This window comes from Schistocerca serialis, chromosome 7 (assembly GCF_023864345.2).
Source record: "Schistocerca serialis cubense isolate TAMUIC-IGC-003099 chromosome 7, iqSchSeri2.2, whole genome shotgun sequence".
Lineage (NCBI taxonomy): Eukaryota > Metazoa > Arthropoda > Insecta > Orthoptera > Acrididae > Schistocerca > Schistocerca serialis.
In genome coordinates, this window is record NC_064644.1 from 165,202,613 (window position 1) to 165,274,701 (window position 72,089).

The 72,089-nt window shown below is 43.2% G+C and overlaps 1 protein-coding gene across 1 annotated transcript; it reads right to left on the bottom strand.

The window, feature by feature from the left end:
- Window positions 1–7,659: 7,659 nt before the first annotated feature.
- On the bottom strand, window positions 7,660–56,964 carry LOC126412347 (cyclin-dependent kinase inhibitor 1-like). Its single transcript, XM_050081898.1, has 2 exons — window positions 55,791–56,964; window positions 7,660–11,073 (listed from the first exon to the last, which is right to left on the bottom strand). Exons 1-2 carry the CDS (start codon window positions 56,446–56,448, stop codon window positions 10,967–10,969), a joined length of 765 nt encoding a protein of 254 aa, XP_049937855.1. The 5' UTR covers window positions 56,449–56,964; the 3' UTR covers window positions 7,660–10,966.
- Between the last annotated feature and the right edge of the window lie 15,125 nt (window positions 56,965–72,089).

The window sequence follows — 72,089 nt, forward strand, 5'->3', positions numbered from 1 at the left end:
ACAAGTTCTTTTGGATACTCAATAAACAATGGTCTGCAAAACAATGACAGTACAAAATTATCTATTACAGCATGCGGCATTAATATGCGGGTGATGGAATTGTAATTTACTGAATATGTACAAATACACTTTTTGTGGCTACTTAGAAATGATATATATATGTATACATATATAATTAATATTTCTCATTATAGTGCTGGTTAGTGTAACATACTGCATAAATTGTGAAATAAAATAACAAGTACTTGTCATGTTGATTAATCATGTTTCTGCCAGTCATTTGCGTCTTTCCTGCACGATATTTCAACTGCGTGACTCGCAATCGTCTTCAGGTGCTGTCCGATACTGATTACAGTGTGGAACGAGTGGTATTTATGCCTACATTGTGCTAGGTCTTCCTTGTGCGGTCTGCGCCACGTCTGGCGCTCTGTCCGTGGTGTGCGCTGACCAATTAACAACTGCTGTAGCGTTTTCTTCTAGCCGCAGCTGTTCCGAACACTGTGTGCATACTTTGTGGTTATCATCCATTTGTCAATACAGCTGAATTAAGTTCTGAATGGCTTCCAAGCTGTGCTAGACATTTTATCTTCTGATTGCCGTAATTTTAGTCCTTCGGTGAATTAGGACGTTCAGTTACCGTAGTGTGCCGTGTTAGGCGTTCTGTCCAAAGTTCTTGTCCCCCAGGAACGGCTGCATTGTTACCGTATTTTCAGGCCGATTGTGTTCAGATTGTCGCTCGAGACTCGGAAGAACGTCCTCAGATATTGTTCCTGTTGTCTTACGCACCATTTCACGTACATCCTTTATTAAATGTATTGGGCTGTTATCTCTAATTCCATCTTTATACTTGTGTCCCTTGGGGTCTGGATGTTGCCCACATTGCGTCTTCAGAAGATCGAGTGCTCGGTTCCACGTCAAGCTCTACTGGTAACTGCTTTCCCGGTTAATGAGATTCTCTGTGACCTTAATCTCAAAGGATTCTTTGATGACGCTGTCCCTGTATCTTGATGTTCGTGTTAAAATGTTGGCATCATTATACTTCATAGAAAGATTGAGTTCTAAACTATGCTCGGCAATCGCTGACTTGGTTGCCTGTCTCAGTCCGGTGCCCCTTTGGTGCTCTATGCACCTGATGTCAAAGGTCCTGGTCGTCTGGCCAATGTATGCCATACCACATTCACATGATACATGGTAAATGCCCGGTTTCTGTAGATTCACACTCCCTATCAGAGCCTTAATCTTGTTGGGTGGATGGAACATCCTTTTAATGTTATGTTTGAGGAGAATTGTACTGATTTTGGGAGATATCGGTCCAACATATGGCAAATGTGCAACCTACTGCGTTTCTTCTTGTATCTCTTCAGGAACTGCTGGTGTGGAAACAGGGCACAGTGCCTTTTGAACATCTTGAGAAGAGTATCGATTTTTGTAGAACAAAGATTGTAGATGTTCTATCTCCATCACCAACTTTTCCGGATCTGGCAGAGTTTGTGCCCGTGGATCAGTGTTCTGAGTACACCGTTTTTCTATGCTGGGTAGTGGCAACTGCTGGCTTGTAGGTACAAGTCGGTGTTAAGGGTTTTGCAGTACACACTGTGACTGAAGGTACCATCTCCTTTCCTCTTAACTAGAACATCTAGGAAAGGGAGTAGTCCATCCTTCTCCAGTTCCATCGTGAACTTAATGCTAGGTTGGCGTGAGTTTAGGTGGTCCAAGAAAACGTTGGACTTTTCCCTCCCATGGGGCCACATGACATGTGTCATCCATGTATGTAAAAAAAGAGCACTTGGGTTGATCTGGGGCCAGTGTAAATGCGTCCTCTTCAATCTTTCCATAAAGAGATTGGCCACCACTGGTGAGAATGGGCTGCCCATTGCCACCCCTTCTTTTTTCTCTTAGAATTGACCCCCATATAGGAAGTATGTCGAAGACAGTATGTGTCTGAATAAGTCCAGGAGAGCACCGTCAATCTTTTCTCCAATCAGCTCAAGTGAATCATTCAGTGGGACATGGATGAACAGGGAGACCATATCCGAGTCTGTGATCTGAGTTGCCTGAGGCATTGTAGGAAAAACTCTGAATTGCGAATGTTTTGGGCACATACCCACATATGGCGAGAGCATCTTCTTAAGCTGTTGAGTAGTGAGGTAGGTGGTTGCACCAATATTGCTGACTTTTGGGAGAGGAACTCCTTCCTTGTGCCCCTTAGGTAGGCCACAAAATCTGAGTGATAATGGTGCTTTAGCCCTTAACTGCTTAATGGTCTTTCCTGGATGGCCGGTTTCCTTTAGAAGAGCCCTGGTCTTCTTATTCAACTTGTCTGTGGGATCTCTTTCTACTGGTCTGTATGCCAGGTCGTCTAGAAATCGTTGCACCTTACTGTCATAATCTGCCTTCTGTGGGATGATGATCACATTCCCCTTATCTGCTGATAACACCACAATGTGGGCCAACTTCTCATCACCAGAGATGTGTGATTTGGGCACCTTGGTTTTAGTGAGCGCCCTGTGTGTGTGTGTGTGTTTTTGTAAAAATTGATAACAGTATTTGGAATACAAATGAGTAAGATATGCATGATCACACATAGAGAAGGAACTAATGATTAAATATTTGTTTTTTCTTTTAGTTTTGTAATTTAGGTTTTATTTGACTAGAGATAATTTTCTTATTTTTGTAGGTAGTAATTACATTTCATGCCTTTGAAAGTCATAATCACAGCACACTGAATTGCAACATAATGAATGAGTACATGTTTTTATTGAGTATCAGCAGTAGCAGTGGGAATGGCAATTTAACATCCACTGCTGGTTAGGACATTGTTTACATGCGTCCTTACATCACAGATTCAATATACTCATCTTTGTTGCTCCTTTATTTCATAGACTGGACGCTGCTTCCAATAGGTAGTCTACTGCACGTTTTCTTATCTTTTGGATGTCAGTCCTTTGAACACTGTCCATTCATTTTCATTATGGTAGTAATTATGTCTTTCATTCCAGTCAGTTGCCTAATCCCTCTGTTGTTTTGATGTCTCACTTGGGAATTTCCAGTGTACATCTCTAAACTTTTGTGGAGTAGCTTCCAGTTTTATAATGGTTTTCACATTAAAATACGTATCTAATATAAATCATAACTGGTAACACATTGAGAGAGTTATCTTCCATACCAATAAGGGAAGTTTTGTTTCATAAACCCTGTACAATTTACTAGAACCACTGCAGGCTTTTCTTTTTACTCAGTTAAATTATTTTATTGCCTGGGAAGACTTCTTCAGTTTCCGCACATAAAAAAACTCGGAGACTTCTTTATTAATTCGTATAAATTCTTTCTGATGTTGATAATATATTATTTTAGCTTTCTTGTAACTGATTAAATTCTCAATCCTGCAGTTTGCTCTTGTATTAGCAGTTGAAGTTTATCTTAACTACAGGCAAATAGTGGAAAACAAAGTTTGGTTACAAGATTTTGCATTAACACACATATTTCTTCAGTATTCCAGTTTAATGGTCTGAAATCTTCACCTAGAATGGCTGAGGATCGTTTTATTAACGTGGAATCTCCTTGGCAGGTTCATGTTTCAGCACTGCATTTCACATTAGCCTAATTAAGTGTAGTGGGAGCTGTAGAATTTACATGTTCACTTTTATTACCTTTATTCAAGAATTATTGTAATCAGTTTGTTCCAGTACCAATTTCTTAATCATTCTTCCACGGTTTCTTCAGTTGGTAGGTTGATGTATATATTCTACAGTGTACTAACATAGCTTGAATTAATGCCTTGTTTCTCAAGTGGTATTTGTACTGATTTTTTTAAATGACTACAAAGTTTTTTCATCATTTGAGAACCTCACACATAGCAATAAATCATACCCAGAACTCAGTATATTATTTAAGTGATAACTGGTGAATGATGCATTATGCAATGTATACTTCTAAATCAAACTCATTCTTTCACCATATTAAAATAAAAGTTTTCTTCTGTGCAGTTGGTGATAATTTTTGTGAATGTCTTGCACAGTCTCTGTTATGAAGTAAAATTATACAACTTTGTTCCAGTTTGGGGGGGGAACAGACATTTTGTAGACAACTTTGTATGTTCCTGTTCCATTATTTTGCCTTCTGGTTTAACCATATACACACAAATGTCATCTTCTGACACCTTTCTTTTATTTTCATCTCCAATAGTTATTACACATCATCTGGTGTAACTGCCAGAGTGTCATTACTTTGGTTAACTATCAGTTTACCTAACTGTTCTATTGAACTATGCATACATGTAAATAAATTTCATAATTATTTTATAAATCTCATTACCATCGTAAATGATGAAATGTTGTGTCCTCCCAACCCAGCTCATTTGTTTTGCCCTTTTCTTACTCCTATTGTTTTCAACTGTTCTCCTCACCAAATTATCATTGAATCTTCTCACCTAGACACAGAGAAATAATGCAGCACATTCTACCATGATTTAAATAATTTGCTTGAACCTTTTGCCTTCTCTTTAACCTTTTGTCTTCACTTCTTGTTCTATTTAAGATTTTTTTCTCTTTATTTCTTTTATACCTCAAACATCTTTAATGGTTTGCATGAGTACTTACTTGTGAGTCCAACTTCCTGCCCAATGAATCTGTCCCTTGCGGATTCGTATTTGTTTGTTCTCTGCACTTTACAAGTTTACGATTCCTTCAAATCGAAAGTGTTTTGTGACCTTCGCATCCAGATTAATAAAGCATATTCAGTTTTTTCTTTTGCCAGGACATAGTACTAAACTTCTATAAACAACAATATCTAAATTATAAATCAGATCTTTTGTACAGTCTTCATAGAATTTTATGTTAATACCTACATTACTTATGTGTATAACAATGGTTGTTTAATCTGAGCTTTGTAAAAAAAGAGAGAAGTGCTCATAAAGGAGAACATGATCAAGTCTGGTTAGCACAATGGACTCTCATTTGGCAAGACAACACTTCAGATCCCTGTCAAGCCATCCACATTAAGTTATTCCATAATTTCCCTAAATGCTTCATCCAAATGCTGGGATGGTTCCTTTCAAAAGTCACGGCAATTTCCTTCCCCATCCTCTCATGATATGAGCTTGTGCTCTCTTTAATGACCACACTGTTGAGGGGACATTAACCACTAATCTTCTTTCCTTTTTTTAATGAGCTCTGCTGCAATTTTCATGTGTCAGAACTATTTTGTTTTATATAAGTTTGAAGAATATAATTATGCAATGTTAACTGAAAATGATATGGATTCTAATATACCAATTATTATCTGATTATATGTTAAATAAGAAAGATAAACAACAAGAACAATATTAACATGCAGTTCAATCCTATGCATGGGTAGTGAATCCATAACGTATACATAAAGGTATTTTGAAGTTGATAAAACAAGAATTAAAGTGTATTAAGTTGCAATATATTTATTACACCACTGAATATTGGAAAACAATGTGGTATTAACTGGAATAACTGTGAGGATGTCAGAAGCATTTCTGCCCAATTAGAGCTACAACTTAACAATATCTCAAACCAATATAACAGGTCACGTAATCTCAAGTCAAATTACCCTTCATAATTGTTAAAGTATTAACACAAATGGTGACTTTGGTATTTGTTCATTAGCAACTCTCTGACTGTTAATTTTTATGTGCATACTGGTATTCTACTCCATTTAAATTTTAGGGCAATGTCACCAAAAGCTGTTTCTCCTAGGGCATCATTGTACATGAACAAACCCTACAGTAAATTTGCCTAGAGGAGATCCCCAACAGTTGCAGCAGACTTGGCACACCTGCTTGGTGTGTCTATCTCAACTATTCACATAACGTGATTTTGTATGTGTCTCTATAGTAACACCAGTGTTCTCACTGCTCTTCAAACAACTGGTTTTTTTTTCTCTGTTGCTGCATGCGCTTCACAGTTGATAGCTGGCAGTGATCATCTCTCGTGGACTGTGCTACTGTAAGGAAGCACAGGATGACCTAATATAGAGAAGAAACTGCATTTAAAACTCTGTCAATGTACGAGCCTGATACTTCCACAAAGCCACAGCCTACATCTTCCCCTCGGCATCATCCATCTGAACAGTACTACATCACCAGTATCTGAGGCAAAGACAACAGTCGTTATGCAGTCTTTCCAATTCGTCAGGATATTAGCAATGACTATTTCTATGGTGTATTACTGCTGCAGATAGCCATCTATAGTTTCATGTTGTGAGCCAGTTAGAAGTATTGAAACTTAGGAAGTCAAAAAATTTTCCCAGTAAATGTCTAGAACAAATTCTTCAAGTGTGTTAAGTCAGTATTAGTCACTGATTTCAGCAGCTTGACATATCATATTCAAGTGATTGCTGTCCTTCCACTGGAGAAATATCTTGAACAACCAATGGCTTAACAAGGCTGAAAATTGAAGAAGTATGCCTTCTGTACTGAAACAGATAAGTAGTAATACTGGTAGGATATTGCTCTACAGTACTGAAAAATAGCTCTATCCTAAAAGAGGTTTAATAGAGCAAATATATATGCCAGTTACTCGAGGTGGTGTCCTTTTGTGAATATAAGTGAAATGCCTTAATTTCCAATAACTTTCATTAAACACTGTCATATGTAACTGAAGCTCTGTTAGAGCAGCTATTATAAATCTATGTTCATAAACATTCACCTTATGAAGATGTGTCATGAAACCTACTTGTGACAACAAAACAGTAATTAATATTCATCACAATTTGAAACTCTTCATCATATGGCATTCACAGTTACATTGTAGTACCTTTCACTTTCTGCAATGAATATGGTGCCAACAATGAAAACCTACAATATACCTTAAGGCTGAATAATTTTGTCACACAAAAGAGACTACTTAAGTAAGTTAAACAGCAGTGTCAGACAATCATGTTTTTGTTGTTACTTGTGTTTTTCTGTGAACAGCCAGGAGAGTGTTAAATGGCAATAATGCACAAAATGTACCTGGTTAATTCATTCTTCATATAAATTCCAAGCAGTTGACAAACCCCTCGTCCCACTGATGTTGTCTTGTTTTTACTGTTCATCTGATTTGATGTAAACGCAGTAAGTGCACTTAAGGCACACATTTCTAGCATGTACAGGTGGCTTATGGGTGTGCACAATTTGGTTATAAGGTTATGTTATTTCATTACTTGTACCAGGACACAGCATAAGACCTGCTTGTAAAATTCTGCAGTTTCACGCCATCTGTTTAAAACTCTTCACTCTGTTCGGTCCCTGTGCCAGCTGATTTTTCTCCTCTGGAATTCTGTCATTATTAAAATATTGTTTTACTGAAGTCTGCATTGCTCCCATATAATGTAAATATCTTATATTCTGATTGGATTGTTTGATAATTTTACAGTTTACATACCATTTGTGATTTGTGTTTTCCTTATTACAAACAACAGATCAGTACCTCTTCATACACAGTGTAACTGGTAAACACCTGGGAGTTTACAGATGAATACCAACCGTTTTCGTGGTTAAATGTTTTCTTCTGTAGAAGTAAGAATATGCTGTCTCCAATTAAAACTATATTTTGAGGGACAAACAGATATCCAGAAGTATTTTTGGAACTTCTATGCAAGATGATTTACGATCAATGGGGAATAAACCAGAGGTACAGTAATAATACAATGTAATGTTTTAATGCCAACAAGGGAAGCCATTTATTTGCTCGACTCTCAATATATATTTTTCTTAGTCTGCACAACTCTACAACAATCATTTACAATTATCATTACTTTTTACAATTTTAATATGTGCCACATGACACTTTCATTATAGGGTGACATACAAGTAAGAGATTGAGATCATATTTTTAAATCACAGGTGTTAAAATAGATATATGGAAATGTATAATGGATCATGTTTACTGGTACACCACTACCTGTTAACAAAAACAAAAAAAACACCTAGTATTTTCATAAGGGTAAAACAAAACTGAAGGACACTGAAGCAGTTCTCTTTTAGAGATCATATGGCTATGCAGAACATAGAATCTTTGACTCACATGAATGATGCTACCAATTATATTGCAAATATGAGTTACCTACTATGAAAAACATGTATACAAGCTGTAATGATGAACAAATATTGATGAATAAGAGCTGCCTACTGTTACAGCATGGTGGGCCTGATTAACAGAAGTGCCACAGTCATACCACTGCTACAGTAAACCTTCTGATACTACTACCACAATGTCTGAAGAAAATTTTTAACATCTGTGTAACTGAAATCATTTTGTACTCAAAATTTCTTTGGACACTATACACAAAACATACATTACATTACTTTTTTAAATAATGTGAAGAGACAAAGCATTCCTGTAATAAAATCATACACAACATGTCACTTGTGTCCAGACCCTTATTCTACCCACAGAGATATCTACATAAATTGCGTATTGTCAAAAACCTGTTTGAATTATAAGCTGTCATACAACCAACCTCCAATTACATAACAGTCCAAAGTCTGTACAGAGCAACTGCAAATTCAATAACCACAAAGTGTTTAATGATAACTGTGAGTAGTAACTTACATCATACGGAATGTGTTGGTCGCCTGTCACCACTATGCAAGTTGAGAATAAATTCAGAGATCTGATAAATAATATTTGAGTACTGTGTGATGAGTTTGTATACTAAAACTGAATATTGTCAAAAATAATAATTTTAAAGAGGAACCTTGACAGCCATAACCAACACATTCTTACATAATATTAACAATATTCATTATGAAATCTGTAATAGTATCAAAAATATTAACAACATTAGAAATCAGCTTCTTCTGTGTCAATGCTTGTTTTGTGATACACAATCATGCAAAAGAGTTGTTCATGGTCACAAGAGGGCCAAATACACATATTTTACAATTGCTACTCAAATTCAGAACAGGCAGTTTTCTAGCTCAGAAGTAATATAGATAATTTTGTACACAAAATATTCTTAAATCTGTTATAGTTACCTACAATGAAACCATGCAAACCTAATTTAGCTAATACTTTTCAGACACACAGAGCACACAAATCATACAACATTCATATATTAACTTTAAAAATTCTTTATTATAACCTGACTTGAGAAGGAAATTCGTTAAAATGCACCAAAATAATTTTGATGAGTGTCTAATAAATTACTTCATAGAATGCATCTTTATAAATAAAACAAATTATGAGAATACATTCACAAAAAATGAGCAACAGTGTGCCTGTTTGGTTGAAGTTGTTGATTGAAATTTTTGTCTGAAACAAAGGCACAGTTTCTAATCCCACAAAATACTGCACATAATTTTTTGTTTTAGTTCTTTTTTACTACTGTGTGTAGGATATTACATCATCTATAGCTAAACCTCACAGAGTGCACTTCTGGAAAAACCTACACATTACAGAATAACATATCACAACATACCGTAAGCACAAATAAAGACATCAAAAAAATATGAATAATTGAATTTTGTTCATATTAAAAAGGTAATTACCCCTGAGATATCAACTTTCTTCACTCTAGATGAATGGTCCTAGTACACATTTCTCCTATAATGGCCCATTACTTGGTCTCTTAATAAGCTTTTTCTATTTTCAAAAGTGCATAAACACACAAAAGAAACCTGTTTGTAAATTCATAAAAACATACTTATGGGTAAAAATATGTGGAGATCAAAGAACTGGGAGTGGTGCTAGATATGACATGGTGTAATAGGTGGGATGTCAATCAAACAGGGCTTTATCTTTGGTAGATTTACTGCATATTCAACAATGGCAACTAGGATTATAAGAGATCAAGACTTGCCTTTAACTTGCCCAGCTATAATCATCTATTGATGTGAAACATGACTGCAGTATTGAACCCATAGCAGAAATCTTGCTTGGGTTTAAAAAAAGAAGTGTGAGAATGGACTTAGTGCAAAACATTCTAGATAATATCTAAGTGGTTTTAATATTGGTGTATGGACAGTCATTGCAATGTATATTTTCAAAGTTATCCATGATATAAATGATTCAGTTTCATGTTGTGTGACAGAAGTCCACTTTAATAAAAATTGTATGGCTAATGCCCACTTTGTTATTTTTTTCTGCACCCTGCCCACATTTTCTGTCAGAGAACAGAAATCAGTTTCATGAATGATAGCTGTTCTGTTACAGAAAATTAAAAGTGTCTTCCAGATGAAGAAATGACAAAGAAGTTGTAATATTTCAAATGTTAATACACCAATTTTCTCAGAATCTAAAACTAAAATAACATTACTATGAAGTTTCTGGAATTAGTATTCCAAAAGCACCATAGTAGAGTTATCTTTAGCAACAAGAAACTGAACCATTGAAATCATAATAATGTGAAAATGGTTGTTTGCAACTGATGCATAAGTTTTGACAATACCAATGAAGTTTCTGAAACAACTGTTTCAGAAGCATCACAGCAGTGCAAACTTAAGACACCAATATATAAGTGGGATTCTGTCTAAAGAAAGTGGAAGAGCTGAAATGTTAAGGAAGTATTCAATTGTTCATTGTTACAGAAGGCTTCAGAAACATTTAAGCTGTGACCACTTGTATTTACACTGCATCTGTTCTATCTACAAAGATAAAATAGGGGAAGAGGAAGAGTGACAGTGCAAGAGCACACATTATTACTTTCTTAGATGAAAGGTGTTACATGCATTGTCAGTTTACCACATCTTCCTTCTCAATATGATAAGACCAGCCAAAGAGTGGTTTTGCACTCTAATCCAGCACCATCCCTTGCTTTATTCAAAAACATCTAATAATAAAAATTTAAAACAAAATAAAAATAATTTACAATGCTATACATCTGCAGTAACAACTGCACAAATATACTCACATGTAGCTCAAATGATAAACTAAGTTACCAGCAAATAATTGTACATTTTAATTGTAATAAACTTTACGAGATCGTAGAAAGTATTGTTACTGGAATAGTGATGTTCTTAACTGTGTGTCTTCTTTGCTTGTTTTACAGATGGCCCCTCCTGTGCTATCTTGTTTGGTTTGGTGCCAGTGGGGCCACTTGTCCTCTTTCTGCTCTTCATGAAATCTGAAACAAGAGAAATGCCACATGTAAAAGTGTGTTGACGTCAGATGAACTAGAGAACTGCCATGAAGATTCGCAAAGTGCAGGAGAAAGTGTAAGATGACATGAAAACATAGCGGAAACACTATAGATTACATGATAAATCATTTCAGATTATTACTTTGTTCTCACTCACAGACAAGGTAGCAAAAATTTCACTCTGCATCAGTTTTAGCATTTCAGTAACAAAAATGTGTACCAATCTAGCTGAATGATAAGCAGACTAACACCTTTAAGATACTAGCTCATTGTGCCTTATTGCAGGCATTAGTGCTTATCTGTCTGCTTCCACATTTTTGCCAGAAAATACCAAAACCACAGCAAAAGAGATAAAAGGCCTTACTGGGACATTAATTATCATATGTATGTTCAGGAAGACGAAAAATGTTCTAAGTAAGTATTTAGACAACACAGAAACAATATGCAATATAAGCGATAGTTGGAGAAAGTGATAAAATGAGCAAAGTAGCAAAGTTTGCAGCAGGGACTGCAAATATAAACAATTGCAAAACTTTTGTTCACTACAATTCTAGCTCCGTTTAATTGGCAAAATGGTTGTTTGCATCATTACTTTCATAATAATGTATTTAGCACTGACATTTTAGAAGTAAGTATCCTATCTCTGTCAAAACTGGAATACAGCACTGCAGCCAACAAACAAACTGAAACCCCCCATTTTCATCCATAATTAAAGAAATATAAAAAGAATAGTATCTCTTCTGCATCATTATGGCCATTTTGTAACATGCTGTAAGTTTGTGAATAAGTATCCTGATGGTTATAAACTAGCTACATCTTTTTTTTGTGTCTTGTTGAAGTCATCAATATCTACTGGTCACTATAGGTGAAACATCAGATGAGTAAGAATGAAGGAAGGGAGGAAGGAATTTCCTATGGCTTTGTGAGAAACTCCTCTACATCTGCTACACTTATTTTTAGCAAAGGCACAGAGAAACTTACATCCCCTGGCCAAGAGAGATGGCACTGTGGCTATGGCATTGGACTCATATTCTGGAGAAGGGGACTTCAAATACGCATTCATTCAGAAACAATGTGAGTTCAAGAGCTCAACACGTAGAAGCTTCACAAGTGATAACCAAAAATGAAAAGTGTTTGTGCATACTCTCAGCACCAAAGATGACATTTCATTGGGTACGAAATAACAACTCCCATGCTTCCAATATGTTGAAGTATCTTCTTTAATGTTTATTTGTGTACACAGGACGAGTCACATAACATAATAACAGTAATAAGCTTTTATCACAGTAGTCGCCTATTTAGCAGCTTCGAATGCAGTTACAAAGTTTATACATAGTTGAACACACACACACACACACACACACACACACAGACACACACACACACACACACACACACACACTCTCTCTTCCTTCAATGTCTCAGTTGATAAAAGAGGTAGGGTTTACAGAATTACGTGCCCCACTACACACTATCAGTTGCTGAAAAACTCCTGACTCCTTCTCTAAATAAATCATGTTTTAAGTTTATGCCACTCACTCAGTACATGGGATGTCTCTCCTATGAGTTGATAGGCACATTTTCTCTGGTGTTTCGGCAAATATTTGCAATATAGTTTTTGGAGTGTGTAGCTGGTGTCAGTTCTAACAAATACTGCTCATCACATACATCATGCGATGCGCAGAGTCGACGGAAAGTGTCGGTTTGTTTCCCGTGGCAAACAACACAATTTTTTATGTCAGAATTTTACGTGTTCATTGGATTGGGTGGTCTCATATTAGTCTAGCGCGATATTCGTGTCATCTACAGGGCGATTCGGTGATTTCATTTACAGGATAATTCCGTGACGATGTTGCAAACTTTCATGGATGGATGGAGATGCGTAAACGTGTCAAGTTGAGGTAGGGGACCCTGGTTCGGGAACGACCGAATCAGAAAGTCAGAACCTGCTTCTTCAACAGATCTATACTGCGGACAGCGCAGGCAAAGCTAATCGACGTGGAAAAGTACAGCGCTCGACTGTGGTGGGATGCCACGACCAGATTAGCTTTCCGGTCGGTGGCAGAGCGAGGCGTGGGGTCGCGCGTGACCCATATTCCGACCGCCAGATGGCCGCAACGGGCAAAGCACACATCTGTACGACTGTGGCCGGATGGAGATATCTGCACGCGCGAGGTCGCACCGTTGTCACCCGATAACACTTGTGCTAGATGCGCAAAACCCTACGCGGTGAGCAGTTCTGGACTCTCCCTGTTCGTTGTCCTAGTACGTCTCCACCCTGCCACGGTACGTATCCGTACCGAAACACCGCGATTTTGCACACTCGCTAATACTCTGCTACGATGTTTCATGCATATCGTGCCTGATAGTTCGATGAACTTCTACTGCCTTTCACTGCGTTCAGCGATATTACTCCATGCTCAGTCAGAAAATATATCTACATGGTTAAGAAATTAGTAATGTAATAAAGGACACAGAGATGCAATGATATCCATATGGCATTTGTTGACCCTCTCTGACACAAGCGAAACTTTGCAGACTCAAAATAAAAGGACACCTATTTTCGCTTAGGTGTTACCGAGAAGTCTCGAGAGATTTTATCAATCTGCTCGCGCACTGTAGCGGTAAGCCACTGTTAGCGCAGTGGTTAAGAGCACATTTTCGATTTTCTGTTCGGCCGCTGCGACCGATCGGTTCTAGGCGCTCAGTCCGGAACCGCGCTGCTGCTACGGTCGCAGGTTCGAATCCTGTCTCGGGCATGGATGTGTGTGATGTGCTTAGGTTAATTAGGTTTAGGTAGTTCTAAGTCTATGAGACTGATGACCTCAGATGTTGTCCCATAGTGCTTAGAGCCATTTGAACCATTTCGATTTTCTGCATCCAGTTTTCAATTACAATCTTACGTTATTTTAATCTTTTGTTGTTGCGGGAGTTGTGACATTAATAATTGTTGTGATGCCGTGAAATACTATGGAATTATTGACAAAAGATATAAGTGTTTCAAATCTTATCAGGAACAGATTTTATCATCACAAATATTACACAACTTTTAGTATTAGCAGTAATTAAAAATGAAAAACATATTAATTCTGGAATCGTCTGCGTCAGAGAGACCTACCCAGGGTCCTTCTTTTGAGGAAATGCCTTGGACTATGCGTATCTGAGGTAGTACAAGACATTCCGAATTCTGGGAATAATGAGTATAAAGCACAGATAGGAGTCAAGTATCTTATGAAAACTACGATAACAAATTCGCAAGTTGCGAACAGAAGAGAAAATTAACCAAGGAAGCGGAGGGTGGCGGTGCTCGTAATGTTTATATGACACAAGTTATTCCTTATGAACCATCTACGAGAACAGAGGAAAAAACTGCTACTTGTTGAGTACATCACTGAGACGCCGCTATCACAGCAACGTCAATCATATTGCTACGGGTTACTATGCCAAGCGATACGAAGTGTAGTGACCTCCCGAATGTAGGGGGCGGGGAGCATGCTCTGTTTAGCTGGAAGGTTTCACGGTAAGCTTCGGTCAGCAATCAAGAAAATCCTTGTATTTGCTTGTATTTTGGCGGGAGGAAAACGTGCCGCTCGAAAGCTCCGTCATTGTGCGACTATACCGGCTGTACTTTCAAAAGAAGGACTCTTCAGTGTATGTAGGTAACAATTTAACAGTGCTTAATTACACGCTACTTAAATATTACACGAATAAAGAATTACTTTGAGAAATTAGCTTCCATTTCAACTAAAGCAACGTGGTGGGAACTGTGAACTTATCCATACTTCGAGCGTCTTGTAATAAATACGGCTAAAAAAATTTGGCAAAGCCGCCTTCAACCAAAAGCTTGGTTTGAACTCCACAAAGCTTTACAAGGCAAGGTCCTTTTGGTGGTGATATACACTTGCTTCTTCCGACCCAGATAGTTATGTGGGACCTATAGTTTAACGCGGATTCCGAACAATAGTGAAACTCTGAATTTTTCGTATTAATAAATCATTGTCGTGAAAGGAGCGATAGCCAAAAAAATCCTACTGTTTATTGATGATCGAACCCCTGACCTTTATAGCTGGTGACACTAAGCTGAGGAACTCAATTTATCCAAATCATAAATTTCTGTTAATGGGACATCCACAACTGTTATGTAAATTGTTCATTATTGATGACATGTTTCGAAGCTAATTCGGGACTTTCATCAGAAGTGCCCGCAGCCAACAGGCGAGGTCACATGGTGATACCCGCTGACTCAGGCGGAGTCGGCGCAGTGGTAACCGGTAGCCACTCACGCGGAAATCACCGTCCGGTCGGTGACGCATCGGTGGGCCTGGGAACAAAGCCACGGCTGTGCTGTCTTCAGCACGCGCTATCTCTTCCGGCCTGGCTACATTTCCAGGCAACTGATTCACGGCGGCAGGGCGTGTCGCCGCCGAGGTGTAGCGTTGACATTGTCAGCACCTGGTTCAACGCAAAGTACATACGTTCTCCTTTTTTCATCTCATTCTGCGCATGCGCGTTGTGACTGCAGCCTTAGTCACTTCCTAGCAAAACGAGGCAGTCTGCCGCTAAACGACCTCCGAGCCTACCTCATCATTCATCAGATTGGTGACTCAAACGAGCCTGAACCGTTCTTATTTCTGGCGCCATCCTCAAACGTTCCAAGAACTGAAATCCATCTATTTCACGGGGAGTTTCTCACTTTTACTTCCCCGGAGGAGTCGCAAGGACTGAGAAATGGTGTTCTACTGATGCGTCCCCTGCTGCTAGGACTGCATTAAAATAATTTATGCTCCATATTCGTTGAGGAAAGAAGAACCTCAACATCACTTGACGCTACAGGTCTTATGAAATCTATGTCGCCACATTCACAGCTCGTTTTTGTACACGAAAATTCGCTATACCAGTAGAAAGTGTGAAAACCATGGCATGTAATAATAATTCGCGAAGAAACATACCAAAATACCAAAGACGTTTATCTAGTACGACGAAAAAAATATCCGTCAAAACAGAAAGCATACAAGCACATCAACCAATACAATCCCCTCTTTAAAGCTGGCGCAGCTTCAAGAACTAAACGAGACCCACCGACGGTGACAAGCAGTTGTCGAAACATGTTTGAATACAGCACGACGATTTTTTAACGGAAGGCGAGTTTTAAGACCCAAATTTAAGTCGCAAAGGCAGAAAAGCGGAAAAAGGTGATTACAGTCACAGCAGTATGACTATAGACCAAAATGCCTTGCATCCTAACATGGGAATTAGCATCATATTTAGGGAAGTCAAACGGTGTCATTCCTATTTATTCCCATAGGCATCTGGTGTCTGTTAAGCACAGTGGCACCCTTCAACAAATAGCTATAATGCACATTATGAAATCTCTTGCGGGGAATTTTATCGTTAGTTGTTTACTTTTTTCATACTCTCGAGCAGTCGTTGGATTTTCCACACGCAAAAATGCGAATATTCCACAGGTAGCAACGTATAGAGGACTTGTTGCGACACTTTAAAACTGCCGGTCGAGACACGAAACCGGACGTACTTCTTTAAGTAATGTTGTTATCGGTTGAGCCAATACGTGTAAGGTGACGATCCACTGCAGAGTTTTAAGTTGTAGCTAGCCGCAAGCTCGGCATCCTCTGCCCCACCAACGTACATTCAAATGAGAGTGAATTGGATGGCTGTTCAGGTCTTAACAAACAATCGTTTGCTGGGCAGTTCCTTAAATAGGCCTTTCGCCGAATTATTTACGTGCCAAACACACTAATCCTAATTATTTGAAGTCCAACGCGGCCGTGGAATTCATCAGAGACTGGCAGAACGCCTTTGGCGTCTGCATGTCGCTAGTGTCAGGAAAGGCTTGAAAGCGTTTCTTGTTTCCGCCGGCTCGTTAGCTCATTATGTCCTCCGCTCGCGCCCCATAATAACAGTGGTGAACACGACTGGAGCACCGTTTAATTTGGGGCCAATCCGTTCACACCCGCCGCTGCCCTTTGTGTGCAAATGGCCGAGCTGAGTGACGTTCAATCCTTGCCCTCCTCCTTTCTATTCTAATGTTCTGATTTGCAGGCGCCCTCCTCGACGTATAAATATTCAGCTATTATTGTCTGGGACACTTTCTCCGCAAACAGTTCCTGCCCCGCCCGTAGACAAGACGTCGCCTCGGTTCCCGGCAATCGACCAGCGGTAGCGGACAACGTACTATGCGATAGGAGTTACTTCTTTTATCGTTATGCAAAGATGTAATGTCCACTGTGTACGAACTCATATACCTGGAGCGTCACTAAATAGCTGGTTGCGCATCTCTGGTAATCCATTCTGTGTACAGGACAAATCTTTTACTCTGTAGCGGAGAGTGTGCTCTACTGAAAGTTCCTGCCACGAACAGTTGTTTGGTTTTTACCGTGGTACAAATAAGACACTCTTGTCCGGACCTGTGACTATCCAAGCCTATCTGAGGCCAAAGCAGAATTCCCGGTTCGAATTCTGGGATGTCAACAACGTTTTCCTCAGCGAGAGAGCACTGGCATGGCCTAGATCGAACTCCCGAGGAAAACTGGAGAACTGCCCGATTTGGAAAAGCTATGAGTACTAATCCAACATGGTAAAGAGGAGAAAATTCGTGGCGTTTCGAAAGTTTTAGAGAGGCCCTGGAAGGAGTGAGGCTGCGATGGAATGTCGTTAGTCATGCCCGGATAATTCAGTATGAGCGCTGTACTTAAAATGTAAGGTTTTGCATTCGCATCCAGACCCGCTATAGACCCTAATGAAGTCTTAACTTGCAACAATGTTTTTTTTTCAGAAGTTTTATCTTTATCTTTCTCCCGTGTCGCCGGAAGACACAAGATCGATAGCCGCTCAGAGCTGTCGACTGTTATTCCCCTTCAGCTGCACGTTTCAGAACTGTGTGAGACAGCAAAAGTGTGGGAGCCTCTTCTCTTTCTTAGGCCCAATTAGGGGCCCTGTCTGACCCCGGTAGGTGAGTGGTCAGCGCGACAGAATGTCAATCCTAAGGGTCTGGGTTCGATTCCCGACTGGATCGGAGATTTTCTCTCCTCAGGGACTGGGTGTTGTGTTGTCCTAATCATCATCATTTCATCCCCATCGACGCGCAAGTCGCTGAAGTGGTGTCACATCGAAAGACTTGAACCCGGCTAACGATATACCCGACGGGAGGTACTCACCGACATTTATTTTTGAGGGCCCTGAAATCGAAGCTCCCTAGCTTAGACAGAGGTAGAGTGTAAGACATGTCACTGATAAAAGATAGACGACGAAAATGAAAAAAAGATCTTTCGTCAGTACTTCTTATTACACTTCCGCGGACTAAAGTGGTTGGTACGCAAGACCCTATATGCAACCACGGTGATGTGTTGGAAATTTTGCGCAAACGCTACCGTGAGCTGTTGGCTAAGCAGATCTGGTTCACACCAAGGCTTGGAGCCAGCTTTCACCATTGAAAATAAAACACAGTGTGTTCGCGCCCTGGTTCGCATTCGGCGTGAAAGCGGACATCGCCACCCGCGTGTGCTACAGTGTTTGGATTAAGTTCGCAGAAGTCGGGATGACTGCCGGAAAAAAAAAAAAAAAAAAAAAAAAAAAAAAAAAAAAAAAAAAAAAAAAAAAAAAGCATAGCTGGCCCATTTGCACAGCTCTTCCAGTGTATACCTTGCTCATTCTGTTAGAACGTGCGTGTTAAGTCAAACCTTCCGGCGTCTTCTGAAACACTGAGATTGCACTAACAGCTGCCAATTGTACTTCGGGACCAAATGTGAGACCAATCGCACTGAACTGCGTCACCGAAAACTACACTTTTTTCTTCACAAATAAAATGGGCCAAATCTCAAATGTTGCTGGTTTCCGGACTTACAGAATATTAACAAATAAATAAAATAAAAAAACCGGACAAGTGCCTGTAGAACTCGCCCGCTGACGATTTCGTATCAACTAAATTATGTGTATAGGTATTACATCTGTAGGTTTTCAGAAGTGATTTTGCGATTATCAAAATATGTTAAATAAATGACCGTATCTTTCGATTGCACTGACTTACAAGCTTAAATTTTTCACACCGCCAGGGAACTGTAGATTTTACTATAAGACATAAATTTCAACAAAGTATTTCTTCCCCTACCTGAGAAAAAGGGGTCTTAACAAGCCAAGAGACAGAGAGAAGGACAACAAAATGATCCAATAAAAGTATTTAATATTTCCAAAGACGGCTGTATGAAACAAAACAAGTGAACATGGCCTCTAAAATGAACACTCAGCTACAGTACACTTGTTCATCGTAGCTGCCATGAAATATCTTCTACTGCAAGTTCCTTGCTATTACGTACGACTTACAGAATGCAGTAAACACACGAGAACCCATTACTTTGTTACTGTGAAACAGCAGAGCTAATGTGTACACTGCTACCTCTTAAAATAAGAAATATTTTTTAACATCCTGTCTGATTGTAGGAACTTTTCTTATAAATTGTCCATTTACATTAATGTGATCACCGCTTATATTCGATGTCAGCGTGCAAGAACGGCTCATGAACGGTAGCACTAGCAGTGCAGGATATATAAAGTGTGTCGTGTGTGTGGGGGGGGGGGGGGGGCGAAAACAGTGGAGTCGTCGTTGCAATGAGGAAATGGTGCGATTTATCTGGCGTCCAAAAGGACACAATCATTACCTTTCCACCCTAGGGACGAACCATTTCCGAAACGTCTAACGGCGGTTAAAGTATACCATGCATGACAAAATGGGAGATGTTTACGGACGAACAGATGTGAAACTGTTGAGCTTGAGCAGCTGACTGCCTATATAGATAATCAAGGGGCTACCAACAGTGTGTCCTCAATCACCGTTCAGCGAGCGATGCTGTGAATGGCCTCCACAGACCGGGGGAACGAGTTTCGCGTTGCCGTGCTGACTGCTATTCATCGGCGACGAGGGCTGGAATTTGCTGGCCAATGCCGCACCCGGACGTCCATTCAGTATTCTTTTCAGATGAATCACGTTTCGTTCTCCATCGAGCAGAAGGCCCTTGACCTGTACGGCCCTGCAACAATAGTCGAATGGTTCTAGGCTGGAGGAGGGGACATTACGGTCTGGATAATGTTTTCGTGGCGTACCGTGAGTGATCTCGTCATTCTGGCCGGTACAATGCATCAACACAAATATGCATCTATCCTTGGGGACCTTGCACATCGATACATGCAGTTTGCTTTTTCACTGGCATGTTGGCATCTACCAGCAGGACAACGCAACGCGTCCCTAGCTCGCTGTGTACGTCAGTGGTTCGAAGAGTACCAGTATAAGTTTACCGTACTCCCCAGGGCGTCAAACACTTCGGATTTAAACCAAATCGAGAACCCACGGGACCTGTTCGCGCCATGGATCCTCAACCGAGGAACCTATCGCAGTTGGCGAAGGCAGTGGAATCGGCATGGCTCCATGTCTCTGTCAGTACCTTCGAAAACGTCAGTGATCTCTTTCTGGACGTCCGCACTGCAAAAGGAGGTTAATCGGGCTTTTGGAACGTCACTGGATCGTGTAGTTTTGAGGAGTTGTCCTTTATGAATATGCGCCCCTTTTTTTAGACACACTATCTACAGCGGCGATTCTGCTGAAATTCGATCCACGACCGTCTTATGCACGGCGGTCTTTATTCATCCGACATATATCTAAGTAAACATTTCTGCGTAACTGTCACGCGGTTGCAAAACAGCATACGTCAGCAAAACTTCCGCTTAGTGTTTCACCGCAGAAGACGCGGGCTATTTCCGGGGTGATATTCGCGCCTCGCTGCGCTTTATTGCGACAAGACGACGCGCCGGCGTGCTGACACCGGCAGAGGGAAAAAATTTGGCAGCCAGCAGCCAGCGCAGCCGCCTGTCGGCGGAGTCCGCGGGGAGTGAGGCTTCCGCGCTGCTGTTTGGTGACGCGGGTCAACGCTCTGGCCGAGCCAACGACCGCGCCCGCATCAACGCCACGACACAGCGCGACTCGCCCGCCACAGCACCCTGCTGCACTGCGTCACTCGCGCAGCTGGCACGTGCAACGCTCACTACACTGGCGCCTCTACCCCTTGTTTTGTAGCCCGCGGCCTCTGCAGTCCTCATCCGACCATGAGCCGACAAGGTCAAATGGGGCTAAGGCAAGAGAGAGACTACTTACACTCCCGTATCTGTTACTAAACGAACATCGCGGGGCAAAGTCCCACATACCGGATGCGTTCGAACGGCTATGGATTTTCATTATTTCCTATAAATACCGGTATAATAAAAGTATATTACATTTCTGTCACAATCTACTCATTAAGAAATATAATATTATATTCCGCGTTTAACACAACACTTAATAAAGTTAGAAATTGTGTATATGTCTTGAGACAGGGTAAGTCAGGGCGCGCAATTAACCCAGACTGTATTGGTTCAAATGGCTCTGAGCACTATGGGACTCAACATCTGAGGTCATCAGTCCTCTACAACTCAGAACGACTTAAACCTAACCAAACTTAGGACATCACACACATCCATGCCCGAGGCAGGATTCGAACCTGCGACCGTAGCGGTCGCGCGGTTCCAGACTGTAGCGCCTAGAACAGCTCGGCCACCCCGGCCGGCCAGACTGTATTAATCCACCAGTTAAGAATGAGAGCATTTATGAAACTTTCTCTCGCTCACACTCCACACTAAATGACGGAAGGGGAAAAAAATGTCGCTTAATAAATTTTCGCTGTTCATGCAAAGAAACTTATGCAGCGGGCATGCCGTTCTGATTCATCAATTGTTTACTACAACCTATTCGCAATAGATTTTGGAGACAGTATCCACAAATACCATTGAATGTAGCTGCAGAATTATATATCATTGTACACCAGTCAGGAGTTAGGACATAAAACATTGCAATGCGTGGAAAACTATCCTTTGCTCAAAACTCGGCGCAAATTATCCACACTATAATCATTCAGTCGTTGTTAATGAGAGCACTTAGCGACTTACAACAAACTTTTAAACAAAACTGTAAACCAAGCGAGGTGGCGGACGGGGGGGGGGGAGGTGTATTGTTATACAGGAAGGTTCTCACACGCTACATGAACAGATGATAACGTTAGTGCCTGCAGAGTTGCTACGGGAACACACGCAGGGTTTGTATCGTTTACTCTGCACCTCACGACGTTTCGTTAGCAGTATCCCTGAGCTATAGCCTGGTTTAAATTAGTTGGCATTTGACTTCTAAGGTCCTTGTCCAACGGGGCTTTAACTACCGAAAGGCATGGTAGACATGCTTATGCGTCAGTGCAGAACCTATTTAGCCTAGGAAAAAAAAAAAAAAAAAGTAAAGTTCAGATTTTGGCCACCAGGTGCAAGTTTGGCGCTGTCGACGTCTCCGTTGCTCATACTGAACGAATTGTGCGAGTATCTGCTAATAATAAAATCAACATTATACCTTTATGGCTTGTGACTTTTTCTCGTTCCAAGTCCGTTACATGTGGAAACATTTCTATACGTCTTTTTTTGTATTTACAGCGCCAGATTTGCAGCTGGTGGCCAAAAATGAAACTTAATTTTTCCTACGTAAATCGGTTCCATATTAACGCATTAAAACATCTACCAAATGTCGCTGCAATACGATACTTACAACTCATCTTAGACTTCTGTGAGTATTGTACTTTTTGATTATAGCCACCTGGTACTTGCTGAAGAGAAGTGTGGCAAAGAATCGGTACCTATTCAGCATCGAACATTTCCCTTGGGAAGACACCGTTCTTTTCTCTTTTTCTCTCCCAATGTTCTCGGTATTTACCATAATGCGTAACAAATGCACAGTTTAAGGCCAGGCGAATGTATGGTAGATGGACGAAGTACGTTCCTTGGCGGGACTTCAACAAATAAGTCGGACACCGTTGGAGGCGATGGGTCGATGCTATCAGAAGACACGCAGTAGCAGCATTTTCATCCAGCAGTGGATATCGTATGGCCGCTGATACAAATGGCCAATTTCGGGAAACCAATGAGAACGAAACACATGACTGTCACTTCTGCAGATGTCTCCAACAACAAACACATATTGTTCATTAAAATTACGGCTGTTCGGCGTGACGGCAAGAAAAACTCACAGTGTCTCTCATTTGGAGCTCGCATTTAATTCAAAACCAAAAGGAAAACGGGGAGGAAACGAGAGCAACACGCACGCGGGGCGAAATCCGTGGCAGCGGAAAAGAGGACGCAGTAAAAACAAGAAGCTGATGGTCACGCGCGCCTAGAAAATAACGACCCATTGCTGCCGGCCACTGGCCACTGCCTCTCGGAGGAGCTATCTGTTTTTTCCCCCTCCCTGTGTCATCTTCTTTCTGGTTTATTTACTGCTCCAGTTGCTCTAATATACAACTGCCGTTCTTTAAAAGAAAAAGGATACGACGGCTGGATGAGAGAAAGAAAGAGAAAGGAAAAAAGGAGGTGTAGGAGCAGGAGAGGGGTGGGGAGAGGATATGCCCGGAGTACAGCAGTAGCCGCTGCAATAATTATCGCCGTCCATCTAGGGCGGTGGGCCGCGCAGCTCGTTACATTTAAATGGCCCCCGAGCGCAGCGCCGGGTCCCGACGCACAATGGCCGGCGGGCGAGCTGGTAGCTGGCCGCGCCGCCCACTCGCTCTAATCTGCGTTTCGGGACGGCTTGCGCCGCGGGCGAGTCCGGTGGACGTCGTAGGAGGAGGAGAAGGAGACAGACAGAGAGAGAGACGAAGGAGCAGAAAAGAAGCAGCAGCGGCCGGACGGCCGGCCGGCGTGCACAGTGGCTGACTGCCCGCTCTGTGCCCGGCGGACACAAAAAGGATGAGGATGAGGAGGGAGAGGCGACACGAGGAAGAGAGAAAAAAATGCTGCGGCGGCCTGCAGCGCCGACGCGCCTCACCGGCTCACCTTGAAACTGTGCGTTCAACTTTGAGACGCCACTCTCTTACAACCAAATTTTGTACGAGCTGGTTGGTCGGGGGAATGGCATCCACTCGAAGCACAGACTCCTAACTTGGCCGCCCTGTTCTCTTTACGGGGCCCCTACTCCTCTTGATCCTCTGTCTGACCCGTTCGTAAGTTGCGTACCGTATCCGACAACAACAGCAACAACGCTTCAGAAAATTTTGTTAGTAAAACTCCGTCTTCAGGCACTATATTTCACTTTGTTGATTTTTTTTATGGAGCTGTAATTGTATTCTAAAGGCTAGCGGGATTACTAGTACAAATGCTTCACTTACCATCGGTTAGCCACGAAATGATCTGCGTCAGTGGAACACTTCCTCATTTGCAATGATACTGTAAGTAAAGTAGCATGTTTATGGTTGTTTTACAATGTTCAAATGCTAATGCATTACAGCCATAAAGGTGTACATTGCTTAAAGTGTAACTGCAAATGAGGAAGTGCATTGTAGCGAACGAAAAACTGACCCCGAATACTACACTGCTCACTGACTGACGCCTGTCAATTGACATCTATTGTTTCCAAGCTGTTGCGACTACGTTTTGTACTGTCAGTACGAATTTGAATGAGCTTATTTGTTATTTCTTTATCATCTAATTACTACATGTTTATCAATTTATTGTTGTATCTGCTCATGGCGGGCAACAATTCGTGCGTAACTGGCAAGCATCCTGCGTTTCATCGACACAGATGATGTAATATTTCGTAGCCAATGCAAGTTGGTACAATGAAGCAAATTTACCGCCCAAAACATTCTGCAGCTCCGAAACCCATTAGCGTAAGACAACGTAATAAAATATTGTCTTCACACGCGTTATATGAACAACAATACTACTACCCTAAGTTACAGTCACTGACGGCCCTAGACCGAATGTCTGCTAATTATGACTAGTAACATACATTGCGTGCCTTCCAGCATGGTGCAGGCATTTCGATTCTTCGTCACCGTAGCGTCATAGGAAACAGTTTTGTCGTTCCTTTGTCCGTCCATGTTTCCATTTGGCTCCCGTTCCAGACCTTTCCCACCTCAGAAATCCGAAGGGGACACAGTAGTCAACGTCACCACATCACAGAGGCAGTAGACAATGGCAATGGTTGATTTTTTAGTGAAGTATTTAATACGAACAAAATAAGCTTCAACTTAACACTGAACCCTATTTGTCACTCACCGTGATATCGATGCGGAACGTCTCACGCTGTTATTCGGGCATGCCATTACGGAAGTAAGTTGTCTACAGGAGAGATATTAACAATGTGCCATGAGGTTATACAACTCCCAGCCGTTCGTACAACACGGTGCAACTTGTCTGGCAACCACGGTTCTTTCACGTCTAAAAACTGTACCCGACAAACTACCTACAAGGAAGTGGTGACACGAACATAGAAATTGCAGTGTATATAAAATTACTGGCAGCTTCACAGTTTCTGTTACAATCAACTGACAACACACCCAATAAAACTCACGAAACTACATGGTATGCATATACAGTATGTAAAAGAAAATGCTGTTCCCAGGTTGCTTTCAAATGTGATTTAATTGTACTCTGAAAACATGATATATCTGGAATATAACAAAGTTCGCTTCGAAACATGTTGCAGATACACGAGTTGGGAATTCGCGTCCCACACGATCAGGAAAATTCGCCTCTGTAGTTGATAAGATACGTGTCTGTCTGCCACATGGAGGAACCGAATTCGTTTCTCGGAACTGGTAAACATATTTCCTTAGTGGGAGAAGCGGAACGGGATTCAGTCGGCCAGCTGAGGACAACTGAGAAGCTACCTGAAGCAACCGTAATGACTCATATTCCAAAAGCAGACATCAAAGGCCGGCAAGGACGTGTGCGATTGCTTGACATCAACTGGTGATGTTCGATGGCATCGTTGGCAGCATAGCGTGATACTATTGGTCTGCTAGTCTATTTACGATTTACAGATTTGGAGCACATGAACTCTTCCAATTAAACTGTACCACTTTTTTTAATTTAGGAAAATATGGGTAATTTATTTAGAGCATGACGTATTACTGTTACATCTGCCACAGTAGCTGAGTACATCAGTGAGTAACAGAAAAATACATACGAAAAATGGACGTGACTGTGGCAGTTCTAATCATCCTAGAACGCTGCTGAAGGATACGTTCGCGTCCCACTACACACCCAGTTCGCAAGCTTTGGCGAAATCTCAAATTGGGTACGTGAGTCTTTCCCCGAGGGAACCGCGAAGTAGAGGGGAGATTACGAGGCACGCTTCGTAGTCTGGACGACCGACATGATTTACGGCGACAAGCTGCATAAAGAGGGACCGTCGCACGCACACAGACCAGCACCGATAAATCCTGAGCAGGCCCAGAGCGGTCACAAAAACTGTAAGGCGGTGACTGTGCAGCACTGAAGTTAAAGCATGCCAGCCAGTCGTGTGTGCAACGTAAATGGGACGCGCTCTTAGTTACCAAGCGGGCGACGACTGCAGAAGCTTAATTGTCTTGGAAAGAACTGTATCTCTGTGGCTCTTGCGCGTGCGATGAAACTGTCAACCGCAACAAGAAAAGAACATCGCTACAGTAAAGGTTTCACTCTGTCTCTCTATCGCGATGCCTTCTGCAAGATTAATCGTTAGACATTTCTCTAGCTAAAACACAACCGAAGTCGTTCAGCAGAGGGGGCACACAGCCAGTTTTTCTGTTTAGAATAAAAAATGCCGTTGAAGACGTGATAGTTGCACATGGATACTTATGATATAGGTGACTACAGGATCAAGTAGAGGGAGGTATTTTGGTTGGTTATAACTAAAAGTACAGTTACTCACCGGGTCCAGTGTGGGTTGTAATTATCGTATGGCAGCGAACTGTGTTAAAGCGGTACCGATTTACGATGAAAAAAAATTAGTTCCAATTTTGGCCACCAGGTGCACATCTGGCGCTGTAAATGCAATAAAGACGTATAGAAATATTTCCATATGTAATGGAACGTGGGCAGTATAGGCCAAACGAGTGAGAAAGGCATAACGTTGATCTTACTATTAAATCCCGTTTAGACTATTTGTTCAATATGAGCACTGGAGGCGTCGACCAAATGTACAGCGGCACGTTTGCACCTGGTGGCCAAAATTGGAAATAATTTTTTTACTACAGCATGAATCGCCACCGCATTATCGCATATCTACAAAGTTTCACGCCATACAATAAGTACAGCCCACACTGGACCATCATGAGTATCTGCGCCTTAATTATAACCACTCGGTACCACAGCAATTACTAAAGTGTGATATCCACACTGAAGAACAAATGTAGGGAACGATCTTGCATTCGAAACACTGCTGTTCCTGAATGTTACGATGTGCCGCGTCATACGAATTTCACGAACTACACGTCTAAAATGCTCTCAACATTTTTACTGCGACAGGCCCATAATGGTCATTGCCACGTTAAATAGTCCCAATATGCAATTCCTTTACAATTCTCGTCCTTCCTTACTCCACAGCCTCGGCAAATTCCGTCAATACTTTCACTGCTACCTTTTCACGGGTGACGATTTACGTATAATAAATTTTTTGGAATATATACTCCTTGATATGAAATTTATGGTAACTTGCTTGCAGAGAAGAAACACATGAAATAACGCCCTACGCTTAACGTAAGTAGACAGCAGGCTTTACGTACAGGTTTAGTGACTAACAGCTGTAGTAAAGAAGTAACTGTGGGTAAAAAGGGGCAATGGAATAAATAAAATCAACAATGGCGTGGGTAAGAAAGACAGAAAATACCGTTAACCTTAGAGAAAGCTCGATCGACAGAGAGAGGTATCCACGGGCTCAGTATGACGTTTCTCAAAATGCATTTGAAATATATTACTGAAAGCGGTAGAACTTATTGCAGAACTGTACAGTAAGAAACAACGAGTCGCTAGAACGAACGAGAGAGGATATAAGTATATATAAAATCACTGGCACAAAATTGCTCATGCTAATGCATTCCGGAATTCTTCATTCTTGCAACGGAAAAATCAGAATAGGCGGGAGGGGGATTATAGGAGCGGATGAAGATTAGAACATGTAGAAATGGAATACTAATAGTACTGGAGGATGTTGAGGGTGCTGTTGAAAAGTAAAATAAGAAAACGCGAGTCACTAGAAGGAACAAGAGAGGTCAGACTAAGGCACCCAGGATTGCTTAGTTGGCAATGGAAGGATTACAATAGGAGAAATACTGTATTAATGATGTGTGTAGTATGATTACATAGGTATGAAAAGATTGGCGTAAGAAGAGTGGATATGAACGGCGATATCGAACCACTGTAAGCGTAACGTGGTATGACGTGGATAACAGTATCTGCTCAATCAAAAAACTGAGAGAGAGAAGGAGAATTTCTGTGAACTCATTCAACTATTGAAGCAGCTGAGAAGTGGTGGTCGGTGAACCAACCAAATTACGTACTCCCACAGCGTTCTCCATTCCCTGGGTACCTTCCGTCTTGGTGTTCTTCAACTGTCGATAACATCTGACGGCCCCTTTTCCAGCCGAAACTGGAGCCGCGCAGCTCAGTGTTGAAACAGGCGTAGTTTTTCTGGCGTGACCGGCACGGGACACGCCCGTAAATTACCAGCACTGCGGTCGAGGTGCGGGCAGATGAAAATCACGCCGTTCCATTAACAACAGAGGCTGCTTACGTAACGTAACACCCCTCCAGTGACTCACGCCACGACGCGTTTGTCACCGCCTCTCTCCACTGACGTCATCCGCTATTTGCTTCTCCCTCTCCCTCTCTTTCTCTCCCCCCCCCCCCCCCCACTTTCTCTCTTGTGTGTTTGTGTCCTCACTCTTCATGGCAAGCGACGAAAAAGTATACTAACGACGCACATCAAAACAAATGAGGCTCTATTCGCATCCGCCTTTTGAGCAACGAACCACGTGTGAGGCATCGTCGAGTTGATGAGGTGACTCCGGTGAGGAAAGTTCTTAACATGCAGAACAGAACGTATTACGCACGACCGCGAAGGCTCATGAAAAACAGATGAACAAGTATCAAGGAAAACTCAACTCATATTCCTCTGAATAGACCTCAGGCGAATGTACGTGTGCATCCTTGTCCTATCCGAAAATGTACTTCATCTCTTACACCATAATTTTCCTGACGCACAATAATTTTTGCTTCTTTGCTGTTCTCGCAATAAAAGCCTACATTCATGGACTGAACTAATATACGCATTCATTTGAATGCACAGGATTACTAAAAACCATTATGCACGTCCAGAATAAAATATTACATTAGACACATGGGTTAATGTCCGATGCAAATTTCTCTGGTAGAGTGGCCTACATTCAAAATTTCGATGACACTCCTTCACCTGAGGATCAAGACTCGGAAACTCGTCGAAACGTTGCACAGACTGGGCGCAGTTGCTCGCTTGGGACTCCGAAGGCGAATATGATTTAACATTCCGCCTGCAACTAGTCGGACCGCACACTCGTATTGCGGAAGAAAATCATCAGTGTCCTTTTCAAAGAAACCATCGCAACATTTGGCTTACGCGACGTATGAAAATTATAATCAGAGAAAGAAATTTAGTAGTTTTAATGTTTTGTTTCTTCTTTACAAATTGAGGGCTTTCATTCGAAGTAATGACTTATCTTCGTTATATTTCCGATCGTTTCTAAATAAGAAACCGACGCTCTAACAAGGTACCAACTTGCACAGCGACTTCCAAGAATTTCAATAGTAATAAAAACAGCCTTCAGCTACGAATGTTATTTTATTAACGTGTAGCCTATTTCCAGCCCTGTAGACTATTATTTGTAACATGTGATTGTAAATTTTTTAGGTCGCGGTTAATTATTCATTCACGGGACAGTTTGAATGACACAGTGAATGTTTCAAGCATCATAATAGGCTTACACACGATCGACCACGAAAAAGCATCCAAACCTTCACAAAGGATGTGTAACGAACAACTTCTGTGCATTTAAAAACTGCCACCTTAAGCCGAGAAGGAAGTTTCTAAAATAGTTGAAATGTGCTTAAGCGATTACGTGATAAGACACTTACATCAGACCACGTAGTCGTGTTGAGTCTTATCTGGCAGTAACCGCGCAGAACGGCGTGAAGTGGGTCGTTTGATTATGATAAAGTAAAAAGGTTAAGGATTACACTGTTGCCCGCGCTGCAATGAAATTGTTATGGGATATTCTTTTAATACTGATTAACTCCCGCTACAACGAGTTAAGTATTATGCTATCAGAAGGCAATTAATCAATATGAGTAATCACAGAAAAGCAAAGACTTGGTAACGAATTCATAAGTTAACTTACAACGAGCACAAAGAAAGTATTCAGGTATGTCTCGAGAAACAGTCGAAGGGGATTCGGATGGTGTAAATTATGGATAATTAAGAAGCGTTTAGACTGGAGAAATTCCCAGCACCGCTGACGGACGGAAAAGTTATACAGTTCGGCCCGCATTAATATACACACCGTGTGCCAAGTTCAGCAGGCGTGTCGGGAGACGGAAGGCTTCTAGAGTGTCTCAGAGCGTGCCTAACCGCTCTAAGTGGGGTAACTGGGTCGCGAAGGGTCTTTGACCGCCAGCGCGGAACCAAATTGGTGTCGCTTAGCATGCGGGATAACAACGTGACAGTAGGGGCGAGGGAGGGGAGGGGGTAGGGGAAGGGACCTGGTTAGGCGGGGGGGAGGGGGAAGGGGAAGAGGTCGACCCACGTCTGAAGATGGCAGCGGTTTTCTTTTCTGCTAATCTTTCTCCGAAGTGTGTCAACAGTTAAATGCCCTTTCGCGTAGCCCGACCTAGATTCGGAGTTGTTTTCAAGCCTATTGGCTGCCCAGTGATAACGTCTCGATTATTGCGAGTCTCGCTTCTCCAACTGTCTTCGCTTTAAATACCAGACATTGATGTCATGTTTCTGCCGTTGTAAACAGGAAAGCCAAAGAAAACACTCGCTGATGCTCCCTTTCAACATTACGAAATACAAGCAAAGCATTACAATTTTTGATTTATAGCACCGTAAAAAAGAACCTTTCCATCAGTCACAATTTTAACGAATGAATGATTTATTTCACCGTAATTAATTTCGGGCCTTTCCATCAGTCACAATTTTAACGAATGAATGATTTATTTCGCCGTAATTAATTTCGGGCACGAACCCATCTTCAGGTACACATTTCTCGTGCCAGTTAGTGTTTCACCTACACGTTGAACAAATGGCGGCACCCAATGCTATATAGAAAGGTAAACTATACAAGGACGATGTAAAAATAACGAGAACAGGAGCTGATGTTTCAAATTACTTACAACGGCATTTTCACTGTAAAAAATTAGAATAAGGCCCAGCAGCAGGTTATTTTCAACAGAACAGGAGCCGCTCCGTTGAGGATTTCAAAAAAGACTGCATAGAACAATTCAACTTTCTCTAAAACTAGCGCTTGGCTGGCCACAGCTAGGATCAAGAATTAATTTTGTAATTCCGTGTTAGCCTTGTACGATTACACGATTACAGTTAAGGCTTAATCTATTCCTTGTTACCTCACAAAACGCACATATCTTTCCATTACTTTGCAAGCACCTAATACTCCAAAAGACAGCAAGACCTCCCTTAAACAAACTGATTTTCCACGTTTCTTATGCTGTCCGATAATAAACGATGATGAATCATGTGCGGCCGCAAGTGACCAAGTGAGGGTAAGTCAGAACTCGCAAATGTGAGACGAGTGCAGTCATGCGTTACAGTTATCAACGTTCTGCAGTGATCGTATGTAATATTATACAGCTGGTGGACAGTATTTTTCTCCTTTTCCAGCTCGCCTGGGTCTCATTCCTGAAGTTACGCCTAGAGCATTATTGGGTCTTCTGAGACGAATTGTCATACGCAGAAACAAGTGATAAGCTGAAACTTCTGAATCCGTTACCGACGTGCACATGTCTAGGAAAGACTGTTCGTGAAAAACAGTGATGCCCGTACAGCGATAAAACAAGTCATCAATCGTCGGAAAAGCAGCACTGTTCTGAAGATGGCCGGTAATGCTCCGGTCGTTACATTAGGAAGAAAGACTCGCTTCTGATGGATCAGCATTCACTGAAAACTTAATAAAATAAGGATAACATCCTGAAGTTCTTTATGGATGTTGGTCGAGACTGGAAGGACAGAAGACTTATAAAGGAACTCTACACAAGACAGAAAGTCGTAGTAAGGATTGGCAGTGAAACAGATGAGGCAGGTATCGGAAGAGCTTTGGGAACAGGATGTTGTTAACGTTTTTCAATATTTACGCTGCGAATCTAACAGATCAAGCACTTGGAAAAGCACGAGGGATAATTCTTGTAGGAGAAAGGGTAAAGACAATTAAGTATGCAGATGTTCAAGCAGTGTTGCCTGATCCAGAGCATGGACTAGAATTTATGATTTAGAAGATCGTATAACTGGAATAAGGAGTAAGGAATGAGGACTGAATGTAGACGTGACGGGAATAATCCATCCAGATAGAAATATGCGTTAGCACACTGCTTACGGGATTCATGGAGACGCGCCTGCCACGAATCGGTTCCGCCCAGCGGACTAAACACGAGAATCCCTGTGCCGGGCTGCCCGGGTGTGGTTTTTAGGGAGTTCCCACATCCAACTAGGTGAAGACCTGGCTGGTACCTACATCCCACCTCAGTTATACAATCTCAAATATTTCGAAAACCTTCACGCATTTCACATAGGGTAACCACTAAAAGCAGACATTTGGGGTGTATGCAAATTTTGTTCCCAGTGAGAGGTGTGGGAGGGGCGGGGGGGAGGGGGGGCTGGGGGCAGAGGGGCGAAAGGGGGACATCGGGCCACCCTCTACATATAACATTCCCAAATCCAATAATTAACATGGCGACCCCATGAAAATATGGGATAAGGGCCAAAGTGATCGCAGCCAACACGTATGTTCCGTCTAAACATCACTGGAAGGAAAGATTTTGGAACAAGTACAACCTTCCAGGTAGTTAGGAACCTTGGTGACAGAAAATAGAAGCTGTGTGAAGGAAATGGCTAAAAGAGCTTATGAAAAAGTGAAAGGTTTGTAGATAGCTACAAGATTTCTGACTAAATTAAGGAAGAGATTCGCCAAATACTTTATCTGGGGTGTAGTACTGTATAGTAGCGAATCACGGACAGTCAAAAAGACTGTGGATGGCCTGACAGAATGACAACATTAAGAAATTCTTCTAAGAATAGGTCAGGAGAGAAAACTAGTCGAATTTACACGAAAACAACTTGGCTATGACAGATTGGCCTACTCCGAAGACATTGCCTACGACGAAGATCACTGAAAAAAGAATGCAGGAAAGAGAGGGAGAAGAAGACTTCGCATGTTACGTGACGTTACGAGGGTGATTTGATAACTCTCGTAAATTTCCATTTTTGTTGTGCCTTCATGGTTGGTAAGCTTGATTATTACCAGGATCATATAAAGAATTTCAACAACGTATAGCTTCTAGTTTACTGTTGACAGCTGTTTGAATTGGTCAACTGAAAATGGAGAAAATCGAGTTTTGTGCTGTTATTAAACATTTTCGTTTGAAGGGCTCGGCTGGCCGGGGTGGCCGAGTGGTTCTAGGCGCTACAGTCTGGAACCGCGCGACCGCTACGGCCGCAGGTTCGAATCCTGCCTCGGGGATGGATGTGTGTGATGTCCTTAGATTAGTTAGGTTTAAGTAGCTCCAAGTTCTAGGGGACTGATGACCTCAGCAGTTGAGTCCCATAGTGCTCAGAGCCATTTCAGTTTCTTCCTCGAAGTAAGTTTTATCTGACGATCTGAACACCTGTAACAATCACGATATATAAAAACTAGAAATGTAAATGGACCCAGATCAACAATTAATAACACTCAAAGTGGATTCTGCTAATAGTAATTGGATCTCGACCAACGCGAGCAGCAATGTCGCGATACGATAAGCTGCAATCGCGATAGGCTACAATCCGACCTTTATCAAAGTCGGAAACGTGATGATACACATTTCTGCTCCTTACGCGAGGCATCACAACAACGTTTCACCAGGCAACGCCGGTCAACTGCTGTTTGTGTATGAAAAATCGGTTGGAAACTTTTCTCATGTCAGCACATTGTAGGTGTCGCCACAGGCGCCAACCTTGTGTGAATGCTCTGAAAAGCTAATTATTTGGATATCACAGCATCTTCTTCCTGTCGGTTAAATTTCGCGTTTGTAGCACGTCATCTTCATGGTGCAGCAATTTTAATGGTCAATAGTGTATATATCGTGAGCACCAACAAGAATTACGTGATTTATGGAAGAGTCGATATATCGATAACAGAGAAATATGCTGTCGCTCGACATAGCACCTGCAACAAAACTGACTAGTTCGTGCCTAGTCCGGCACTGCGGGGTTGAAACAAACCTTAGGACTGGTTTCAGCTTTAGTCTGCCCCGGGAGACGGTAGCGGCCGGTGGCAGTGTGGGAGCTGCGGGGTTCTGGGGTCGTTGCATTGTGGCTCGGCGCGCAGCTGCGCCGCACCCGCCGCCGATATTTTTCCACGGGGCAGGACAGGTTGGATGAAAAGCCCCCTCCATCCAACCCCGGCGCGGCACACTGCACCGCCGGCTCCACGGGCGAGATTAGCCGCCAAGGACGCGCCAGGCGCTTTGTGTACACTTGCTGATTCCGACTCGGGGTTGCCACGTCGCTCCCCCGCCGCCGCCGCCTCCGCCGATCCATCCGACTAACGCCGGCGGGGGCAGAGCGAGACACTCATTATGCAGCAGTGCCCGGTGCTTGGAGGAAGCCAGCCGTGGCAGCTACGGAGCAAGGCCGGCCGTCCCACCTGACGCCGACACGAAATGCTATCACAACTGTTTCTACTAAAATCCGACAGTGTTATGTCTGAGAGTACTAAAAGGTCGCGGGTGCGAGTCCCACAGAGTGTGCCTGAGTAGGGCATTCGCTCTTTGCTTCTCCTCCTAAATATCTGTGGAGGCTGTGATATACACGACTGTACATTGTAACGAATTTTGGGCTGTGAGATTGCGATGGGTATCGGTCTCTTCACATAGTCTTGTCATTGTATTTACAATTTCGTCATTTTCTCCACATGAAGCTTAACTGAACATTTCAGTTTCTTCCTCGAAGTAAACTTTATCAAACGTCCTGAACACCTGTAACAATGTCCGCCGCCGGTAGCTGAGTGGTCAGCACGACAGACTGTCAATCCTAAGGGCCCGGGTTGGATTCCCGGCTGGGTCGGAGATTTCCTCCGCTCAGGGACTGGGTGTTGTGTCATCCTAATCATCATCATTTCATCCCCATCGACGCGCAAGTAGCCGAAGTGGCGTCAAATCGATAGACTTGCACCAGGCGAGCGGTCTACCCGACGGGAAGCCCTCGTCACACGCCATATATATATATATATATACCTGTAAAAATCACGATGAGTAAATGGATCGAGATCAACAATTAATAACACTGGTGGATGTTTGAATTTTTTTCATCTTTATCCATTCAAGACATCCTCCACTATTTGGACGACGCCACCCGACAGAATACCCGTAAACATGTCAAAAGGGCGTATTTCTTTAAAACAGAATGGAAATGAGAATCAATGTAACTGTCAAATAAAGAGTGCGTATCTCCCACTGACGAAACAAGTTTCGAATCCCATATAACGTGACCCATCATTTTACTCAATGTCAGAAACGTCTGGGTCAAAATTATACACAAGGTTTAGAACCCACAAACAAGGAATTACTAGAAGAAAGTGGATATGTACGCAGCGTGTTCGGAAATTCCCGTTACAGTCTTCTGGGATTTATAGATGGGACTGAATACGTAATATTTTGAATACGAACCATGTCCGCGAACGTATCGTTTCCGTTCTACAACGCTTTCACAGTTCAGATGTGTAATGTGTCCACGTCTGCTGAGCGAAAGAGAAACGTCTCACAGTTGCTTGTCCTGGTACGCAATAGCATAGGAGTCGTATGCAAATTTCAATTTACGAAACAATTGTAGGGACGGAGGGAGCTCTGCTAGCAGGAGTTCTGGCCGTAGCACAAGAAACTGTAGACACATCCGGTGGGATGGAGACTGTACTTCGAAGGTACAATATGACGTTGGTGGTTGCCACATCGAGGCGCGGTTGTAATGCATCAGTACTGTTCTGTACAGTATGTTGGGTTCTTTTTCGTTCTGGAATAATGTTAACACGTAATGTTTAAGTGTTAAACAAATGTGCTTAAGTGATAAACCATGTTTCGTTCTGTTTCCTTTCAAACTGCTAATAACTAGACTGCGTCACTGAATTCCTCAAGCAGAACTGGAAATGAAACCGGAGACGGTACGTTTCCAGACATGGGGATTCCTCTTTAAGATAATAAAATGTACTCATTTCCCTCTACAAGTGCTAGAAGTTGGTAAGGGGAATTTCCGAACTTGCAGTTTCTTTCCCCTGCGGTTTTTTACACCAACCACCTCATGTAATTGCATAGTAATGTAGAACAAATATTCTTTGCGATCCTACTGCAGAGTACGTTAAAACTGCATCTCTGCTAGTTCCTGTAACACGTTAAATTTTCATATCGGACAACCAGGTATGAACTGTAACCAGTGGTTACTTGACATTTGGCACGTCATTGACGACTGTGCTTTATTTATTAGAAAGCTCCACCAACATTGAGGCGGCAGGCAGCTATTTATTATTTAACCTTATCCAGCTTACAAAGGCGTATCCTTCTCAGACGCTACGCTTAGGTATAGATTTTATTGCAACTGTCACTTAACTCTTTTTTATGAGTACCAAGTTCTAATCTGATACATAGGTGAAAGGTGACCTACAGTGTAACGTGGACAGTCTGGCGAAAGTCATTCGATTCGACACTCGTTCAGCGGTTTGCGTGTAGATTTCACTGCTAATTTAATCACGCAGCTCATCACTTGGTCTCGCAAGGCCGAGTGCTCCTGTTCCAGGCCTTTCCATCGCAGAAAGACGTTAAATGCTCACCAAGAATCGAACCCGAGACCTCCGCGTCCTAGCCACAAGACCACAGAGGCCAGTGAATGCAGTGGCAGAAACGGCGTAGCAAACGCAATACAGTACGCGATCAAGACGGCATTATTCGTAAAATAATAAAATATTTTTGGCCAAAAGCTTGTTAAGAGTTTGTCGTGCAATCACTTCCGCACCGAAGTTTTTATTTTGACATCTTTGACAAGCTACAGCGTACGCTGGAAATGTTTACTGATGGAATACTTTTAACAGCAACAACGAAGACGACACGAAGCACGATAAAGCAACGCCGCGTGCGTTTCATGTCATAATTCCGACACTAGAGTTCAGCAACGCTGGACTGTTGAGTCCCGTTTTTCGTTATTTTGGAATATTTTAGACCAGTGGTTCCCAACCTTTGATAGACAACTACCCGTGAGGGCAATTGGACATTAGCTGTATCCCCCCCCCCCCCCCCCTCCATCACATATTTAGCACATAATGAAAGACTTTTCTTGGATCACTTTTATTTGTTAAATAATGAAAGATGAATGATATTTAGTTTGTGTGTAATTTAGAATGAATCACATAGGAATTCATGGTGCATCTCAAGTGCTACCCACAACTCCTTCTCAGATAAGAAAGCTAACCATCCACTGTGAGGGTAGATACTTGTTACGAAACAAACTTCCCCAGCATTACTGCTCTCCACTGAGGCGCTTGCTTCACTTGCACCTTGCAACCCCATTTAAAATCAGCCAAGTTAAAATGTGTGCACTATATTTACTGTTCACATATCAATTGATTGCTGCACTCCTTACTTCTGAACTGACAGAAATTGGAAGACTTCAGGCTGTTAATGCTTTGTGTCTGACCACAGCTATTGATAATAATAGTAGTAGTAATAGTAAATAATAATAATAATAATAATAATAATAATATTGTGTAGAGCAGTATAGTAGCCCTTATGTGGTTATTTCTGTATCGTACTGTCAATTAATTCATGTATCTGTTTCGAAGCTAGTAATGGAACACTTTCTGGACTACTGCAGGTATTGTCTACGACTTCAAAAATGGTTCAAATCGCTCTGAGCAATATGCGACTTAACATCTGAGGTCATCAGTCGCCTAGAACTTAGAACTAATTAAACCTAACTAACCTAAGGACATCACACACATCCATGCCCGAGGCAGGATTCGAACCTGCGTAGCGGTCGCTCGGTTCCAGACTGTAGCGCCTAGAACCGCACGGCCACTCCGGCCGGCTCTACGACTTGGAAAAGACATTTTCTTGAGATATTTCGTTTTTGTTACACATAGTCTTACTTTTATCATCAGCGGTCTATCGACGAAGCACAACATGTATGTGTAGTGGGGGAATCGTCAACAACACAATCCGCGTCCGTGCTTCGACATGCGCGAACTGCCGTCGTTCGTGGATCGGACTACAATTGAAAGAGAGTAGTGACTGATAATTTCAATAATCAATATTAGAGCCTTACAAATTTGTGATAAAAGTAATAACCTTTTGAAAATAATTTAGTTTAGTGACTGCAACAGAATCGAATCTTTTAGTTTGTACCCCATCATATAATTTCATTTTACCCCTCAAAGAGTAATTACCCCCAGGCTGGCAACTACTGGTTTAGACAAAGCTTGCCTGGGACGCAGGGCTGCTAGCGAAGGCGAGATACGCGAAGTCTCATTTCCCGTAGTCAATGAAAAGTGACAGTAACACGAAGCAATAACAGTACTGCAGCGCACAGTGCACAGCAGGTACACGCTGTCTCCGCAGCCAGCGATACCGACTCTTGGAAAGTTTCCACTGCAGCTAGCCACGTATCGATATACACAGAGGCGCGGCGCGGGTGTTATGCAGTCCTCCACAGCACATTCTCACTTTCCCTCGTACTCTGAATCAAGGACGGCGACACCGATATGTCAACAGCAGCGTGCATCGCGCAGTCAGGTGTAAACAAACAACAGAGTCGCCAAACAATAACATTCCCACGTACTCCAATAGTCAGAACGTCGATCGACTTTCAGCACGAGGATTGTGCTTTGGCGTTCATATAATATATCCGGTTTTCGATCTACTTAATCCATGAGTATATTTTCCAGTCTTCCCACAACCTCGCATATAAAAAATGTGGTGTCAACCTCGCATATAAAAAATGTGGTGTCACCGCCAGACACCACACTTTTTAGGTGGTAGCCTTTAAATCGGCCGCGGTCCTTTAGTATACGTCGGACCCGCGTGTCCCCACTGTCAGTGATTGCAGACCGAGCGCCACCACACGGCAGGTCTAGAGAGACTTCCTAGCACTCGCCCCAGTTGTACAGCCGACTTTGCTAGGAAAGGTTTACTGACAAATACGCTCTCATTTGCCGAGACGATAGTTAGCATAGCCTTCAGCTACGTCATTTGCTACGACCTAGCAAGGCGCCATTATCAATAGATATTTAACTTGTGATGCCTGTACCGTCAGACCGATGTACACCACTTATGGATAAAAGTTAAGTATTCCAAGAACTACGTTCTTTTCTTTATAGGATAATTACTTTACCTTGTTCCAGACCTCACACCAATCTGCGTGAGCTTAAAAGCGTGCATTTCGGCCTCCTCTAGCAACACGGTGTTGGCTCTTCTGCCAACACTTCAAAAAAGACTTTGACCTATGTGGAACAGCAGCAAAGAGAATACTACTAGAGAGGCACATGCAAACCTTTTATCGCCACGAGACTACGGAATAAAGAAAATTTTACTGACGATTTGTACCATAGCAACGCCAATACTTACAGAAACAATCGACCATTTTAGTGTACCAGGCTGTACAGCCCGCATCATACAGGTTGTACAACTACAATCGATCATTTTAGGGTCCTCAGGCTGTACAGCCCGTATCATACATGTTGTACAACTAACAGGCGTGGTAGAACATTCAGGACACATTATTCACACATAAAAATAGGTAAGGCTGTCATAAACCGAAGGTTGGTTTGAACATGACACTGCTTCACGAAGTGTCGTTCTGTTGCGATACAGTATACCGTAGCGTTCTTCCCATCCATCCAGTTACGAGCAGACCTACACTTTAACGTGGAATTCGAACCACAGCGCAAATCAGCATTTTTCACAACAACAAACGTTGTCATTGGTTAAATTACTGATAATACACGGAAAACAAATGGTTTAGGGTTGGATGAGGATCGAATCGAGGGATTCTGCGTCCACAGCTTTGCACTTCATCGCTTAGCAACATTGGCCACACACAGAATAACAAAATACGTTACAGGAACCTGTCTGGAAACGCTTTCCCTGCCAGAACTCATTTTCTACTACTCTTCTTAGCTCATTAGCCATGGTAAGCACGCTGGATCGAGAACGTACCAGCTTATCACATGAAACTCTCCCTCACATGAAATGTTCATATTGCCCTCCATTGCATCAACCCACCGTAATGCTGAGTAATGAATGAGCTGATGTATTTCTGCAGCATTGTGTATGATTTCGCAACGTTCCTCATTACAGACAAGAAGATGCCCTGTATCTTATGCACACGAGATTTCAAATGCCCGCACAAAGTTAAGTGCAGTGTATTCAGGCGCAGAGAACGTGGTGATCGGGTTATAGGTCCACCTTTGCAAAAAATGGCTCTGAGCACTATGAGACTTAACATCTGAAGTCATCAGTCCCCTGGACTTAGAACTACTTAAACCTAGCTAACCGAGGGACATCACACATATCCATGCCCGAGGCAGCATTCGAACCTGCGACCGTAGCAGCAGCGCGGTTCCGGGCTGAAGTGCCTAGAACCGCTGGGACACAACGGCCGGGTCCACCTTGGCCTGTTGTCCTATGATGAGCACTATTAAACACACATGTGCTCACAAGCATTGAAGTGAGTCAAGTGTGAACACAAGCAGTGGCGCGACTCTCGTGTCAACATTACCTTCGGTGAAAGCACTTGCGGTGAACCTGAGAATTACAATTTGAACAGGCGTAAACAACAGGGTACTTTGAACATGTCAGAAAGAGCTTAATGATGTTTTCTGGTGGGTTCTGTTCCCGTAAGTTTCCCACGATTGCTGTAGACCAACTAGGAAGACCTGTCTCCTTTTTCCTCCTCTCCCCGTAGGAATTGAGATGATGAAGATAATGACGATGTTTGGTTTGTGGGGCGCTCAACTGTGCGGTTATCAGCGCCCATACAAATTCCCAACCTTTGCTCAGTCCAATCACGCCACTTCCATGAATGATGAAATCATGAGGACAACACAAACACCCAGCCACCTCGAGGAATTGAGATCTAACATCGAAATAGTTTCCGTGCCGTCCATGCAACATATTGTTTTCTTTTCCTCTGTTTCAAGAACGTATCCTTAACTATTGACCTATCGTTTTCTCATTCAGTGTGTGCACGCTGTCACGTGTATGTGGAGCCGAAACAATGGGATTAAGAAGCTCCTTAAAACCCAGCCACCATGCATACCGAATGATGGAATACTAAGTTATTTTAATGAAAAAAAGTTCTGCAGATTGCAAAACAAAATCGGACAAAAGTTTAACCCTTTCAGTGCCATTTTTGTCGGAATGAAAGACATTAATGTATGGTTATTCTGATTAATGTTGTCGTCAGAAATTATATCATTAACTATTTCCCGCCGTTTCCTTTTCCAACTCAGGGAGGGGTGGCACAATTTGTCAGACTGGTGTTTTGACGTGGGGCCTACAGTATGGAAATGTGGTAATGAAATGAATGATCACCCTGCAATATCATTTACGTCATGCAGGGTGATTCAAAATTCCTTTTACAGACTTTTGGGGCTGTAGAGGGGACTTGGTAGATTAAGTTTTGGTAAGAACCCCATGTCCGGAAATGAACTTTTTGGATTAAAAAAAAGTTTGAAAATCGGACCACTTTCAAATCTCTCACTTCACGGTACACACAAAAGCTGCGAAAAGGTCTCTGTTGTCAGTCCTTGTTGCAACACCTTCGTCCGAGTGCAACGGCTGAGAGAAATTGCTACCTTCCAAACTAGGCGAGATGGATGATGTTCCACGGACGTACTGCACTCTCGATTTTCAAGAGAACCTGAAACAAGAATTCGAAACATTGTTGCCGGCCGGAGTGGCCGAGCGGTTCTAGGCGCTACAGTCTGGAACCGCTACGGTCGCAGGTTCGAATCCTGCCTGGGGCATGGATGTGTGTGATGTCCTTAGGTTAGTTAGGTTTAAGTAGTTCTAAGTTCTAGGGGACTGATGACCTCAGCAGTTAAGTCCCATAGTGCTCAGAGCCATTTGAACCATTTTTCGAAACATTGCCCTTATCTTCGGGCCCTGTAGAGCACACAGGTTAAGAGTTCATTGTCTCCGCTGTGCGCGTATCGTGAAAAGGGAGATCTGAAAGTGATCCGATCCTCAAACCGATTTTACATTCAAACGGTTCATTTCCGGACATGGGTTCTTTATCAAAACTTTACCTCTACAACCCCTAGAAGCGTGTAACAGAAATTTTGAATCACTCAGTACATTTTCTGAAAAGCACTTGTATTGTATTTATGATCGAAGATATTTGACATTATTGGAGATTATTCCAAACGTCTATCTCTTTATCATTACATGCGAGTTCGAGTGTATCATATGACTGTCAATTTCGATACGGTGTGATACTTTTTGCGCAAAACAGTATCGCATATGATACATAGCAATAATATGCAGAAATCCGCACTGGTTCTCTGGACCTATAGTTGGTCATATACGTCCCAATGGTATCTAGTAAAAAGGTCTCTGGCGATCCCATGACTGGGCTACTGGCCTGACTCCTTCGCCACGGCACTAGGAGGGAGGGCGTGACAGGCCCATCGCACTGGCCGCCTTTTACTCCCGGGAAATATCCCCAGTACTCGTCTGCTAGCAGGCTGAGTGCATCAGGGGCTGTCCAGGAGGAGCTAGGAAAATCCCCACCTCTATCCCAGACTGGAGCAGAGACCTCCAAAGCAGGAGTCCAGTGCTTTAACCGCTCGAGCACAATTGTGATGGAAAGGCTAAAATACCTTCATTATGATACGAGAAGGGAAATTCATTTCCCCATGACGAACGTCTGGCCGTGTGGGCGTCAACAGGTGAACACACAACACAATACAAGCATCAGCCAGCGCACACCACTGGCCCCAGCGGACAAATTTGTGCAACAGGTGTGGGGAAGGGAAAGGCAGCCGCTGCAGTTTATCGCTGGGTCAGCTGCAGGCTCTCACAGCTGCACATACAAACGTTTGCAGTTACTTGCCGGCTGCTGATACGGGGCCTCCTAGGCGCTTGCGAGCTACGTGACCAAACGCTATCAGTAACGTCAGGTTCAAGGCTGCCCGTTGCCTTCTGAACGAGCTGCGCCGATAAAAGACCACGCCGCAGTTTACGCAAGAAAACAGAGGCCCGTTACAGTCTTGAGCTCTCTAAAACCAAATTTACACGAGCGACTTCCTAATCAAAACAGAACACACGTGGTGGGTGCGCATCACTTGCCTGCTAGTAAATCATGAGCCGACGACATCGCGAGTGCGGCAGTGATCAATCGATTGCACAGTGTCGAGTTCTAAAGTCCTGAGTGTGCTGAAGGTTGCGCATGCATAGAAAAGTTATAATCGTGCTCATTCTTGTTATGCCTTTGGATTTTGTGCTTTTGCCTGCTTTGATATTTTTACAAAGAAATTTTTTGCAAAAGGTGTGCTAAATATCTGAGCATAAATGAGAACACAAATCATGTGTATGGTTCAAATGGGTCAAATAGCTCTGAGCACTATGGGACTCAACTGCTGAGGTCATTAGTCCCCTAGAACTTAGAACTAGTTAAACCTAACTAACCTAAGGACATCACAAACATCCATGCCCGAGGCAGGATTCGAACCTGCGACCGTAGCGGTCTTGCGGTTCCAGACTGCAGCGCCTTTAACCGCACGGCCACTTCGGCCGGCCAAATCATGTGTATGTATGAAAATTATTTGAACCGTTAAAATTCAGCTCTGCTGAAGAATAACAATAATGCAGGTTGTTATTTAAGTCAACGGAAGTTAAGCGCTGCACTCAGCCCTTGTGAGGCAAACTGAGGAGCTATTTGACTGAGACGTATCGGCTCCGATCACGAAAGCTGACAATGGCCGAGAAAGCTGTGTGCTGACCACATGCCCTCCATTTCAGCATCCAGAGATTACTATCGGCTGAGGATAAATGGCGGTCGTCGGTACCGTTGGGCCTTCCGGGGCCTTGTTTGGAAAGAGTTTTAGCACTTTGGTTGTTACTTGGCAGAAAATAAACCAAATATAAAGGACAACCTAAACCCCACTTTCGAGTATTCGCATCTGAGACTTGGTCCAACGTGAATGTGGCACATTTCTCGAATTAAGGCAGTGGGCTTAGTTTGTTGCTCGGTTGTTTACACTGCACGTGAATTATGAAGGAACGATGTGATAGTTAATTACTCTGTCAGTAAATTTCAGTTTTCCTATACTTGTGGACCAATAGAATCCACGGGTAATACTATTCAGCTGGATGCGGAAGCATCTTGGGAAATCGGTACGCAGTACGCGCGGATGCTTTAAATAGCCTCCGGTCCCTGCGCCTCTCTGATTGTTTATCGCATGCTGACGTCGCCAGTCGCTTCCCGGAAGATGGCGCAGACCGGAAGGAGCGTACGAGTACACACAACGCTGGCTAAAAGGGAATGCCCGCGATAATGAGGAAGCATCGATAAGTCTGCACAGGAAGCGGCTGCTATCAACGGCAATCAGGCGAAAGCGAAGTGTTCATTGCTGCTTTGGAAAATTACTGCTCAAATGTGCACTGTATTGGGTGCGATATTACATGATACGAGAGTTTAATCACTGCAGGTTGATAGATGCCAAACTGTTCACTGTAGGTCATCTTGCTTCCAGACAGTGTGACCTGAAACTGTCACGTGCTTCTTCAAGGACTTTCCGCGACTGGATTTTATGTCAACAACTTCGGTTTCCGATCGCGCACTTATGTCGTCAGCAGTGCTTCATTGCAGAGCGCAGTGCCACGTTGACTCTACCGGCTACCGAGCACTTCCTAGTAGTTTGCCACTGTGCCGATAGGTGGCAGCTGCTGCCGCGTCCCGAGAGCCAACGACTCTTCTGTATCGCGTAAACAGCGTACGACGCTGTTAAGTCTGCTAGAAGAATACGTAAAGTATCCTGTCCTTCCTCGTCTCTTTATACACAGCATAATCTACACCGAACCGCAACTCCACTACCAAACAGGGGAAAACGTTTTTCAGTATATTTATAATTTTTTTATACATAGACCCTTAATCAACATTCGCGTACAAAACACGTTTGTTCACTGGAAGGTAATACTGATTTTATCACCGACCATGTTTTACGTTATCGATACCTTACTCCACAAGATAAGAACAATCGCACGCAAAATCTCCGATGCGATAACCTATCCTTTTGAAAGGTTTAAACTTCTTTTTCTGAACGTCGCTTGAGTGAAGATCAGGCGACACGCCACGTTATGGAACTAAAATTTCACTCAACTTGTAGTTTCGCACTGTACTGTTGAGGAAAACATGGTAAAGTATTTTATAACCGCTTATGGAACAATAAAAGATGGACTGATGTGCTAGCTGCTTGCAGATGCAAAAGTATATGAAATAATAAGAGAAATAAAGTAGTTCACTGTAGAAGACTGACGAAACTCAGTCCACTAGCCAAAGCAGTCTTCAGCACATCCTGCGTAGGGTATTGAACTGCTACTCAGGGGAAGCAGAAACAAACAAGTTCTTACCCCAACACAAAACACTTCTCACTCTCAATTGCACTGAAGAAAGGAAATGTTGAAAGTGGGAATAAAAGTAGTGTAAGACTAAATATAAGGTTGGATACAGTTCTCTGAAAGTAAAAAAATTCAGTGTAGTGTTTAAGCTCATTTTCTTGGCTACTGGGTAAAATGAACAGATTTCAACATGAAGCCAGTGTTTCATCTACCACTCCACACAACGACCAGAAATTAACAGCAGGCCTGACCCCTAAACATATGGTACTAATTTCTTTATTACGAATTCTGTTCCAAAAAAACAGAATTTTTATTTATGAAAACCGTACTTTAATGACTAAAATTGCATATAGGTATATAAATATGCCTTTTAAAGCTTAAATTATGAGTTAATTTTTTTTAAGATCACCAACAACAAAATTCCGAATATATTCATGCATCGTACTTTGACAAAAGTATCCTGAAATTACACTTTTTTTTAAATTTTTATCTGGGTATAAAGTCGGATCATGTATTTCACAATCGTTTCCTGTGAACAGAAATCTTCGAGGAGTTTGCTGGAGCACAGTAGACGTTTTATCTTCTATAACAGGCGAGCATTGGTCCCAAATTGTCATCAATATCAGTATCCCGTGAAGGACTATCACATTCTTCTTTAACTTTCTGAGCCGCTAAATTCAGTGTCAAACTGACAGTACAAGACAGATGCCGAAAGCCGATATTTTGTTGCAGAATATCCAAAGCTGCTCACAGTAAAGGCGATGTCTGATGGCAACCACCTCAACCAAAACACGACAGCCAGGCTACATACAGGTATGTAGGACTGGTTGCTCTCTAGTGGACGAATACTTAACTGCCAGTGCTGAAACAGATACATGCAACGTTTTGTTTCTTCGAAGGTTTGTAATGAAGTAGCCTAGGTATACTCGGTGTTATAGTTTCTGTGAAAAGAATAAATCGAGATAAGGGATTGGCAAGGCAGGTAATTTTGACGGAGCCTCAGTAGTCTTCACCAAAGTTCGTGGTGTTAGAATCGAGTCTTAATTGGCTCAAACGAATGCTGGAAACGGCCTCAAAATAGCACCCCAACTCAAAAGCGCAATACGCGACTCGTGACTGCTCGCTGCTGTTTTGTCACCTTTCCCCTCCTCACAACCCGCCGCTTCCCAGTAAGCATGAAGTCGAGTCGGGCGCCATCCTCGTGCGAACTTCATTCGCGCGCGCTGCCAGCTTGCGGTACCGTAACAAGGCTATTCCATCTGCGCTGCTGGAAGTTGTCCCTCGCTCGCTTCTGTAAACTGTGCAGCCATGTTGTGACTCAGGTCGGTCCGACCAATTAGCAGGTATGCATATGTGGTCATGGCTGCTGTGTGTGTGTGTGTGTACTTCGCTGCGCCAGTAGCCGCCGGCCAAGTGTCGGGCGTGAATAGTGTGTCTTTAGTCCACAGTGATATGCAAAAACATGCTACCAAAATTATGCAGATGTAACCTAGGCGGCTATAATTAATGCGTTCACATAGTGACTGTATTTCACGATTACCTACGACGAGAACTGAGCAATAACTAACAGGAATAAACAGTTTTGTCTATGAGAACACAACAACGTTTCGAACCTATCATTATACAGGGCGTCGCAGGAGGAAAGGCCAATAGTCACGGATATGACAGGTAAGATCATTCGGGAAAAAAAAGTCTAGCAAACAGGGGCTCTAAACTGTGTGCCTTAAGACCTATGAGCACTTCTCGAACTTTGATATTGTGAAAGTAATCTCTTCTACTGCAATCTCTTTGCTTTTCATATTGTGGAAGGAAGTAGTACGGCTGAAAACAAAACAAAAAAATTGTATTTTGTAAACATACACTCAAAATGCATGTCTTAAGAGCAATGAGCCCTTCTTCAGTAGAACCGCTTCACAGTAGCGAAGCTGAATAGCTGCTCATGGCTCTTGATGTATGCACTTCAAAGTGTCCATGGTTACTGAACTTTTGTTTCTTAATTTGGTCCGTACAGTCACATCTCAAAATATGGAACGCAAGGAAATTGCTGTAGGAGATTATGCTTCGCAATATCGAAGATGAATTGCTCATAGCACTTACGGTATGCATTTTAGAGCCCATGTTTACCAGATGTTTTGCTTCAAATTATCGTTCCTGTCATATACCTGAATATTGACCATTCCTCTTGCGACACTGTATATATACGTCTTTTACGCCAAGCAGGTTCCCAAGCACTTGGGCGAAATACGAGAAACTATTCGCCCGACTGCACAGACTTGAAGAAAGTAACACACTTGAACATAAGTCTTGTTACAGGTATCGTCTTTTCGTGGAGTAGTGTATTCCACATACATTCCGTTATTGGTCCACAAAAGCCAATCAACCTGCAATAAGGCAGTTGAGAGGCAGTGCAATGGGGCACTTCTAACTGTTCGGCTGTCAGATGCTTAATGTAACCATTGTGTTTATTTAACCTGAGGCACCCAAAACTCCGTGAATAACATGAATTCGTTTGCCAGTACTCTCTCAAATGCTTCATTAGATTCTATGCTGCCTGCCGTATACGTGTGTGAATGTGTGTGTGTATGTTACGTGTAAAACAGTGAAAGAGCAAGTATCTTATCCGGTTTAATCGAGGAAAAGACACCAGATGAAGCAAAGTACACACTCGAGAGAGCTATGACATATTACGAAATAATATTATCATAGGGGAGATTAAGGTGATATTACTTAACGTTATCGATGTAAAAGAGATTTCCTCAGGTGCTGATAAAGCGGCAGCTCGCCTACTTGTCTCTGCGCACAATGTAATTGCATCTTTTCCGATAGCTACTGAGACCTGTAGGCGACCAATTGCAGCTGTTTGTGGGTTCTTCTTCGTTCCTAGGAAGCCGGGAGCGGTGATTCACACCGGATGACCCTGAAATGAACAGCCAGGGAGTGTGAACTATCCTAATTTACGTCTAAACCTGTATCCCACAAGCCACCTTATGGTGTGTGCTAGAGGATACTTCTTGTAACACTGTGACTTCACCCAGTTGCGAAAGTTGTGCGGCAAGGAAGATTGTTTGGACAGCCTCTGTGCTACCTCGAATCTTTCTTAATTTAACGTCATGGTCATTTCGCGAGGAATGCGCTGGAGGAGAAGCAATACATTCGTTGACTCTTCTAAGAATTTTAACAGTGGAACACATCGTGATGCACAACGTCTCTCTCGAATTGTGTCACTCGAATTTGATGCGCATTTAATGTGTTCCTCACTCGTCATATAGCCACTATTTCATATATTTTTTTTTTAAACGGAAGACACGAAATATTGGAGTTGGGGGGGGGGGGGGGGGGGGAATAGGAGGGAAGATGAGTAGGAGGGGGCGAAAAACAGATGTCTGCTTCTGATCTGACAATATTTTACGAAAAATTCCTGGCTTTAGACCGATCTCCCCAACCGTCAATTTGCAAAAAAAAAATTAGATCATTTTCATATTATCTAACAATCACTTACTCGGCCGCCGTAGCGTAGTTTTATCCCTCCTGTCTGGAAAATTATTTTGTAGTTTTTGTTTATTTAACTAAGCTGTGATACAAAAAAAACGATGCGGCAGTTTGTGTGAGGACCTTAAGACACAGTCACTAAAGAGTAAAATGTGTGCGGACACTTCCCGCTCTAATTACTCTTACCAACGGAAGGACCGCTCAATGAGTACACTGGTATGTTATAAAAAGAATGAAAGGCGGCAAAACAAAATTTCGGAACACGAAGGGAAACTTGGTTACCGTGATAGAGGTCTTGCCAACTGGCGCACCGAAGTCTATGGGGAAACGACCGTTACGGCTGGTGGCGGGCTTTCGTGAGGACCCACGGCGAGGAGGGTCGCGTCCACGCCACGCGACCACATGTGTGAGCGCAACTCACCCCGTGGCACACAATGGGCCCACGTAACGGCGCACACACCCTGCACATGGGGGTTGCTCCGCCCCTTTAAATCTAACCGACGCGCGGCTGCACCATTTTTGAATTTTTTTCCCCTTCCCCGTGCGAACGTCCCGCTCACAGACGAGATTAAAAAACACCGCTAACCGAAATCACAACGTACATCACCCACTAGGGATGTTTCATGATAGCGTTTTAACGGTTACATGGCGTGCCTTGGCTCTTTATGAGAAACTAAGAATAACGACGTTCATGGATTCGACACAGCTTTCTTTCATGGCTGTAATCCTTGAACAAGCATACCTCGTCCCCATTATTTCAAGCGAAGCACTATGATTCTAAGCCAAGCTCCCATTTTTGTCGATTTTTTTATATCTAGACAGGGGGCGGAGGGAAGGAAAAAGTTCGCAAATTAACGTGAGAAAACCGCAGAAAGAATCGTAGCAGGGTAATAATGGCATTCTGAATTTAGTCTCGCAAACTTCCCCAAAAAAGGTTGTCCCGCAGGTAGCATGAAACTGTGATACAAACTGGAGAGCTAGAACAGCAATACTGCTAATGAAATGGTCACAAAATATTTGCACACAACTAAAAACTCTGAGGTTATATCTTAATGAGAAATCAAACTGCAAGATTAGGTTGGTATAATAAAATAAATCAAAGAAATTGTGAGGAAATACGAGGACTAGTTCGACCAGTACAGTGATTAGACAACGTTACATGTAGCATCCCGCAACCAGTCTGATATGCACGGACTCCTACCACAGATCTTATCACTCGCCTAGCGGAACACTTTGTAACACAGCATCGTTGGCTGGGAATTTGAAGACTATGAAACTCTGTTTATCCTTTTGGAAGAAAACCAGAGACGAAAAACGTAATCCTGAAATTGCCTTGGAACGCCATGGAAGCAGAAAATGTTGTCTTGACCTGTTTGATTTGTTATACAAGAAACACGCGTCACATAAACGTATAAACAATACAGGCTTGTTTGCAGACAGCACAATAGCGCCCAATGCGACGCTGCATTCGTTTTTCGACTGCTTAGCACGTGTAGCGTAGTGTCAATTAATGACACAATTTGTGCGCTTCCCTACATCTGTCTATGCTTTCGCGCGCAGAACGATGAGCCTGGTGTGGATGGGAAGGCTAGGCAATTTCCCGCGATCAAATACAACCCTGAAATCATCTAATTACATCCTTAACAGTAGCCACTTCGCCCCTTCGCAACCGAAATTGGGCTTGGCTGCCAGCACTGATCTCCCGTACAACCGGGAAGATTGAGACAAGAAGCCTGGCCATCTTTATTATGAAGCGTTAGCTTTGTATGTGTGCTACCGGCCTTTCTTGAGACAGTCACGCCGCAAAGTTTGTCCTCCACCAAGTTATTTGGAGACTAACTCTCTTTCTCTTGATAAGATAACCGCTCCCTGCCGAGGACACGAAGCGTTCGTCCTCGCAAAGACAATATTTAACGATGGCCCACACTCTTGTCTTAGTTAAAAGGAAAGAACCAAGAGCGCAGATGGTTTATTTTTTTATTTTCTTGTAGTCTCAGCTTTGACCGTTATCAGTCTTACGAAACAGTGGAGATAATCTTTTGAGACAACGGCTAAGCTGTGCTCAATCACTTTATCGATTAACAAAACAAGGAGACATGTGATGGACCTTTTAAACTTTCATTCCCCGAGCAGTTTACATCAGAGCGCGCAAAATACTAATAACCAGTCAGTATTAAATGCAAGAAGAACAATGAAGACAGTCATCGTTACAAACTTGCTGCAGTCATTAGCACGTACATTAGTCATCAGCCCGAGGGCCAGTTTGCGCTGCAGTTATCCGCGCACAAATACATTACTGGTTAGGAATGTTAGTGATTCTTTGCGTTCGATCACATTATTTTGTTGTCTCTGTTGTAGCCCAACGCATGTCGGAACTAGAAGTCGCACTGTACTCACTTCATTTGGTGTACTACTTAGGTTGTATATTAGAATGTAGTACGGCTATAATAATGTTATTGTATTTGAAGCGTTAAGAACATTGTGTGGCCAGATGAAAATGATAAACTGAAACAGATGCAGTCCCTGAAACTGGAGTTGTAGCTTCGAAACGCATTGGACTACAACAGGAAAAAAGTATTGTGACAAGAGGCAGCATTACTAAAAATATATGTTCCTAACCTTACAAGTTCCTGTCAAGGGCAGTCCTTAATTAAACTAATGTGAAGCAGGCTATTATCATCAGTAAATAATGTTTCTGTCAAATTGAGTTCGTAAATGTATCATTTCCTTCTTCTTACGACGACTGAATCTTAACTGTGTCCTTTATACGAACAGTATTTCGAAGTACAATCAGTATGGGTTGTGATTGGTCAACTACAACTGCAGTAAAACATTAACTACGAAAAAAAAGTACTGTTACAGAATCATTACCAATTTCTGACGTACAATTCTGTTGAAAGGGAGCCGGCCGGGGTTCAAGAGCGGTTCTAGGCGCTACAGCCTGGAACCGCGCGACCGCTACGTCGCAGGTTCGAATCCTGCCTCGGGCATGGATGTGTGTGATGTCCTTAGATTAGTTAGATTTAAGTAGTTCTAAGTTCTAGTGGGCTGATGACCTTAGAGGTTATGCCCCGTAACGCTCAGAGCCATTTGAACCATTTTGTTGAAAGGGAGTTTCTGTTCTTTACTTTTGTATTTCTGGTATTTCAATATCCAGTTTGCTAGAGCAGCTAAGAGCTTAACCAGCAAAACTCGATCAATCTTCCTAACAAGGATTTGCTTCAGTTTAAGCATTTGATTTGTGGTGACATCATCAGGAGTACGCAAATGCTTTTAGAACTAATTGATAATAAAAGTAGAACGAATACGTGATTTCCATACAGCTTCGATACAATGTCCAAACAAAAACATCACAGAATTTTAATCGGATGAAAGGTTTTTCACTTGCGAGGCTTTAATTTATTAATGTACAGTTTATTTACACAGCAAACTAAAAGGTTTTAGGTCTGAAACTGGGAAGACAGAAAATTTGATTCTGGTACCTTTAAATGCGAATTCGTACAGCACCTACGAATTGCTTTATGTTAATGAAGCACGGTTCAAAGAATACACATGGAAATGACACATTACAGCTCTCTCGATTGGTTTCACTTTTTTTTAGCGGCAACGTGATATTTTGACATTTTAACGCATAGTACGAGATCTCCGAGAATCGCGAAGCACACCGCGATGACATATATCACAGGCAGAGATGACAGTTTCTATATACCGGAAGACAATGACTATATTATTAAATCACCGCAGATTGTAATAACAAAATTTGCGCAACTGCATAACAAGCCGTCGACGGCGCGCTTATAATATGCATTCATGTCGGAGAGGCTCTCGAGAATTCGTTAGTGCAGATACAGTTACAGTGATTGCAGAGGAGATCGGGGAACTGCGGTGGCAGTTTCGCGACGCCGTGGCGCGCGGCCGTTTCGTAACAGCGCGCCTTGATAATTGTGGCTCAGAGACGTGGCAACACGGCTCCAGCGAGGCTGTGCTGCTGCTCGCTGGCAGAGGTTTGGCACCATCTCGGCCGCCGAGCTCGGAGGCAGCTCGCCTAGCACGGGCACAGGCGAGCAAAGCAACAGGCTTCCGTGGTGGACACCTAGCCAACCGAGCCCGATACTTCGTGAGGCGCTTATCACCTCATGCGCGCGAAATTACGCAGCAAACAGGCCAGCGATACCGGGTGAGCGACTTGCGATTTATAACAATACGGCAACACAATTCTTCAAGCAGCTATTGTTCAGCGGTCACACTCGTCCGTTAATTTCTCCCATTGTTGTGATTTGGCCTTACACTACAAACGGTGGGGAATAAGGCAGTTTATAGCGGAATGGGTTTAAAATCGCAATCACTGACGGCAAGAAAACGCAAAATTATTCCACTGTTGGAAATCGAATAGAATGCCAACAGCCGTTCTCAGTGGGAAACAAACAAATGAAAGCGAATTACATTATACGCAAAAACTACCAAGAGATGAGTAAATGAAGCTCCTAGCTTTCTGCATGTCAAAAAATATTGATAGGTAAAATATTCCACAGAAAAAACGGCAAACAGAAATTGCTTTCACCACAGTTTTTCAAATGGAAGAATACCAGTTTAACTTTTTGCGTTGGTCAGTCTTTTTAACATGACAAGCGGAGTTATTTTAAGGATTGGTGCTGAAAACGTAAATGCTCTTTAAATCGAGAGTCATCAGTAAAGCAGCCCATTACAACCAACGTAAGGGTACCACGACAACGTCATTCGCCTATGAATTCAACATTTTGCTACCGAACTTTCGAGTGTCAGATAACCTTGCTAGATAAAATGAAATTAAAGGTACTGACGTAAATATGGTAGACAAAATCAATCGTCCAAAGTCGTTTCTTCCCACAAAAAAACGCTATTTACCTGAAACCGCCTGTATTAAATTCGATAATCACTTTTATTATCTGCTAGCACTTAATCAGGAATATATTGCGCCAATGAGCACGAACTAGCTACCTACTCAGTACGTGTGGCAATATTCGACTTCATAGAACGACGACTGCACAATCTAGACAGAAAACTGCACCGGCGAGGCGCATTAAACTATGAAAAATGCGCGAGGGACGAGTAGCGTGTCTCTTCAAGTCCAGACTTGCTTCCAATACAGGTAGCGAGTGTGTCTCAGATCGCCACACACACACACACACACACACACACACACATGCACGACGCGCGTGGAAGCCGACCTTGGCTCGCATTTTTCGCGCCAAATAACTACACACAACAAGCAGAGGCGTGCCGCTCGCTATTGCAGACGCACGAAGGACATCTGAGCCGGGATTGCTAAGCGACAACGCCGTAACGTATAAAACGCGAAGCGAGGCCCTAGAGACGCGGGTATGAAATACACTCTGACATGTACATTTTTTTTTAACTGCATGAGGTACTTTGCTGCAATGAAGCTACGAACAGAAATACTTTGAACGGACAAAATGCTGTAAATTCTGCAAGCCAAATTAGCGAGGGTTGCAAAGTATTCGACTTAGTCTACGGCTGCTGCATGACATTCCTAATGAGCCGGTATACAGTCGTACGCAATGTTTCACTAATCACGCCAATAGACAATCTCACGTAGCTTTCACGCCCGCTACAAATCCAAGTTCCTGTTTCTGTCTTAATTCCACCAATGTTTCAAACGGCTTGATCAAAACAACAATATGACATGGGTTGTATAGTGATTTTCCGTTGATTTATGATAAATCGAGATACTGAACCAACATCCGTCTGGAAAAAACACGTACAAAAGTAGTATTTGCAGAACACGCGTAACTTCCTTGCGAAAGAAAATTGACTCGTACCATCAGCTAAAGGCCCATGAGGACATACAGGTAAAAATGATGAACTTGGACAATAGATATCTACAAAAAGTATTACACGGCTGCGGAAACATCTGGATTACCAATACAGGGGCTGTAGGACTGGATGCGTGGTGCTTCAAGTATAGAATAAAAGTTACGCAGTTCATACACGATATGTGGTTCTAAATGCAACAAAATACTCATCGCAGACTCGACCATTACCTAATACATGTTTTCCGAATTTACCTCGCGGTTGCATTTTTACGTCGAAATATGAGTTAAATATTGCGCGAGGTAAACATTAAGCAATGCTGCAGACTAATCTATTACCACAGGCTTTGTTTGGCATATCAGATTCGCTGCCTTCGAATCGCGTCCTTTCAGTAAATTTGACGTAATGAGATGTTCGAAATGGAACATATTCTGGAAATCCCGAGGATCACAATCTAGCAGCGGAATTGAATCATTGAGTGTTGAAGAGGGAACGAAGAAGTGGTTACGCAATTCGAGACTATTTTATTTGTTTATGTATAAGGCTGTCACTACATTAATTTTATACGTGTCTAAGAAATGGGGTGCTTGTGCGGTATTCGTGGTCTGTGAGTAGTACCGAGATGACAGCAATGTGACTCGAAAAGATGCAGAAGCGATACTCACCAGAAATGCAAGTCTGCTTTGGGGTGCTGACGCTGTTGTTGTTGTTGTTGTTGTTCGACGCTTTGGCAAGCGCCGGTGCGGCAGCGACAGGCGTCGTTTCGGCCGACGTCGCGCTGACGGCGAACGGCGCTGGAGACGCCGTCTGCACGGCCTTCTCCTCCGTCCCCCTGGGGGCGTCGTCTCCGTCCGCCGCAGCCTCCGCCACCGACGCCGCCGCTACGGCTGTCGCCGCGTCGGCGTGCGTCGCCAGGTACGGGAGGCGGCGCAGCGCGTAGGACGCGGGCACCGCCGCCTCCGGCTGCACCTTCTCCCACACCAGCCGGCTGCCGGGCAAGGGTGCCTCGCGCTCGAAGTCGAAGCCGTAGTGCTCGGTGTCGCGACGGCGCATCGCCTGCAGCTCGTCCTGCACGAAGCGCCGCGTTTCCTCGTGGTCCACGGGGCCAAACAGCTGCCGGCGCACGCGGTCCAGGCCGGCTACCGGGGGCGGCGGGGGCGAATAGCCGCCGCCGCCTCCGGAGGACGCCGCCGCCGCCTCGCCGCCGCAGCCCGCCGTGGCCGCTGCTGACGCCGCGCTGCCGGCGCCGCCGGCTACTCCGCCGCCTCTGAGCATCCTCCGCATCTCGGACAGGAACAACGGATTGTACACGCGGGCACTCATCGCTCGACTACACCGCACGGGGGCACGCCAACAGTACTTGCACTTCTTTTGCGTTATCGCGCCTCTCTTCTTCTGTGGCAGTAATGCTGTCTGGCGACGCACACTCCGCCTCCTCGCAACTTTCCTCTTCTTGCCACTCGGCACTTCCAGCGTTTATCACACAAGTTCCCAAAAACTTAAGAAAAAGCCGGCACGCCTCCTCGGTAGCAGGCGGTACTTCTCTGTCAGTAAACTTTGTCGGTAACAGCGCAGAAGGAGCAGTCGGGTCAGGCTTCTGTTCGTTTCGACACACACACACACACACGCCACGCCGCACACGTTCTGCTGCAGTCCGCTCCGCCAAACTCTGCGCCTCCGCCCACTCCCGCGTCCCAAGCACTCACCTCATGGGGACCGACACGCCGACTGCTTTCCCGCTTAGCGCGCCTGCGTGATAGCGGGCGAGCAGCACTTCCCCCACCACGCCTTCCCAGCGATCGCCTCTCCGCCGCCTCGGTGGAGGCAGTGCTGTATCTCTGCTTCCCCTCGCGCCGCTGCTACTACGCAATCAGAGCACAACCGCGTGCGTTCGTAGTGCGGCGAAAGCTCGTGCGGGAGGGGAGAGGGGGGTACGGCAGCAGCAGCAGCGTCTTGCTTCATCGTATTTTCGAGTTGACCAATAGAGTGGCTGCGAAGTGGTCGCCTCAGTGCTGGGGTGGGGAAGATGCGGCGTGGAGGGGAAAGTTGACGTCACAAGTCACCCGCACAGCTTTGCTGCAGAGAAAGAAACCACGCAGAAGAGCGCGTGGCGGAGGACAGCGAGCGGTGACGAGCAATCGGACGGAGCATATGTGCCCCTCTGTCATTTCTCTGCGAATATCCTCCGTTAACAGTGATCATACCAGTTGCAAATATTATTCTCTTCTGAGCAGTATGTATCTAGAAAATAAATGAACAGCCTGTTTGAGCAACGAAAGCACGATTCACCACACTTCTGTCACGTCGCGTTTCGGGAGCTTGGCAATTTGTATATTTTAGTTTGTAAAGTCGTATAATTTGCTACAGTAAGTTTGGGTTCTGTAAGTCACTCAGAGCTCCGAAACGCATCTTTATTAGTAAAGGTAAAATCTAATGACTCGTTATTTTTCATTTGTTGTTCTGACAGTTTATCGTACAGATAGCGTTACAAACTTAGTCCGGTGTGGATGAACCGTTTAAAAGAAACATATTTTCCAAGCTGATATGTCAGGCGTTGTGGTTGTAAAAAACAGTTTTTGTCTTGCTTTCACCTGAAGTTGAATATATGCTGATTTAATTTTGTTGACTTTCTGTTCTACTGATTCCAGACCATTTATTTACCTTGAAAGAACGTACGCTTTATGAATCTGCTGTGGAAAACGACCTCTAAATTGTACACCGGTGATAGTCACAATTTATTATGCCGAACCGACATGCCAGTTACCTTCTGTAAATAGCCAGGTTTACGTATGCCTAAACTGTCACTCATCCGAAAACTCTGATTTCATTTTTAATTATTGTCTTTTGTGCACTAATCAATCAATCTTTTTGCCATGAAACTAACTGATTTGGATTTCCGTTAGCGTTCTGTGTATTAAAACACGTTAGGAAAACCGAGAAGAAGCAGTCAGGTGTAAATAATGGGAAACCTTTTAGTGTGTGTGTGTGTGTGTGTGTGTGTGTGTGTGTGTGTGCGTGTGTGTGCGTGTGTGTGTGTTCTATTTTGCGATGCCTTTGGCTTATTGTCCCAACATTCGTAAGAACTGTAACCAAGCGCCTGTGCTTGTAGTCGCAGCGGTAGGCTACGCTCGTACCGTGCTGTCATCTAGCGGTGTAACCGGGAACTACGTGCCTGCTTGCAGCTTGGATCCGATGGCTGGCAGCGGGAATATTCAAACGGACTTTCCCATCTGCTAAATCACTTTAGACGGAGTGGTTCGTCCGACACGAACGCAGTGTTTTTCTCCAGTAGAGCAGTTCCGCTTCTATAGACCTCTCTATCGACAATACCTCCTTGTTTTTAATTGGAAACCTTTTAACATACACTGCTTGACAATTGCTAAGAGCAGTTGCATTGTTGTAGAGATATAATCACAGACAACGATGGACGACGTGGAACACGGTACATAACGCCTAGGCAATACCGATGACGTTCATGGCTATTTTGTGGTGTAACGTGATCCTCCCACTCTCCACACTAATTGGTGGCCAGAATCACTTGCCAAAGTGAAGCAGAGTTCGTCGGAGAACATCACTCTGGACCACTTTTGTCGACCCCAACCGCAGTGCTGCCTACATCAACAAACTCTTTCTTGATGGTGGCGTGGTTGCACTGAGACGCATTTAACAGGCTTCCGAGCATACAAAAGAGCCTAATTTAATCGCCGCGAGATGCTGTGGCAAGACGTATGTACCGGTATCGGCTGCAATATCTGCAGCGATCTGCCTGGGTGTGAGATGTCTTTTCCCTTTCGCCCCACATATCGAGTCTCTTGTGGTGTGGTTGTCTGTTTATGACCACCGGCATGCTTTCGCATAGCATTACCACTTTCAGCGGCCATTTTTAAATGGCGATTACTGTGGCGTGACCGGCTTCGAGCCTTTCAACCGCTCGTCCACGGTCGTAAGCACTCAAATGACGTCTTGCAGACATGTTACCGTATCACATACAACAACCTTCGTCCCCGGTGCTGCATGGACTGCCGAATGTGTACGAAGCGCTCCTGCACAGGCTTCGCTGCAGTTAATATGTCCCGCTCTCTACAATGACTTTTGCTATCATTGTTATGGTGTTCCTTAGCAACTGCAGGTTGTTCCGTAGCACTTGGCACTTGTTCCTTAGTAAGTGTCCGTTGTTCATTAGCCTTGTCTGAAGGATCAGATATTGTAAAAATGAGTATTACAGCCTAGAAGGGCAAAAAGACTATAGTACTGACGTGGAACATGTTTGTCTTATTAATCCTGTTGTGGGAATTCAGGTAAGCTGAGAGCAGTGGCATATGGAGGTTTGGATCGGTCCTAGTAGCGTGCGTGGACAGTCGAGATGATTAAGGCGACCGCTCACCATAAGCAGGAAATCCGAATTTTAGACCCGGTCCGGTACAAGTTTCATGTGTCACTATACCTACTACAGCTGATGTCAAAAATATTCGCAACTGAGACAAAATTTGGCCACATTAATATAGTGCAGATGACGAAGAAATTGAAGACATGTATGATGAAATAAAATAAATTATTCAGATAGTGAAGGGAGACGGAAATTTAATAGTCATGGGTGACTGGAATTCGGTAGTAGGAAAAGGGAGAGGAGGAAACGTAGTAGGTGAATATGGATTGGGGCTAAGAAATGAAAGAGGAAGCCGCCTGGTAGAATTTTGCACAGAACATAACTTAATCAAAGCTAACACTTGGTTTAAGAATTATGATAGAAGGTTGTATACATGGAAGAACCCTGGAGATACTAAAAGGTATCAGATAGATTATATAATGGTAAGACAGAGATTTAGGAACCAGGTTTTAAATTGTAAGACATTTCCAGGGGCAGATGTGGACTCTGACCACAATCTATTGGTTATGACCTGTAGATTAAAACTGAAGAAACTGCAAAAAGGTGGGAATTTAAGGAGATGGGACCTGGATAAACTGAAAGAACCGGAGGTTGTACAGAGTTTCAGGGAGAGCATAAGGGAACAATTGACAGGAATGGGGGAAAGAAATACAGTAGAAGAAGAATGGGTAGCTTGGAGGGATGAAGTAGTGAAGGCAGCAGAGGATATAGTAGGTAAAAAGACGAGGGCTAGTAGAAATCCTTGGGTAACAGAAGAAATATTGAATTTAATTGATGAAAGGAGAAAATATAAAAATGCAGTAATTGAAGCAGGCAAAACGGAATACAAACATCTCAAAAATGAGATCGACAGGAAGTGCAAAATGGCTAAGCAGGGATGGCTAGAGGACAAATGTAAGGATGTAGAGGCTTATCTCACTAGGGGTAAGACAGATACTGCCTACAGGAAAATTAAAGAGACCTTTGGAGATAAGAGAACCACTTCTATGAACATAAAGAGCTCAGATGGAAACCCAGTTCTAAGCAAAGAAGGGAAAGCAGAAAGGTGGAAGGAGTATATAGAGGGTCTCTACAAGGGCGATGTACTTGAGGACAATATTATGGAAATGGAAGAGGATGTAGATGAAGATGAAACGGGAGATATGATACTGCGTGAAGCGTTTGACAGAGCACTGAAAGACCTGAGTCGAAACAAGGCCCCGGGAGTAGACAATATTCCATTAGAACTACTGACGGCCTTGGGAGAGCCAGTCCTGGCAAAACTCTACCATCTGGTGAGCAAGATGTATGAGACAGGTGAAATACCCTCAGACTTCAAGAAGAATATAATAATTCCAATCCCAATGAAAGCAAGCGTTGACAGATGTGAAAATTACCGAACAATCAGTTTAATAAGTCACGGCTGCAAAATACTAACGCGAATTCTTTACAGACGAATGGAAAAACTAGTAGAAGCCGACCTTGGGGAAGATCAGTTTGGATTCCGAAGAAATACTGGAACACGTGAGGCAATACTGACCCTACGGCTTATCTTAGAAGCTAGATTAAGGAAAGGCAAACCTACGTTTCTAGCATTTGTAGACTTAGAGAAAGCATTTGACAATGTTGACTGGAATACTCTCTTTCAAATTCTGAAGGTGGCAGGGGTAAAATACAGGGAGCGAAAGGCTATTTACAATTTGTATAGAAACCAAATGGCAGTTGAACGGAATGGATAGTGACTTGAAGGGAGGATATAAGAAGAACATAAACAAAAGCAAAACGAGGATAATGGAATGTAGTCGAATTAAGTCGGGTCATGTTGAGGGTATTAGATTAGGAAATGAGACACTTAAAGTAGTGAAGGAGTTTTGCTATTTGGGGAGCAAAATAACTGATGATGGTCGAAGTAGAGAGGATATAAAATGTAGACTGGCAATGGGAAGGAAAGCGTTTCTGAAGAAGAGAAATTTGTTAACATCGAGTATAGATTTAAGTGTCAGGAAGGCGTTTCTGAAAGTATTTGTATAGAGTGTAGCCATGTATGGAAGTGAAACATGGACGATAAATAGTTTAGACAAGAAGAGAATAGAAGCTTTCGAAACGTGGTGCTACAGAAGAATGCTGAAGATTAGATGGGTAGATCACATAACTAATGAGGAGGTGCTGAATAGGATTGGGGAGAAGAGAAGTTTGTGGCACAACTTGACTAGAAGAAGGGATCGGTTGGTAGGACATGTTCTGAGGCATGAAGGGATCACAAATTTAGTATTGGAGGGCAGCGTGGAGGGTAAAATCGTAGAGGGAGACCAAGAGATGAGTACACCAAGCAGATTCAGAAGGATGTAGGTTGCAGTAGGTAGTGGGAGATGAAGAAGCTTGCACAGGATAGAGTAGCATGGAGAGCTGCATCAAACCAGTCTCAGGACTGAAGACCGCAACAACAACAACAATATAGTTCCAAACTATGCGTATCATTTTTCTGCGTTGGTGGACTTCAGCAACTCTCCTTAAGTAAAGCGAGACTTCAGGCTAACTGGAACGATAGATATAAACACTATTTCTGCCTAATTAGCACACAAGTCATAAAGTTACGTCAGTAGCTTTACGTCCTTCCTGCCTCCGAGAAGAACTTGTTATTTGTGTTAACACAGGTGCTTTGTAATAGCTGTGTTATCTTCTGACCGACACACTAGCTCTCACGAAACAAGTAAAAGCTTAGGTTCAGACGTTAGCTGGATGCTCGGCTCTGAAATAGGACAATTCAAATACAGATTCAACTGGCACACTGGGAACTTATAAATTTTATTCAAATTACCACGATACATCGTAGTCCTGAAGCTCTTGATTTCGTCGTTCCGGTTATTCTGTTTCCTCAGACATGCAGTTTGGCTTATCTTGCCATGCTTTAAAAGTTTATTTGTCCCACAACATATGCTGGCTTCACACCAAATGGATGTCTCTGTTTTTTAGTGCTCGGAACTTTTTTGTAGCGGCAAGTGCGCAATTCTGACCAGGGAAGTGACGTATCTTTCCCCTTTCTCGAAGCTCAACCTCATTGACGGAGCCACAGGCCGAGCATAACAGTATGGTTGCTATAGCAACGTGACGTCATCCGCGTAATTTTTCATGTGGAGGAGGCATGCAGTGAGATGACGTCATCCGCGTAATTTTTCCTGTGGAGGAGGCATGCAGTGAGACAAATGGAAATTTTATTCCCGTCTGCTTCCAGTTCCACAGTGCAACGCGCTGGTTGTTGTGTGCTTGGAGCACACTCCCATCAGGAGTGCGTATTGTGCTGTATGTTGTAAATATGAATGCTACTGATGAAAGAGGGTGTGTTTTCGCGTTGTATCGACCCTTGTGTTACGAAATTTTGGATAACGTTTTGATGTAAATGAATGAAAGATTTCGTGACAGTGAAAAATTGTTTATTTGCCTTGCCGATACCACAAAATCTGAAGAATACCACACATCTTTTCTTTCTGGTGCATCAGAAAATTTACAAGTTTTGTTTGAGCCAGTGTTCTCCAAGACACGGCGCTTAAGAATCGAACTCTCTATTTTGTATGCCGATGAGAAGTACAGAAAGTGAGGAAAATGATATTTTTACAGATACTTATAAACTGTTCTCCCTTACTCTGTCCATCTCTTCTACTACAGCATCTGTGGAACAAAGCTTTACTTGCCTGAAGCATATAAAAACGTATTTGAGGACTGCTGTTTCAGGAGAGAGACTTTCTTCTTTAGCGAATATCTCAACTGAGAAACAACTTCTGATGCAGTTAATAAAAACACGTCATTCTATGGAGACATGACCGACAAGTTTGCAGCCTTAAAATACCGGAAGATTGATTTGATGTACCATAAATAGGTAGGTGTAATTTTTAAGATAAGTTTGTGTAAATCATTTGTCTTTCCTGCTAGTTCATCACCTAACTTCCCAGTCACGGAATGCCAGATACTACGAAACACTAATAAAGGATTTTATGTGTCTTTTAGCGATGCCATTCTTACTGCAGTAACTGTGTTTAAAGGTTTTGAAAGATACCGTTACCTGTATATAGGACTCTCTGGAGTTAACGGCAGAACTCCAGGGCACTCCCTGCTTCGTCCAGAGTTGGAAACAAAGATAACACAAGAGGACAAGAACAGATTATGGCACAATTTCAGAAGTTTTGTGCTAACACACTGATGATGTAAATGACAAAAGACAACAAATTGTCAGATTTCTTGTACAACGTGAGTGAGCTCTTTTTCACTTTGCACCACTGCAAGGCTTACAGAGAAACAAATCCGTAAATTAAGATACTATGTTTATTTTCTTTCAGTGATGTTCTGCTGGCATTTTGCTCATCAACCCTAAGATTGGTTTAGCGTAGCCCGTCGGCTCTGCTCTTCATCATTAACGATTTGCACATATGTATGCATATCTGTGCCCTCTCCTGCGATTTTTTCTTAAATCATCCCTTGAATTACAGTTTTTAGCAACGAATAAATCCTAATATATGCCGACGTGGACGTCGGTAGAAATTTATGCAGGTGGAGAGGCAAGATTCTAAAACTGCCGTTTTTGAAGTAAATGAGTCAGTCTGGACACATGTCCTGGCATGAAAACGAAGTTACATTAATGATACAGTTGACTAAACGAGAGGTTTAACAGAGCCACGAGAAACCACCTAGATGCGTGTGATAATTCTGTACTCCAGATCCCAGTAGGGAAAGTGTCTCTAGTTATACACCCAACCCATCCCCACCCCCACTCCCTGCCACCACTCACCACACCTATACGTGCCGAGCCATTGTAACTCTTCGAGTGATAAAATTATCTATTAGACATATTTCCTCGTTTACTCATTGCGGGATTAGATATTGTGGTAGTTCATTTATGAACAGACATTACGAGGGATACCCTCAAAATACCGTATTTAGAATGCATGGTTCTGAAAACAAATGAAATTTGTTTATATTTGACATCACTTACAACCGTTTGTGAGTTGATTGCTGTATGGTTTGTCAAGTTTGCTCTAGTAGTTCATTAATAATCACCCCTTAAAAGTTTTTATGTGCACAGACAAAAGAATCTGATTAGAGAACATTCCTGGGCTATTACGTTTTTCGATTTTAATTCGCATTAACACATAAACAACACGAAAAGATCAGCTTGGAAATGCATTTGGTGAAGAAACACCGTCTAAACCAACAATTATAGTTGGTACAGAGCATTCAAAAGAGATCGGTGTCCTCTTAATGACGAATCTTGTGAAGGGCGCCTTGGAACTGTTGTTACTTAATGAAAATATTACCGCTGTTCAGGCAATTTCTGAAGAAAACAGATGGACATCCCATGAATTTATTTGGGCGACATTAGGCATTGGTATGAATACAGTCCAAAACATTTTACATCTAAGGTTAGACTTGAGAAAAGTTTGTTGTCGATTGATTCAACATAACCTGACTTCCGATCAAAAACAGCGGCGCTCTGATCGGTGCAGAAAAACTCTGGAAAAATTCCAAGGCGGCACCTCAAACTTTAGAATACTGCTACAGCTGATGATTCTTGGATTCTAGTTGTTATGACCCTGGAAAGAAATGTCAAGCGACTCAGTGGGTTTCTCGAAAGGATACAAAGCCTAGTAAAGTCTGGCGAATTCGGTCTGTTGGTAATAAGTTTGTTGCTATTTTTTTCTTAAAACACACCATATTGTCACTACATCAGTAGGAGATAGACGTGTCGTTATTGTTAGATCGGTTACTACTGCCACAATGGCAGGGAATCAAGATTTAAGTGAGTTTGAACGTGGTGTTATAGTCGGCGCACGAGTAATGGGATTCGGCATCTCCGAGGTAGCGATCAAGTGGGGATTTTCCCGTAGGACCATTTCAAGAGTGGACCGTGAATATCAGGAATCCGGTAAAACATCATATCTCCGACATCTCTCCGGCCGGGAAAAGATCCTGCAAGAACGGCGACTGAAGAGATTTCAGTGCTGGGCCACCAACAAGTGTCAGCGTGCTAACCATTCAACGAAACATAATTGATATGGGCTTTCGGAGCCGAAGGCCCATTCGTGTACCCATGATGTCTGTACGACAGAAAGCTTTATGCCCCTCCTGGACCCGTCAACACCGACATTGGACTGCTTTTTAATGGAAACAAGTTACCTGATCGAACGAGTCTCGTTTCAAATTGTACCGAATGGCTTTGGAGACAACCTCATGAATCCATGGACTCTGCATGTCAGCAGGGGACTGTTGCCGCTGGTGGAGGCGCTGTAATGGTGTGGGGCGTGTTCAGTTGAACTGATATGGGACCCCTGATACGTCTAGATACGATTCTGACAGGTGATACGTACATAGTCATGCTGCCTGATCATCTGCATCCATTAATGTTCATTGTGCATTCCGACAGACTTGGGCACTTCAGTAGAACAATGCGATATCCCACACGTCCAGAATTGCCACAGAGTGGCTGCAGGAACACTCTTCAAAGTTTAAACACTTCCGCTGGCTACCAAACTTCCCAGACATGAACATTATTGAGCATATCTGGAATGCCTTGGATGCCTTGCAATGTGCTGTTCAGAAGAGATCTCCACCCTCTCGTACTCTTTCGGATTTATGGGGAGTCCCGTAGGATTCATGATGTCGATTCCCTCCAGCACTACTTCAGACATCAGTCGAGTCCATGCCACGTCGTGTTGCGGCACTTCTGCGTGCTCGCTGGGTCCCTACACGAAATTAGGCAGGTGTACCAGTTTCTTTGGCTCTTCAGTGTATAGCAACAACTTGTTTACATTAATAAACGACCGAGTCACATTAATGTGACCACCACTTATGTTCGACGTCAACGTGCAATAACCTCTCACAGGCGGCGGGTGGCAGCAATGTCAGTGGAGGGCAAAAAGAGTGTCGAAGGTACACGGAAAATAGTGGACAGACTGACCATCCAGTCTCCGTCCCCGTCGCCGTCGCTACTGAGGCGCCGGAGATAACCGATGGGGTCGATTAAACTGAGAGAGCCGAAGAAGAATGGGAAGTCTACCATGCGGCCACCCAGACAACTTGTCTACAGGTCGCCAATACTAGATAGGAGTTACGAGAAATCGATGAGAAGATCAAAGAAATGGTTCAAATGGCTCTGAGCACTATGGGACTTAACATCTGAGGTCATCAGTCCCCTAGAATTTTGAACTACTTAAACCTAACTAACCTAAGGACATCACACACATCCATGCCCGAGGCACGATTCGAACCTGCGACCGTAGCGGTCACGCGGTTTCAGACTGAAGCGCCTAGAACCGCACGGCCACACAGGTCGGCGATGAGAAGATCAGAAAACTCGATTCATTGTCTCAGTACATCTCTAAAGATGACTGGTACAACGAAGCATCTTATATCCTGTTCCTGATTGTGAGCTACGTCTAACTCCCGCAGATGATAGACACCTTAAACGATCCTGAGCAGTAGACCTTGCCCTCTCTTTCACCAGTCCGGCCGTTATTCCTGACCTCCCGTCATCTAACTATCGATCTCCTCAACTTTCCAGCGCTGCCTGGCAAGCTTGGAAAAATCCTCGATTCTCAGAGGAAAATACCTCAATTTACCATTTAAATACCAAGTCCTGATATCCTTAAAACTCACCAAGATACTGTGGAAGTTAGACGGCAAAGCCCTGTGGTGCTTCCAAGGTACTGCGTACAGATAACAACAACACGGAAACCAATGCAGTTGTCGTAACGCGGAAATGGAGAGGTTTATTTGGCTTACAAAAGGTCATGGTCATTGGCTTTCGGGCCATAGAACACAAGGATGAACGACAGCGAGTAGATGTGCAGTTGTTGAGCAACTGGCTTCTCTAATGTACCAACTGGCTACCAACAGTGTCTCCTCAACGACCGTTCAGCGAACATTGCGCCATATGGGTCTCCGCAGCAGGGTCCTGGTTCATGCATCCATGCTAACTGCTGTTCATCGGTGACGAAGGCTGGAAGTTGTACGCAAATATCACAACTGGACGTCCACTGATTCCATCAGACTGATGGCCATTGGTGTGTGCGGCGTCAACCGTCTGAAAGCAAACACCCTGCAACAACCGTCGGAAGCTTCCAGGCCGGAGAAGGGAGTGTTATGGGCTCGGGAATGTTTTCGTGGCATTCCCTGAGTGATCTCCTCATTCTGGAAGGCACATTAGATCAAAACAAGAATGCATCTATTCTTGGGGATCATATCCACCCCTACATGTAGCTTGTTTTCCCTCGGCACGATGGCACTTACCAGCAGGACAATGCAACATGCCACACAGCTCGCAGTGAAAGTGCGTGGTTCGAAGGGCGCCAGGACGAGCTTACCATACTAACCTGGTCACCGAGTCCGCAGCTTTAAACACGCTCAACAATCTTTGAAACCACATCGGTCGGACTGTTCTTACCATGGATCCTCAACTGAGAAACCTAGTGTATCTGGACTTGGCATTGGAGCTGCATGGCTCCACATCCCTGCCAGTACCTTCCAGAACTTCACTGAATCTCTGCATGTACGCCTTGCAACGGTCCGCGCTGCAAACAATGATTATTCAGGCTTTTGACGAATGATAATTTTTATGTGACTGGACAGAGTACTTAAACATCACTTTAAAATAGCTTACACGAATGTTAATTTACACGATTTATAAGCCAAGTAGGCACTCAGCATTATCAATAGATCACTTAGGTTTGTAGCCTATGGCTATGCGAACGTATAACTGAAAGGAATGATAATTGTCTCAGTGGTCTCCGACTATGGTCAGGTAAGTCAAAAATGGTTCAAATGGCTCTGAGCACTATGGGAGTTAACATCTGAGGTCGTCAGTCCCCTAGAACTCAGAACTACTTAAACCCAACTAACCTAAGGACACCACACACATCCATGCCCGAGGCAGGATTCGAACCTGCGACCGTTGCGGTCGCGCGGTACCAGACTGAAGCGCCTAGAACCGCTCGGCCACACTGACCGGCTCAGGTAAGTCAGTTTTTCTGTTATTTTTTTCTTAGTGGGGTGACTTTCCCTTTATGTCTTACCTCATTAAACTGCCTGTGGTTTGCCTGTCCTGCCTTTGGCCTCACGCACCGTATCGGTTTATTTGTTGGCAGCAAATAGATTCAGCCTGTGGAAGGGCGCGTTTTCCTGGCTGGAATGCCCTCTGTAGCCAGTCAATCGCGAGCTCGTCCGTATTTGCGGGCCCAATTCAAGCAGGAGAAAAATGTAATTTTCTCCCCCATCCCCCTCCATCCCTCCTCCTGAACCCAGTGGCAGACGCCTGTGATAGTTATATTTGTTTGTGGTGTTCCAACATAAATGTGGCGGAAGTAGAGTTCCCTGCCACCAAAAGTAGTTGCTGTTATTGAAGTGGCTTGCTAGAACGCAGCAACTAAACAGCGTCGTCACAGGGTCAGCTAGCTTTGGACAGATTATGGAAGGCAACACACGTCAGAAACACTTATCAGCAAATAAAACTACGTGGTTCCAGAGACCTTTTCAAGTCTCAAACACCTATGATGTATATGCGCAGACTAAAGCGACGAATGAAAATTTGTACCAAGGCTGGGATTCGAATCTTGGTCTTGGTACAAATTTTCATTCGACGCTTTAGTTTGCATCTAAACGTTATACATGTCTGAGTCTGGAAATGGTCCCTGGAACATTTAGTTTCATTGGATTAAAGCACCTATACCTGGGCTTCATGCAGGATTTCGCTCGATGCTCAGGTGCTATCCCAATAAAGCTGGACGGCTCTCCAGTGCTGTTCAAGTTTACAGGGAATAAGACGTGGGCTGAGGCGTGAATGGAAATTGGACTGAGGCCGGAGGCGTGTGGGGGTAGCCCCTTGCAGTTGCGCAAAGCCACTGTGCCAGGGTGGCGTAGTGGTCAGCGTATTTGCCTTGTGAACAGGGCGTAACGGGTTCGACTCCACCACCTGGTACAAATTTTCATTCGTCTCTTTAGTCTGGATATTAACCTACCAATAGTTTATGAATGGAAAATTGCATAATACTTAACTAAAATCTAGTATAAAGCTTGGGAGTGATAATGATGGGTTGAGCCGTGAGTGAACACTGTGTAAGCTAACTACAAAAATTTATCTGTAAATGAGAATACTGACTACTTTTTTTCCCGCGATACGTGTGCTTTAGATGTCGTATTTAGCTGCTGAGCAGTACTGACTGTTGCTTGGCCAACCGGCCGCTGTGGCCGAGCGGTTCTAGACGCTTCAGTCCGGAACCTGCTGCGGTCGCAGGTTCCAATCTTGCCTCAGGCATGGATGTATGGATGTGTATGATGTCCTAGGTTAGTTAGGTTTAAGTAGTTATAAGTCTAGGGGACTGATGACCTCAGATGTTAAGTCCCATAATGCTTAGAGCCATGTCGTTGGTTGGCCCTGTGCCGTGCATGTGAGTAGTGTCATGAAACAAAGCTTTAAACTTAGTGAAGTACATGAATTTGAAATGATGAAATCTAATCTGATTAAATGCCGAAGTAACGGTGTTGTGAGTGAAAATTATTTTACTGAAACTCAGTTCTGAAGTACATTATGAAAGTTGGATGAGATGAATTACGAGGGTAAGTCCATTATTATCCGCAATTTAGTTATATTTTTGTTTATTTTGGTAGTACTGCCTTTGTACGTTGATGACGCATGCTTTGTTTATTTGTTGTTACATCTTTGCAATTTTCAAGCTGCTAGGTTACTTTCGCTATCGCTGCTGTGCTGTTAATCATGGCTGCTCCGCTATTTGCACCAAAGAAGATCCATTTTTTGTGGTCGGAAGGCGCATCAGGGGCCGAAATTCATCTAAGACTTTCGGTACAGTACGGGAACAGTGTTTTGCCACAACGGAGTGTCTACAAATGGATTGAAAAAATCCGAAACGGTCGCACAAGTGTTACGCACCATGAAGGAGCCGGACTACCGTTTACTGCCACAAATGAAGAAACCATTGAGCGTTCACGTGAAATGATTCTCTTAGACGGACGATTAACTATTGACGAAGTGGCACATCATCTACAAATTAGTCACGGTTCTGCCTACCAAATCATTCACAACAGACTTTGGTTACATAAAGTATGTGCAAGATGGTTCCCAAAACAACTCACACAGTTGCATAAACAAACGCGCTTGGACATCTGCAAAAAACATTTGGATCGCTATGGTAACGAAGGGGAAAACTTCATAGACAGGATCATTACTGGTGACGAAACATGGATCCATCATAACGAGCCGGAGAGTAAACGGCGGAGTACGGAATGGAAACATCCAAATTCGCCGTGCAAGAAAAAGTTCAAAACCCAACCGTTCACAGGAACACTGATGCTTACGGTTTTTTGGGACGCACAGGGTCCAGTACTGGAACATTATGGGTAAAGGGACACAACAGCCGGCCGACGTGGCCGTGCGGTTCTAGGCGCTGCAGTCCGCAACCACGGGACTGCTACGGTCGCAGGTTCGAATCCTACCTCGGGCATGGATGTGTGTGATGTCTTTAGGTTAGTTAGGTTTAAGTAGTTCTAAGTTCTAGGGGACTGATGACCTGGGATGTTAAGTCCCATTGTGCTCAGAGCTATTTGAATTTAGGGACACAACAATAAACCGTATACGTTCCAGTGACATGCTTACTGCCAGGCTAAAGCCTGCATTTCTAAGCATACGCCGAGGATTGGTGCCAAAAAGTGTTGTGTTGTTGCACAACAATGCCCGTCCACATACTGCTGCCCACACTGCTGAAACGCTCCAGAAACTCATATTTGAAATAATTTATCTTCCTCCATATAGTCCCGATCTTGCCCCTTCTGATTATCACTTGTTTGGTCTACTCAAACAGGCATTAAGGGACCGTCGATTTGCTTCGGATGAAGCGGTGAAAGAAACGGTGCATTCTTGGCTCACAGCTCAACTGAGAAACTTCTTTTATGAGGGGCCGGCCGGTGTGGCCGTGCGGTTCTAGGCGCTTCAGTCTGGAACCGCGTGACCACTACGGTCGCAGGTTCTAATCCTGCCTCGGGCATGGATGTGTGTGATGTCCTTAGGTTAGTTAGGTTTACGTAGTTCTAAGTTCTAGGGGACTGGTGACCACAGATGTTAAGTCCCATAGTGCTCAGAGCCATTTGAACCATTTTTATGAGGGCATCAGGAAGCCTGTTCAACGATGGACCAAGTGCGTTGAAACGCAAGGAGACTATGTCGAAAAATGATGTTCTTGTAAGTTTACTATTTGATTACAATAAAATTTTGTAACTGTGTTGAGGATAATAATTGATTTGTTGTTGTTGTTGTGGTCTTCAGTCCTGAGACTGGTTTGATGCAGCTCTCCATGCTACTCTATCCTGTGCAAGCTTTTTTATCTCCATAATTGATTTACTGTCGTAGAATTACTGACCTGAAATGTCCACAACCTGCTCTACTCAGAAGAAAAAAAAATTGTTTGAGATTACCTACAGTGTTCACTGCTAATTAATGTGCTTGCTTAACACAGCATCTGATAATTTTGACTGCGAACTGTTTCCTCATCAGAATGCAAGCTAAAGGAAAAATAAACTAGTCACTATAAAATTTGTTTTTTGG

What these genes read in the sequence shown, in the direction of transcription:
- LOC126412347 (XM_050081898.1), bottom strand. Translation starts at nt 56,448, where the DNA reads ATGAGTGCCCGCGTGTACAATCCGTTGTTCCTGTCCGAGATGCGGAGG. An exon ending in AAAGCAGACTTGCATTTCTG is followed by an intron (nt 11,074 to 55,790) that starts GTGAGTATCGCT and finishes CTCTTGTTTCAG; the next exon opens with ATTTCATGAAGAGCAGAAAG.